At 34.9% G+C, this 72,089-nt stretch overlaps 6 protein-coding genes across 9 annotated transcripts in view; 2 read left to right on the forward strand and 4 right to left on the reverse strand.

Moving 5' to 3' along the window:
- Positions 1-442: 442 nt before the first annotated feature.
- On the reverse strand, positions 443-4,137 carry LOC128179342 (5-hydroxytryptamine receptor 4-like). Of its 2 annotated transcripts, none has more exons than XM_052846744.1 (2): positions 3,415-4,137; positions 443-3,230 (listed from the first exon to the last, which is right to left on the reverse strand). In XM_052846744.1, the coding sequence occupies exon 2, from the start codon at positions 3,114-3,116 to the stop codon at positions 2,004-2,006; it is 1,113 nt and encodes a 370-aa protein (XP_052702704.1). In that variant the 5' UTR covers positions 3,117-3,230; positions 3,415-4,137; the 3' UTR covers positions 443-2,003. The 2 variants fall into 2 exon arrangements, with proteins under 2 accessions (XP_052702704.1, XP_052702703.1); XM_052846743.1 differs by having other exon boundaries at positions 3,900-4,136.
- A 15,152-nt stretch (positions 4,138-19,289) lies between these two features.
- LOC128181661 (uncharacterized) lies at positions 19,290-19,891 on the forward strand. The gene is made up of 2 exons (XM_052850137.1): positions 19,290-19,446; positions 19,570-19,891. The coding sequence occupies exons 1-2, from the start codon at positions 19,412-19,414 to the stop codon at positions 19,889-19,891; spliced, it is 357 nt and encodes a 118-aa protein (XP_052706097.1). The 5' UTR covers positions 19,290-19,411.
- A 77-nt stretch (positions 19,892-19,968) lies between these two features.
- Positions 19,969-35,699, reverse strand: LOC128181662 (V-type proton ATPase subunit B). Its single transcript, XM_052850138.1, has 14 exons — positions 35,551-35,699; positions 29,458-29,513; positions 29,098-29,196; positions 26,514-26,607; positions 26,232-26,309; positions 25,128-25,267; positions 24,424-24,528; positions 24,116-24,213; positions 23,868-23,991; positions 23,432-23,582; positions 22,973-23,055; positions 22,164-22,268; positions 21,362-21,491; positions 19,969-21,052 (listed from the first exon to the last, which is right to left on the reverse strand). The coding sequence occupies exons 1-14, from the start codon at positions 35,684-35,686 to the stop codon at positions 20,865-20,867; spliced, it is 1,587 nt and encodes a 528-aa protein (XP_052706098.1). The 5' UTR covers positions 35,687-35,699; the 3' UTR covers positions 19,969-20,864.
- A 1,920-nt stretch (positions 35,700-37,619) lies between these two features.
- On the reverse strand, positions 37,620-40,115 carry LOC128181161 (uncharacterized). Of its 2 annotated transcripts, none has more exons than XM_052849456.1 (4): positions 39,956-40,115; positions 39,341-39,461; positions 38,802-38,947; positions 37,620-38,308 (listed from the first exon to the last, which is right to left on the reverse strand). In XM_052849456.1, the coding sequence occupies exons 1-4, from the start codon at positions 40,005-40,007 to the stop codon at positions 38,154-38,156; spliced, it is 474 nt and encodes a 157-aa protein (XP_052705416.1). In that variant the 5' UTR covers positions 40,008-40,115; the 3' UTR covers positions 37,620-38,153. The 2 variants fall into 2 exon arrangements, with proteins under 2 accessions (XP_052705416.1, XP_052705415.1); XM_052849455.1 differs by having other exon boundaries at positions 37,620-38,344; positions 39,956-40,114.
- A 2,263-nt stretch (positions 40,116-42,378) lies between these two features.
- Positions 42,379-55,863, reverse strand: LOC128180949 (rhotekin-like). Of its 2 annotated transcripts, XM_052849160.1 has the most exons (13): positions 55,632-55,863; positions 55,207-55,476; positions 47,345-47,538; positions 46,879-46,928; positions 46,388-46,441; positions 46,157-46,277; positions 45,685-45,844; positions 45,022-45,053; positions 44,700-44,904; positions 44,319-44,435; positions 43,979-44,147; positions 43,713-43,823; positions 42,379-43,586 (listed from the first exon to the last, which is right to left on the reverse strand). In XM_052849160.1, exons 1-13 carry the CDS (start codon positions 55,821-55,823, stop codon positions 43,450-43,452), a joined length of 1,812 nt encoding a protein of 603 aa, XP_052705120.1. In that variant the 5' UTR covers positions 55,824-55,863; the 3' UTR covers positions 42,379-43,449. The 2 variants fall into 2 exon arrangements, with proteins under 2 accessions (XP_052705120.1, XP_052705121.1); XM_052849161.1 differs by lacking the exons at positions 55,207-55,476; positions 55,632-55,863 and adding an exon at positions 49,143-50,424.
- A 2,170-nt stretch (positions 55,864-58,033) lies between these two features.
- LOC128180558 (uncharacterized) overlaps positions 58,034-72,089 on the forward strand; it is a 15,089-nt gene continuing 1,033 nt past the window's right edge. The window contains exons 1-19 of the mRNA XM_052848676.1: positions 58,034-58,383; positions 58,770-59,786; positions 60,102-60,243; positions 60,976-61,622; positions 62,041-62,224; positions 62,631-62,674; positions 62,776-63,595; positions 63,988-64,294; positions 64,381-64,464; positions 64,612-67,089; positions 68,605-68,798; positions 68,918-68,972; positions 69,081-69,141; positions 69,368-69,466; positions 69,991-70,140; positions 70,255-70,373; positions 70,925-71,083; positions 71,512-71,633; positions 71,915-72,089. The exon at positions 71,915-72,089 is cut by the window's right edge and continues 1,033 nt beyond it. Coding sequence (XP_052704636.1) covers positions 58,358-58,383; positions 58,770-59,786; positions 60,102-60,243; positions 60,976-61,622; positions 62,041-62,224; positions 62,631-62,674; positions 62,776-63,595; positions 63,988-64,294; positions 64,381-64,464; positions 64,612-67,089; positions 68,605-68,798; positions 68,918-68,972; positions 69,081-69,141; positions 69,368-69,466; positions 69,991-70,140; positions 70,255-70,373; positions 70,925-71,083; positions 71,512-71,633; positions 71,915-71,974 — 6,768 coding nt within the window. The 5' untranslated portion in view covers positions 58,034-58,357 and the 3' untranslated portion in view covers positions 71,975-72,089. The remainder of the gene's footprint in view (positions 58,384-58,769; positions 59,787-60,101; positions 60,244-60,975; positions 61,623-62,040; positions 62,225-62,630; positions 62,675-62,775; positions 63,596-63,987; positions 64,295-64,380; positions 64,465-64,611; positions 67,090-68,604; positions 68,799-68,917; positions 68,973-69,080; positions 69,142-69,367; positions 69,467-69,990; positions 70,141-70,254; positions 70,374-70,924; positions 71,084-71,511; positions 71,634-71,914) is intronic.

Below are 72,089 nucleotides of genomic sequence, written 5' to 3' on the forward strand. Positions count from 1 at the left end.
ATGTAGAGCTGCCATTAATTTAATGGCTTGTTTTATTAAATCCTTTCCTTGGATCTTTAATTTACATTCCTTGTCTGAGGGTAAACCGCAACAATTACTTTATTTTAGTTTCCCAGTGCTTTTCATTTAGCAGTATCCTACACATAGAATTCGTCTCGTCTCTTTTTGCTTCTTAAAATTCTTTACATGCCATTTCATTTTATATGTATGATTTAGATTTTACACTTTAAGCCGTTGAATTGTCCTAATTTTTAAGACTCCTTTCCCCTGGGGAAGAACATAATAAATTATATAGCAGTTGTGCAAAATATGTAAGATTTTTTTATGATCTGGAATAGTTTATATACCTTTTTATATTTTTATATTTTTTGGATTTATTTGTTATATGCTCATCCTTATCACTCAAAAAAAAAGATAGGTATTGTTTTTGAGTTAGCATTGGTCAATTTATTCTATTTCTTCAGTGATACAATTTTTTTTTATATCCATGTACATTTTCGCTATTTATAAACATAAAGCCTGATTTTTTAAAATCAACTTTTGCAAATTAAAAAATATCATACATTCTTTATTCCTATCTATATTGTTGTTGTCAATGTAATGAGGGATTTGCTCCGTCAAAATGATATTACATGTAATGTACACCAAACATAGATATTGTAATGCATTTTGTGATGAGTTTAAAGTGATGAACGATCTGATTTTCATCGAAATTTACAACATATAAATTAGAATATTTTATTGATTTAATGTGTTCTACAACCATAACGTAATGTATATTTTACTTCGATGATGGTTAATGGGGCAACCTTTAAAACAATATAAATAGGACTCCCGTGATTTGTCTCTCTAGTGAACTATTTCCTATAATTCTCAAAATTGCATGGCTTCGATGTATATGATCATACTCATTTGTTTGTGTTGTTCATACCCTCTTTTCCAGAGAGAAAAGGTTGAATAACCTTGGTCTGTTCACAGTTGGATGTTTTTTTTAATTATCACTTCTTAATTGCTTGCGTTCATTTAATACATTGGCTTATCACAATGGGATCAGTTTGGAGTCTTGACCTAGTATATGTTGTTTTTCCTATACACGGTCAAATATTATGAAGTTGTGGTGATAGAAAGGCTTTAGTTTTTTTTTTGTTTTTTTTTTTACATTCATGGATTTGAAGGATATCCAAACAATTTTTTATCAAACAAGTTCTTCTATACTCATGGAACGACGAAGTGAAAAATCGTTTTAAAAAAGCAACTTTTTTAATGTTTTGAAAGTTGTTTAAGTGACAATTGTAATTGTTTTGGTCGTTTCAGAAGAAACAATTTGACCAAAAGACTTCTGACCGAAATAACCCTAAACCCTAAACCCTATTTTTGGATAATATATCTAGAAAATATATAAATGATATATTACACGTGCTGGGCAATAACTACTTCTGTTTGTTTGTTTTGTTTTTGTTTTTTGCACGTACTTTAAATGTCTAATTTACAAGTGTGATAATTAATCTCATCTTCATACATATTTTCATTGTTGGCAATACCCCCAAGAAATTTCCTATTTAAAATTTCTATACATATATCTGCATTAAGTTTGTCTTGCAGTGAGAATAAAACACAAAACTGAATTCATTCATGAAATACCGGACATGCCTGCCGTATTATACAATGTAGTTCTGATCTGTAGGTACAGTAAATGGTGTGTCATGTTTGAATGCTGATGTTCATGCAAGTCAAATTCCATCACCAGCGTCAGTAAGCACTCACCACATCAACAAAACCTTGACAAAACATGCTCAAACTAAACGCTTACGTTTCAATACTCATCAGGAAACGAAGTGGGGTAAACAAATTTAGAATTCAACTAATTGAAAGTTTCTATAGTTTGAGCTCCAGACATCTCACCTAATTAAATGTAAACATGCACTTTTTTTTAATGATATGACAAAATTGAGACACTCACGCAGGGTTTTTTTTTTTCAATTTCCGTTTTAATCATAATAGAATCACAAACGAGTGTTTTGCACAGAATAACTTGACAAGGAATAAATCTTTCTTCGCGGCTGTATCATGTTTAATTGATGCATTGTATTTTTCAAGCACTTCAAAGTATCACTGTGTTTCCTCTCCTTAGTCTTTCGATTTAAGAAATAATACAAATACGGATTGACTGTCGAATTGATGTACCCTAACCACGTGATAACAAGCCATGTCCCTTCGTGTAAATAATAGCCAAAAAATGGCTCTATTATGTTCACAGTGAAAAACGGAAGCCAACACACCAGGAAGCATCCGAGAAGAATCGCAATTGTCCGAGCCACCCGAACTTCGTTCTGCATCTGTTGATCTCGCTGGGAAGTTTTGACATAGTTTGCGGTCAGTTCTGGAAGTTTTTTCCCTCTTTTTCTAATAAATCTAAATATTTTTATGTTGCAGACGATCATGAATATAGACGGTAAATAAAAAGAAGCGAATGACGCTATGATGGCACAGAGAGCGTTCACTCTAAAAATGTACGATACTTGACAGTTTTCCGACGGGGCACTGAATTGGTCGTATTTAATCAGCATAAGGCCCAAAGACATTAACACCGGAAGAAACCAGCAGAGGAATAGAAGTAGCGAGACCCGTCGGTTCTTCATTATTTGGTAATATCTGAATGATTGCGTCACCGCAACGTAACGGTCCACTGTCATACACGTCAAATGTAGAATTGACGTCGTCGTTAACATGACGTCCAGTCCCCAGTACATAAGATACGTCGTTTTGTGATGTAGCCACGCAAAGTCGCTACATTGGTGTAGAATAGAGAAACTCATCACAAACAGCGCTACTCCAAGGTCTGCAAAGGCCAGAGAGATGACAAAGAGATTGGTTCTTTGTTTGTATTGATGACGCTTGGTCACTGTTTTGATGACGAGAAGGTTTCCGAATATCGTCACCCCAACAACACACGATAGTATCACAACCACGGGTATCAGAAACGAGCTTCCAGATAACAGTCCATTGGGCCGGGTAAGGTTACATTGTGGGGTCGCCTCCAATGTGGTTGTAACATTGGGTTCAATATGCTGCAACATTACATTTAAATCGCCAGAAGAGAAGACAAATACTATCATTACTCCCTCAGTACAAAAACCTATTTGACAGCGATTTTCTCTTCCTTATCATCAGGTCTGCTCTGTGGCGTCAAAAATGTGTTGCTCGACAAATTTAATATCGTTAATTGCTGCCTGGAAAAAGCAAAAAAGTTTTATGTTAAATGGCGATTTAATCTTGAAGACTGGATTTTCTGATAAGTTATGAGATCCTAGAAGATGCCAAAACATGTAAAAACTCGCTAAGACAAAAATTCACTGTAATTCCGGCGGTGCAATATTAAACACTGATGTAGTTTTATTTCGAGAACTTCAGCACCTTCGACTCATTAATAGTGGTATCCGGAGGTGTTTCATGGCGGACAGGCTGCTGTTTTACCGTACATTTGACACCGTTCATCACACCAAATGTCGGTCGATGCCAATTTTTAAAAATTAATCATCTAATTCCTTGTTATATCATAAAAACCAAACACAGAATCCACGGCAAAGCCAGCGTCAATATATCTGTCTCAATAGTGAACCAAAATCCACAATTTTTGATGAATCGCTATATGAGTCTATTGTGAGTTCGTTTCGAGGTTATTTAATGTATAATGCAAATTATTCCGAGAAACCGATTTCTATCTGGCCCCTGGGACAGATCTAGTGATCTGATTTCAGAAATAAGACGCGATTCTAATACCAGGAATTCTTTAATGTTTTATGAAACAGTGTCAGAATTACTTTGCATTTATCCTCTACAATGAGTTCATCGATTTTGGTAATCATCGTAGTAGAATCCCTCTTTTTATAAACATGTACCTGTGTTGAACTGTACGTCATCCAATCAACGTGCTCTGTTCTCAATCCCAAGAGGTTCAAGCCACTTTCCACCGTGTGTTCCTCGGTTAATTATAAATAATTAAGACTTTTACTCCGTAAGTGATTGGTTAACGAACACGGACGTCCCGTAATAATGTCGGGGGTCCTTCTTTGAAGTATGTCTGTGTGTCTTGCGGGGGAACGCATCTGTCTCTTGCTCGTGTCTATCCAACTGCTAACTCTAATCAAATCAATTTTTAAAATTTGCGTGAGGGTATTTATAGTCACGTGAAATTATGCATCATTCATGAACCTGACTGACGCATTGTAAACAAAAAAATCAAAATGAAAACAATGGGATTCAATGTATAATATATATAGAGGAATTATAATGTAGATATAGATATTTTTTGAGGTCGCTAAGAATAATCTCTCCCTGTGATTAAAATGTTGGTAATTTTGGCAAAAGAAAAGTCGAAGTAACTAATTTAATAATAGGAAACAATTACATTTTTTTGTGACTTCTAACGAAAAGTATATTGCTTAATCAATTATCGTAAAAAAAAAATGTTTAGCCAAATTGTTCTGTAGACGAAATAAACATGAATATGTTTATCAAAATAACTCTTCCTGTGGTTTTTTTTAAAGAATTAGTGCGATTAAGTCTTTCATATTGTAAGTCTCATTGAATGATATTTAATCTAAAGTAAATTTTAGAAAGCATTATTCAAAATATTTTAATATCTCATGTATATCTTACTGGTTTCAAGTTTCAAACCCTAATTAAGTTGAATACAAAATTTACAACATGACAATTTCATATATTCTATTGTAAGTCACAAGTTTATTTGTAAACAATGAATCATTATAAGCAATTGAATCATAACAATACTTACACTATATTCATCTTGTGTTCTTGATATGAATAAACAATATTTTATTATTTACTAGTATCCTATTTTAAAACTGAACCGAGATATTTCCGTTTTGATATACTTGTAAAGAAATGAACATCAATTTTGACTTCTAACATACAAATTTATTATACATATATTCACTACTAGTATATCCATATGTATCCAATAAATGCAACTCAGAGTGTTCTATTGCTGTAAAAACCTAATTAATTAACACAACCTAATTAATTAACACTTGCACCAAAAAACCCTGAGAAGTGCACGCCTCTCATTGAAGAGAACCAAGGTGCATGCGACTTATTACATGGCTAGCTTGCTTTTTCTCTGTCAGGCAACTTGGTTTACTTTGGCAACTTCTGAAAGAGTAGACTGCTAATACGTCGGCGCTCCTCGTGCACGGGAGCAGAGATTACGCCGTGCATTTGGATACAGGTTCTCAGTGAGGATCAACTATATCAAAAGGATCGGTCCAAATGAATCATTCATAATATTAAATGCATGTCAGGTTATCTCGGGTTTATAAAGATTTTATGTGTTTTAGATGGATCTCGTCTCCAGAGTGTTTAAGGGGTTCAGATTAGGAATCGTGTAACCTTGTGGTAGATGACTGGGGGGGGGGGGGGGGGGGGGGGGTTGAAGACACCTATACCGATGTTTATTTTAGAGTCTATGGCAATGAAGACCTTTGAACTAAAGAGTAAATGCAATGCAAGGAAAAGACAAAATTAGAAGCATGATGATTACTTCTTGAATATTCTGTTGCAAAACTTGAAAGTGCACATTCCCAACATGATTATTTACATATGTAGATGAAAAGAACAGAATATACCTCATTGGATGAACTTGGAGCATGAAACGGTACAGTACATATCGATTCTAGAAAATATGAGTAACTTTTGTAAGGTAAATCATCGGCCGGATACTTTGGAGAAACTGCATTGCTTTCACAAGCGGTATCTTCCAGCCATTACAAAGCTCATATGTCGTTGGCAAGCTGTTGTGATACCGGTATCACAAGGAAAAACAACGATCGCTTTACATCGTGATTTAGAGGAATAAATCACAACGACAATGTCTCCTTCAAGTAGCTAATATCACGTGCCAAAATGACACACTTTTGCAAAGAAGCCTTATTTACTTGCACGGAATACACGTGTAAGTTATACGAGGGTTGATCCAAAAGTAATGTCACAGATGCAATAAAATCATGAAAAAACCGGCGTAAAGTGACAAAAATTCCTGCTTTAAGATATCTACCTAATTCAATTCAGACCTGAAAATTTTAATGCATTGTGATAATTATTTCCGAAGATAATATATTTTGTAGAGCATGAGGTAACGATAGTCGCCGCACACTAGCGACGTCATTCCTAGATCTTTGGCGTTCTGGTAGAATTTCGTAATTTAATACTCTTTATAAATTCACCACGATGCTCTATTTTACATTTTTTTTAATCAATTTTTTTCATAAAGTAACCAATTAATATTTTTGTATTCGATGAAGTAGTATACTGGATTATTTAATGTGCGATCAGTTTGTCGAGGTCTCTTCAAGAAGTCATTAACGTGACTTTATGGTATATAGCCATTGACGTAAGAACCGAGCTTTAATTTTCCTTCAGAGCGTATGTCTTCTATCTAATTTATTTATTAACATAACATATGCTTTTATAAGGTATTGGAACCATGTTAAAGGTACCCTGTACCCTCGCTCTCAATTTTAGGTTGAAATATCAATTCCAGTACATGTTCTAGTGAGATTCTATCCATCGAAGCAAAAAATGCATCGTATCAATATTCACATACCAAGCCTTTTTATCCCTTGATCTTGAGACAAAAGGCATTGTGTAGATATTCGAAATGGACAGTGAGGGTCCTTAATTTTTTCAAAACAGTCAGAAAAAGTTAATAATATATATGTTTTAAAATATTGTGTTGTTTGGGGCAGTTTCAAATTTTGAAGCATGTAATTTATTTATATATACAAACCTTAAAAAAGATGTAAGTTCATGACGCAGCGATATCACGTATACATCATGCTATAAAAATCAATAATTAGAATTTAATTTTTGATAAGGAAAATTTTGATGCATCATTTTATACAATAGCACGTCATTTAGAAGCGCGGTGCATAGTGTGACATTACTTTTGGATCAACCCTTTTATATATCATTATTATGGAAATAGAACATTAATATTAACTCTCTTATTGATGCTATTTTTTTTAAAAAGATATAATTGTAATTTTGTATGTTTTAAACAAACAGCTACATGTTTGTTTAACCTTATGACTCGTCTAGAGTATGCAGGTGAAACATACAGTTCAATCTAATTAATGTAGTATTTTTTTTTAATAAAAAATTAATCTTAGAGTATTATTAACAGACGCTTTAAGAATAGTTTTCTTGAATACTTTTTGAATTTTAGTTGTTCGTGTTATTCTTCCTCCATTATTTTAAAAAATCAATATTGCATGTATTATACATGGTTGCTTAAAAATCGAATAACAAAACATATTCATTTTGATTATCTGATACTTTTTTATTTTTCCCATGAATGTTTTATTACCGAGTTAATTTGACAGACAACTCCTAGAATAAAATTTCCAGCACGGATATGAGAAGAATAATACAGTAATCATGCTTAGCCATTTTTCTACGTCGTTGTAAGAATCATTTCACAGTTTGAACCATCTATAAAGTTATTTGTCACAAAATGTTTACGCGTTGCTTTAACTAAAATTAAAGAAGGCAATCAAACAACTGCCATGAAAGATAGATGATATTGAAACAAAGGTACGGTATTAGATAAAAGCTAGTGTCGAGATTATCATTTAACTACAAGCCACAGCCTATTTACTGATTACGAGGACGATAGCAAGTTTATTGTCCCCCAAGACAGCAACTATTTCCCCGGATGCTACTATTAAAGATAAAATAGCATGTTTATTAATTGCAAGTTTACGTGGAAAACATACACAAAGGTATGATAGCATCATCTTACTACTAGCCTCAATCTATTTCCTGCAATCACAAATAATCACCCGAAAGATCAGTGCAATCATGTTGCAAAGAGATTATTGTAAAGGTCGCAGATTGAGTCTTGTTAAAAATTACATGCTTTAGAGAAGTTTTTTTCTCAATTTAAGTTATTATATTTCTTTATTATCAATTCATTATTAATTCTTATCTTGTTTAAAACTATATGTACTGGATAAGGTTTTTTTTTCTTTCCTTTTTTTTTTTATCAAATTGTCATTATCAATTTATTACTATTATTCTATCAAGAAAAAAACCTGATCATTTGATATGGGAATGCCACATTATTCAAAGATTTTTAGAACAACTTCATATTATGTGTGTGTCAAAAGATATTGAATTACCTTTAAGTGATGCAACTTTTATTTTTGGACAAAGTAATATGAATTAATTCTCAGAACTATTTAAAATTATGCTAATAGTAATTAATTTATAAGGCTTGTTGTCAAAACACTTGTCAATTTATTAAAGTTTTTCTAGATATTTTCAGTTCTAACTTTAAAATCCTGAAATACAATCCTAATGACAGTACAAAATAAAATAGCTTTAATATTGTCAGGCAGAAATTGTTCCTTGTACTTTGATTTAATGACTTTTTTTTCATTACTTCCTTTTTACTATATACCCGGTACTTTTTTATTGTAGATATGTAATGTTAAAATCTACCCTCCCCATATTTTTTTCCTTTCCTTGTTCTTTTTTTCTCTCTAATATTACGGAGCAACAATGACTTTATTCTTAACAGAAGTTGTGCATAAAAGAAATTCTTAAGTTTTCTATATCTTAGCATCGTATGTGTATAACTGTGTGCATATATGCGTATTTCTCTGTTGATGTTTTCCCTAGATTGCTGATATTTTTCTCTTTCTTATTAAGTTGTAAGCAAAGTTTGTTCTTTTTTTAATTGCAGTCAAATTGTATGCCTTATTGCTTGCTACTTATGTACTTCCTTATTCAATAAAAAAAATGAAGATGAAAAATTTAAAATGAAAAAAAACATACTATTCTTCGTTATGAATATTTACGTACTGTCTGCAATAGCATTAATATTTGTTTTCATTTGGTTTTATTTTGTCCAGTGTAGAAAATAGTTAACAAGGGTCTCAACGAAGCGCAGTGATTTCCGATCGATCTTTGACAACACAATTTTTTTCTCTAAATCAAAGTTTTAATAATCTATTTTGCTCTTAAATTGAAGGGCATTGTAACAGTTAAGCAACGTATATCAACCACAAAATCATCGTCAAAGGTATTAACCGTAAATTGCTATGCAAAACTGAACCAAGAAAATTCCAAATAGAGATATAGTTACACCTGTACTTCTTAAACGTCTACGGGGATCTCTCTTCAAACGAGTTATAATATAAAGTTTTGATAATATATGTATCAAGATACATTGTATCTCAAATGGTCCTTAATTAATTAGTTCAGGAATTGAAACAAAAATATTTATAACCCATTTTACGTCTGAAACATCCACATATTTTTCCAATCGATGATTTGATTATTGGTTATAACGAAAAATAGTTATAAACTTTAAAAATATCCGGGATTTTTGTGTGTTCAATATGCAGTATTTGGTCATAAATGTAATTTGTTAACTGTGCTCTTTAAATGCGCCATTTGTTGTAAAATTAATGTTCATTCTTGGATTTGAAATGTGTAGGTAACCATTGAATCTTGCAGATTCCTTATTTGACGTGAGTACTTAATTCCGCGATTGAACCGTTTCGCCTCAAATCGCGAGAATATCAAAATCGCCAATGGAGAAATTTTATCATAGTTACATTTTGTTCACACACCTTATTGGGTTGTGAATTTCAACTCTTACCCTCCCAAACAGGCACTATTTATATAATATACCTTGCATTGTATATTACTGTATTAAGTTTAACACTCAAAGGACAAATCTTGCGTATGACCAAAACTTACCATGCAATGTACCGTGGGTCCTCAAAACGTTTAAGAAATTATAATGCATTTCATAAAAATATTGCTTTTCACTCCTATTCATGTTTCTTCTCCCTTCAATACATCACCATCCATTACCCCGATGAAAATGAACAATTAATTAATGAAATTAATATCGATCAAGTAATTGTTTCAGATGCCAGAGATGTAAAAGAGCAAAATGAACAATTACTGGAGAATGAAATTTCAAGTTTCAGCTTAGTTCTATTTGTTGATTATTTTCAAAACAAAACTTCTCATTTCTAAGATTTTCTTATAAATAACCTGTCGTGTTCTTCTTTTCCCAGAAAAGTATCGATTACATTTGCTTTTAATTTTGATAATAACAAATTCATTCCGAATCTCCTATTTTGAATCTCGAATCTCGAATGATCCTTCTGGGCTTTCTTAGCTTTGTAATTTCGTCGATAGAATAATCCCCAAGCATCATGCGTTTGACCTACAGGGACAAGCAAGACAATAGTGTAGCTGGTTTACATCCATACCAAACTCTGACAATTCCATTGAAGCACCGGACTCGTCTAGAGATCTATACAAAGGTAACCGTAGACAGAAGATCGGACCTTGGAGAGCTGTTAATATCATTCATAATAAATCGCTCGACCCTCTAATGATTCTGATAACTTGCACTTATATCTTATGAACCCACAGTGCTTTAAAGTTAATTTCTAACTTAATTCATTCAGGGGGCACGGGGCCATACGAAGTATTTATGAAGTCACATCGATCGGGATCGTCACTGACGCGAGCCAAGAGCTATTTTTAACAGTATTTTGTTCAAAACGAACGAGCTTCTTAGGTTTCTGCAAATTATAAATTTTTATTTTAATTCACTACATCGCACAAAAAAAAACCACAACGAATTCCACCATGTATGAAAGGTTAAAAATAAACACTTAATTCTAAATACAGAGTACATGTAATGCGTGTATATGAGAACAGTTTAAAAAATGGTTAGGGACTGCTTACTAGTGTATTCATACGAGGACAAATCACATATTGAGATAAACTGCGTATATGTCATTAAAATTTAGCTTTAAGAATGAACACAACTGGATTCCCCAGAAGTAAAGAAGAAAAAAAATAATACTTATATGATGTACATATTATTATATGAATAGAAAAAAACACAGTTTGGTTCTCAATTTTAAATGACCTGCCTGTCTATAAAATAGAATAAATTCTCTTTTAAAAATATACTTAATTTGCAAAGGTTTATGAACTGGGTTGGTATGCGATCGAATCTTAAAAGAAGTTAGCCTCGTGACCAAAGAAGATCATATGCCAATGAACTTTCCCCATATGTATTTGCAAAGTCGGAAGGGGGAGGTATATGGGATAAGGGTGAAACTTCAATTGATTGATGATGTCCCCATTAACGTAGTCACATTGATGACCGACAAGGATCAATAAGAAAAGATATAAAAATGTGTAGAGTTAAGTATTTTGAATAAGATACATTACTAAATAGACATTGGTACAGTGATAATTAAACGAAAATACACGTAAGTTATCGAATACAACCGTTTATTTAAAATTCGTCTTTCGATAGTCATTTAATCTATTTCATATCGTAATATATACTTGTGTAAAGATACAAATCATTACACATTATTTTAATTAATCAATCGATGCAATTACTCGAAATCGAGTAGGATACGTTTTATATCTTTACAGTTTTAGCATTGATCTCAAGACGCCATATTTTATTTTACTTGAGCGATCTGATATCTTTAATCTTAGAGAAATGAGGTACTCCAAATTAACCCTGGGTTTAAGGAAGCGGTTACGATGTTTCTGATATATAGCTATCTAATGCCTCATAAAATGCGTTTCCTTGATGAGATTTAACATTAGTTAATTCCTTGGAATTAATCACGATGAATACGCAAAGAAATATGTGAATCAAGGTTGCATAATTATTCTGGTTTGGTTGGCGTAAAATAGCACAAGGCCAGGGTCTCATTTACGGAAAGTACGGAGAGAGAGAGAGAGAGAGAGAGAGAGACTAATGTATAATATTATCTATCAACCTAACCGCTTATGTTAAGAATTATAAGATATAAGATATATTAGTTATAAGATATAAAAATATGCTAAGATTTAGAAGATCGATTTTCACACCTTGTACTTAAAATAAAATAAAATTCAAACGACCCATTGTTAACTTAAAAGATACAAAGTAAGAAATGTATGTCTCTTTGTGCAAGAAAATATCACCATTCAAATACCGGTAAATATAGGATACCGGTAAAAACAGGTGGCAAGAATTGTAAGTGGTCGGCGGGTATTGCAGCCATCAGGCAAAATAAAGGCGAAACATGCAGATATAGTTGGTACAGTAACAGAAGGGGGCCAAGAACTATGAAGCAGCCACAGAGAAAATTGGATGAAGAATAACAACACTGAGAAACATGGGGTTGTCCACGCAGAAATACGTCAAACGGAAGAACTAAGAAAGGCAAGAGCAACCGATATGGGAAGCCAATGTACATGGACAAAATAAAAAACCAACAGAGAGGAAGCTGAAATGGGAAGCTGAAAGATCTAGCAAATGACATATACATGTATACATGAAGTGTTCAAAGCGTCGATTATAGAGATTCTTCAAAGTTTTATGGAGGAGAGGAACCATCCCGGATGGTTGGAATATAACAGAGGGAGTTTGATTCAAGCCTGAAAAATCAAAGAAACATCAAACAATTGGATTGGAAAGTCACAGAGAGGATCGAGAGCATAGAAAATACCGAGTTGCTGGAATTTAGGGAGTAAATGTACTAACACGGCTTACTACCTCGACTTCTATGATAGTTTTACTATCTCTCTATGAGTTCTCCAAAACGGCAGTTAAGGCATTGGAAAAGACAGTAAACAAATTAAACTCCGAAGGTGGATATTGTGGTTTCATCAATATTCGTTGAAACTAATTTTCGTGGATTTCGTTGTTAAGTTTATCCATGAAATTTAATTGTTCATTGAAGTGCAATTTCTACTAATAATTTGAATTGTTAATGTCATTGGTCACGGATTAACGTATCCTTGAAACTGCGATTTTCACTTTATCCACGAAAACTGATACCCTTGAATATCAATGAAATCACAGTAGGTGTTTCAACAACATTTACAAGTTTGGGGTTGTACAGTGTCTAGTCCAAAGTCAAGTTGTTAATATCATCCTTAGTATAGGAATTCAAAGTTGCAAAACTAGGCTGGTTCTCTCGTTAAGAGACTAGAGAGACGAAAAGGTGTGGAAAGCACAAAACAAAAATAAAGACGGTCGGCTTTTTTAAGTCATCAGCCAAAAAGTAGACAGAACATGCAGATTTAGTTGGTACAGTAACAGAGGGGAACCAAGAACTAGGAAGCTGCCACATAGAAAGTTGGATGAAGAATAACAACACGGAGAAACTTGGGATAGTCCAGGCAGAAATACGCCAAATGAAAGAACTAAAAAAGGCAAGAGCAACCGATATGGGAAGCCAATGTACATGGACAAAATAAAAAACCAACAGAGAGGAAGCTGAAATGGGGAAAGATATCTTGCTGGTGGAAACACATGGTATTCAGTTCCTATTAAAACATGGGTATGAACTGATATCGTCACCACCTTTTACAAGTTTGGCCTTACAGAAGGTATGAGATTTAAGCTTTGTGGAACAAGAGGCACTCTAGAACATGTCTTATCATCTTGCAATGTCTCTTTAACACAGGGCATACACAGACGGAGGCATGAACAAGTATTTTGAGAGCTTGCAGATGTACCAAAGAAGGAACCAAAGAAGAAGAGACGCTGAAGAAAGATATGAAATTCATCAACTTTGTGAGAGAAGGCGGTCAGTCAAGGACATCAGTTAAGAAATACCTGGAAAAAGAAATCCATCCTAGATTCAGCAACTTTTTGGGAGATGCAGGCAGACTTTGGGTTACAACTACTGTTTTTCCAGACATCATCTCCGCGTCTGACATTACATTTTGGTCCCAATAATGCAAGATGGTCATCCTGGTAGGGCTTATTGTCTCATTGGAAGAGAGATGCGAGAAGGCCTACCAGAGAAAGAAAGCGAAGTACCAAATCTGGCAGACGAAGCAAATGATACAACGCATGAGTATTACCAGTGGAAATTGACTGTAAAGGATTCCCGGTCCAGTCTACTTTGAGAGCAATGCATGGCAGCACAGGGAATCAAAAGAAAGGATGAATGAGTAGGAATACAGGGACTGTAGACAACAGTTGAGAACTGATCATCATGCTGGTTGTGGCGGAGAAGAGCAGTGCAGAGCTGGAAGTCATTTACAAAAAGGAAATGATTAAGCTAAGTACCTTTGCTGACTGGGGACGTTCCAGGATAGGAGTCGAAACGACCGACCGACGACGAGTGAACCTGGCTGACGACGTCTGTGGATTTAGCAGTCCACTTTACTCTTTTGATTTTAATTTATGCTCACAGATTAATTACCTAAAGCTGTGTCACAATCAAACTTAACTCATGTCGTCAAAAATACCGATTGATTAAGCGTTGTGTAATAGAATGTTTAAAAAACCCACACGTACAATGTTTAAGTCATTAGGTCAGTGAAGAAAAAAAACGTATTATATCGTTCATCGTTCAGTTCAATTTACACGATCGTGATCTTAGAGACATGTGTGAATAATCTTGCAAGATCTGCACTTTACGTTTCGTACTTCTAGGTTTATTTATATTTCATCTGCACTGTGGCTTCAAAAGTTTTTAACACCGATGAAAGATAATGTATGTTTTTAAATTGTTCAACGATGTCGCAGATGTTGAGCACTCGTGGGTTCAATCTACGCCCTGGAGCCTTCAAACAGTCTGATCTCTCTGGTGAGATGCTCGCAAGTTAAGTTACCAAATAAAAATCAGGATTTCTCTATCGTTCATCTTCTTACTCTAAAAAATGCTTCTTTTGTAGTTCTCACAAATTCTAAAGAGTTATTGTTCTATCAAAAGGTGGGATTGGTAAGATAAATGTGGTCTAGCACTATTTCGTTCAAGTGTTTTGAAGAATGCACGCATGCAGCCATATTTCTGAACGTTCAGTTGCAGCAACTGCATTCCTGACACTGTTTTAATCTACTCGACGCGGTGGTTTTTTACGTCATAAACATACTGTGTTCATGATTTATTCGAGTATTGAACATTAAAAAAAATGAAGAAATTCTGATAAGATATTAATGAGGAATAATACAGTTTTTACATCATTATATGTAAAAACGTTGGCTGAATAAATATGTCATTTTTATGGCATTCGTCATTTTTACCTGTGATAAAGAATAATAAAACAGGTAAACTTGGTAATATCACGATTGTACCATATATTTTTTTGCAAACTTTAATGAGAATATATTCGTATCTACGGAATCATGTTTCGTGGAACTATTTGATACCGATATTAATTCGCACTAGAGCTTGGCCACTGTTTTTCACGAAAGATAAAACAACTACCGGTAGACCTTCTTAATTATGTAAATAATTTCTACAAGACTTATAAACGCAGGAGTTGGGTGGTGACCCGGGAAAGATGGGAGGGGTCCAAGTTCAAAACTAACTGATTTTTATAACATTTTGAAAAGTGCAAAATCTTAACCCTTGCAACAGTGCAAATTGTATGACACTGTACTCAAAGATACCCAAGGCGGGCACACATCTGATTACGGAAGATTTGTACACGTAGTCAAGAATTAGACAGGTACACCGTGACAGTACGACTTCAATCACAAAATCTTGTCTTTTAATTAAGACGAGAAGTGCGCGGTGTTTAGTGAGATTTAGAGACCGACGTGGAGGTTCATTGAAGAAGAATCATCCCACTTCGTTATGCACTCGCGGGAGATCTTGTAAGAGGCTTATAATGAATTCAAATTACGTCACAAAATATTTTTTTTTAAACAAACATCTTAATTATTCTTAATTATCTAGTATCTTGTTTACAATATGTCGGTGAGAGAAAAATGATGCTGGCTTAATTCGATTTCGATAAAAGTCAAATAAAAACAGCAGCTCGTGTGCGATTTGGGTGAGTCGCTTTCAGAATTGCAAGGTCATATCCGGTAACGAGCTAGGGGATTCCTAGGGCTTCAGTTTCCAAAGCATATAAGACAACCTTCCTCTCAGCGCCAGTCATAGATTATACAACAGTTATCACCCTCAGCATCTCATCACAACCTGTCCCTCTTATTCCTCACTGTCGGAACTTTGTAAAGGGGGTGAAAATCGTTTTCTATCATCAAAATGTAATCGCTGTAAAAATCGTAGGTTTTTGCAGCTATTTTGCAAAAACTCAAGGAGGCTGGATGATCAACAAATTACCCATCAGATTTAACTAATTTTTTTAAATGACTTGTTTAGCTGTATAATCTTATATTTAGAAATTAAAGATGGTTACAACTGTCCAGTACTCGTAACGAAATGAAGTAACTTCAAAATGATAAAATTTTCTTTACTTATTTCAAAATTATTTGCTTTGATTTCATGAATTGCTATAACTCTGTCCCGAGTTTTTGCTTCCATCACTTTTTGCTTGATATTTCGATAATCATAATTACCTTTGTGCTCAAACTACGTTCTTCCACTAATATGAAAAATGTCCAGATTATCTGTTTTGGAACGCCCCCTCTACCGGTTCAGGTTTCAATACACATCCAAAATTTAAATAGAAAGTCTACGAGGATTTTGCATTTCATCAGCCATTAAAAAGCCCGGATGATAACGTTGGAAAATTGCGCGAGGTATCCCGAATACTTCCAAATGGAGAAAAGGTGTAAATAATTCCCATTATAAATCTCCCTAAGAAATTTGTTTTCGTTCCTGTGAACTTTTAGGAGTGAAAAATGATCATTGTTCAATGAAGATATCTTGAATATATTCCCTTTTATCGATTTCAACTGTATTTTTCCCCAGGTATGTGTATTTTCATTAAAAGTCATCAAAAAGTGATGGAGGCAATAACTTGGGACAGACTATAATTCTCCGATTACCAAATGTGGAATAAGTTATTGCAATTTTATATTCGCTAGTTTCACTAAATATTTCATTGAATTGCTATCGATACATATTAAAGTATCCCACTCCTCAATCAAGAATTTCTTGAGAAGTATATCATTGAAATCCGTAGACAAAACATACAAAAATAACAAGAGGTCAGTGTTCATCCCTGAGAGTTATGGCCAATTTAATACGACCTTTTTGCACGTGTACCTAAATTGCAATTTATCCTGATTAGGATTTGTTGCCAGTATTTTTGATTAAGCAAACTTATTTCTTCAAATATTGTTTTTAATTATGCACAATAGTCACTCTAAATAGAGGAATTACAAAAAAAAATTGTACGAAGCCGCATATATTTTTATGTTACCTTTTTGCACTTAAAATAGACAATTTCCATAATAGTTACAATTTGATTTGAAATAAAAACTTTTTGAATATCAAGAATTTTATAAGATTAATCCACTTTGCCTAGATATATATTCAGTATCATTTTGACATATTAAAACATGATGGTCAGTGATGCAAATTTTAGATATATGGCTTCAAAGCCTAAGGTAGAATTCTTGCAAAATTTTGCTTTAAAAAAATTCCGACATTTCCTATATATTTGCATGATTTCATGATAAATGTCTATCACTCTATCAAGATTTTACTTTGTACATTTCACACAGAATCTATAGAATACATGTATGTTACAAACCTATCAAATGTTAAAAATGTCAATAATGAATAAAGTAAAATAAAAAGAAAAGTATATCGAAAATTCATAAAATTGCTTGTTTCTGTCATTTTCGTCTAAAAAACTTCCCTCAGAAAAAATAGTTCCCCCAAAAACTTGTTTGTTTCTTGAATTCAAATGGATTTTCTTTATGATTGTTCTGTAATTATGAAATAATAATCTTTCTGTGGTGATTAAATAAATAAAATTACATTCATTTAAAATATAGTGATCATTAAAGGCTCGAAACAAAAAGATTTTTTTTTAATTATAAAAGTACATGTATATAATTGAAACAAACAAAATAAATAAATAAATATATTTTGTCTGTGACCTATATTAAAAAACAAAGATTGCGTTGCGATAGATCATCGAAGCATCATGCACTTATAGAAGGGCCGCTTAAGTCTAAACTTTAATAATTTAGATGGTGATCCATTAGACTCAATATGTCATTACGAACAAACAAATTGCTAATTGTGCAACAACGTGCATTATTGCTCGTTAAAGAGCACATAATATGCTTAGCAATCGTTTGAGAATCAAAATTTCAAATAAATTCCATCTTACTAGGTTAAAGTGTTTTTGACCCTGCTCCATTTGACGCGCATACTGTCAAGTGTAACAGAAATTTGTACGACTAAAGTGTTAGTGAGCAAGCATTCTGTGTGAGCTCTAGATATACTCTTTTGATGGCATATTTCAGACCCGACATGAAAGGGACTTTTTCAACATGAAAAGTGGCAACGTCGATAAAACATAATCATGCTGAAGCGCAAGTTAAAGAAAAAAAACAAAATCCGACAAATGAACGAATTATTTTTTTTAAGAAAAATATTGTTGGGTAGAAAATGCCTCTAAACTTTGACATAGATAGTATTTTTGTATCAACCAAATAAAAGAACATGAGCGAATACGACGCGGGAAATGTCAATGAGGCTACGCTCGCAAAACAGAATTTCAATGACGTCATTGAAAAAAACTATTTCTTGGAGATTTTGATCTGTGTGATTTCTTGAAGGTTCTGACACGCATGCAATGGATTTATTTGAACATTTTCAAGCATAACTCGCCAATTATAATGATCCAAGACAAATCTATTTTTCTAAATATATTTCATCGAGATCAGAATTTAGAAATGCTACAAATAAGGGTTTTACACGCCTTGGTCACCAATGTATTTCATTGACACCGCTGAAAATTGCATGCCTAAAAACATTAACTATAGTCTGTCCCAAGATATTTTTGCCGCATATTTTCTTAAATTATTCAATATTTATAAATACCTCTTGGTTCAGACGATGTTCACTCAATAGTATGAAAAAATCCCAAGATTTCCCCTTTGAAACGCCCCCTCTAGCTTGTACACGGCTAAAAATAAAAAGCCTACGAGGTTTTTCCATTGCCAAAGAGATGAAGACGCCCGGCTGATAACGTTGAAAAATTGCGCGAGGGGTCCCGAGTATTTCCGAATGGAGAAAAGATGTCAACATTCCCCATTATAAATCTCCGTAGGAAATCTGTTTTTGTTCCTGTGAATTTTTACGAGGGAAAAATGATAATGTGTGAATGAAGTTATCTTGGGAATTTTCCCTTTCATCGATTTTAATTGCACTTCAGTCACAGGTATGTGTATTTTTATTAAAAATCGTTCAAATATGCAGCATAAATATCTTGGGACAGACTATACATAAAGTATCATATGTGAAATAGAATTCATACCATTATCACCTACCTCTTTTATCCACTGCGTCGTCTATCGAGATCGTTGTCGTTCAAAGCATTGTGACGTGACGTCATTAAATTACCTACGTCACAATCACCTAATTGTGACGTCAAAGATTTATACCCAATCTCGAAAATGAAGATTCTCCAAAATAAAGGGAAAACCCAAAGGTAAGAATACATATGTACAATCATATCAGAAAAAATGTTGCATTTATTTATAAAATGGTATATGAAATAATGAATCCTTCTCTCAAGACTTATGTTTTTAAAAAAATCTTCATTAACTTGCAGACCAAGTTCGGAAATTGGCGGTACATCAAAAGAGGTTCGAGATTTACGGAAAAGGCTCTCCAGACTTCCCTGCAGAAATCGTAATGTTTGCGTCGACTCCGACAATCCACATACTCTAGGCACAGAGCTCAAAATTCGACTTGCCATGCATTCTCCAGTCTTGCGTGAGATATCGAAAAACAGGAACGTTGTGCAAGTTCAGTCCACTCGGCCAAAATATCGTCATGTGCCCATCTACGATATTGACTCTGAGCAAGACCCCGAACTCCTGTGTGATATCAAAGTAAGGATGCTTTGCGCAAGATCCCGAACTCCTCTTTGATATATATTAAGTGAAATGTTTTAAAAAAGCAGGTGTCTAGCATATTATGTCATTGTTTAATTAAATAAAATAATGCATTTATTATGAGTATTACTTTTATTTTCATTGTTTTTTTTATTCACAAATCAAATATATATATTACCTATATAATTTTTTATATCACAAAATTTACAGAGACAAGACAATTAGCTGGTAATACTTATTTTTCCTCTGCATCAAAAGTGACAATCATTGCCTTTTAATATATCACTGTTGTCTACTTAGATATATTTACAATCCGACTATAAACAAGTTTTCTATCACAAAGCTACTCTGAGTACTTGCTGTCATGGGAATCCCCTGCTTTCTAAAGTGGGCGTGTCAAAGTGTCAATTAATATGTAACTGTATATATATAAGTGTTAAAGTCGTAACTAATGAAGCCAAGACAAATACTACAGCACTCCATTTTCACATTCATTTTTTTTTTTAAATCTGCATACAATAAATGCCTAATTTTGCCTTTTAAAAGGCATTGTAAATAGAAATGAAGTGTCACAAGAAATCAGCATTATACACTACAGGATATAGACAGAATAATACCGTGTGTCCAATATATCTATGCTCTACAGTGACACATATATCACGGCCTAAATACGACTAGATTTTGCAACCAATCATAAAAAACAACAAACCTGACAAGATATTCACTATTATCAGCACTTCATACCAAATTCACATTACCGGTATATACTAAAAAAAATTTTTGGGTCCTTTCAAAGGGGAAACTTATATAACATTTTTGTAAGATATCATAACATGAAGAAATACCCTGACACAAAGAATAAATAGGGGGAAACGAGCACTATGTATCCAGCTTACAGTTCTAAGTCTTTGCAATATTGCCACTTGATACAAGCATGATTTGATCAATGATGTAGAATTGGAATGCACAAAGTCACTGCTGGAGGGGGGTGGGGCGGGGATGAGGGGTCCTATAGCTGGGTACTGTGTTCTGCGCCTTTACTGGGTCCAGCCCTGGTGTTCATCTTGTGAGCATCACGAGGATAGTATTTCTCTAGTGTAGACTGGGGAATTCTCTTTAACATCTGCTTGGGGAAAATTCGGAGCAACTGCCAACCAATGTCTAGAGATTCAAAGATTGTTCTATTTTCGTAGTGACCTAAAAAATAAAATAAAGAATTAAATAAATGTAAACATATGATGAAAAAAAAAGGATGCTCTACTACATTTCATATCACGGGCTTCGATAAATGCATACCACGGTTATAGTTTCCTTAAAATCAAAACAAATAATACTTGTTCATTTCAATTAGAAAAGATAATGCATATCAACATTGAGTATCAGTATTATGAAGTAGACTAGCGAGTTACATTTACAAACACAGTTATATATGAAGTAGATGCAGAGTTTACAATTAAAATCTAAATCTTCAACTATTAAGATTCTGACAATTGAAGTGTTTTGTACCTTGGGAGATGAAATTCTTCTCAAACTTGGTCAAGAATTCTAGATACAAGAGGTCATCAGGGGTCAGGGCCTCTTCTCCTACCACAGCCTTCATGGCTTGTACATCTTTACCAATGGCGTAACAGGCATACTGAAGAAGACATGTAAATCTCCATTAACTGATAACACTCAAATACATATACAGTTGAACTTTGATTTCTCGAATACAATAGATATGTCAAAGGGATTTGTAAGTCCCAACAACTTATTTTTGTAGTATTTTACCCTTGATATCTCGAATACTCGAAAAAATTTTAAACAGTCCCATCTAGTTTGATATAATGACGTTTGACTGTAGTGAAACATGTATTTTGAACAACAAATCTCTGTATAAACTGCTTTGAATAATTTCTGTAGAAATCATTTGAAAATCCTTTTTACCGGTAAATGGAAATTTTCTATCGTACCTTTATTACCAACCAATACAAAATACAAGTAATTTTAAAGACAAGATATTTTAGTTTCTGTTTGATACATGCTGGTTTTTGGGATAAAAACTTCCCACTTGAACTACAAGTAGCTTTATTGTGCGAGCCGAAAAACTGCCTCATTTGCAAGACATAGTGCTTAGTTTTGAACAAACTGTCTAGTTTATTCTCATAAAAATTCTGGGTAACTGCATTATAAATCCCTATAATACATTTTCAAACATTGAAAAGTTCATCAAATCAGGTAAACAGAATGTTGCTAATTAAAATTTCTCTGTATGTTAACACAATAATGAGAAAATTTAAAGGGATCACTGTATTTTACTGTGACTCACCAGTTGGTTAGAGACATCGGAGTGGTCTTCTCTTGTCATGCCTTCCCCAATAGCAGACTTCATCAATCGAGACAGTGAGGGTAAGACGTTGATTGGTGGGTAGATCTAAGGTGGGAATAATTCATTTCATTGAATAATGTAGCAGAGGATTCCATATTAAAGCTAAAATCACCTCAAACTGGTCAACAATGTTGACTCAACATCCAGAGCAGATATCCAGGGTAAATATCATGGTTTGGATAGAACATACTCACTTTCTAACATATCAACAATATTGTTACAAATTCTAAAGATAAAATGATCAAATTTGGCCACACTCGATCATTCTAAAAGTGTGCTGTTAAGTCAAAACTTTGAAAATTAAAGATGTTACATAGCTTAAATAAATATTTGTGTTTTTCTTTAAGCTATATAATTTCTTTTTGACAAAACATACTGTCATGTACAATAAGAATAACTGTGTCATTTAATACCATATTCATGTATTGGTAGTTACAAAATACGGTTTAAAAACTTTCAAAATATGTATTCTGGAATATATTTGACTGTAACAAATAGCAAATAAAGCTTTAAACAGCAACCAAAATTAAGATAACCTTTAATAACACTATCTTGTCTTAGTTGTACGTAAATTATACTTAAATTTTTTGCTACATCATTATTTATAATAAATAATAAATAAAATCCTCAAACTGAATTTTTATTAATTTTTAGCAATGACTGCTAAACAATGCCAAATATGAAAGTCTACTGCAATAGAGAAAACAAGGAGAGTCACTGGAGAGACGCCTGTATCCACCTGTCCTTACCTGTCTGTTGTGAAGCTGTCTGTCCACATAGATCTGTCCCTCTGTGATGTAACCAGTTAAATCAGGGATAGGGTGGGTGATATCTACAACATACAGTACCTCTATCAGCTATAAGTACCTCAATCAGCTATAATTCACAAAAGACCACATTGTATGGGCCAGGAATAGTAAACCCTGTCATAAGATTTTTTGTTTCTACTTGTTTTATTATAATAATCAGTTCTTAAACCTCCAGGAAATTAAACTAATGACCCTCAAAACAAATTTCAATAACATTTCTAGAATATAACTTTGATTGGGTTGTCTACATTTCTAAATTTGAGAAGATAATGAAATCTAAAAAATTGTTAACAGTACAAATAGCTAATGGAAATCTTGGTATATATATAAATAATTACCATCATTAAGGTTACTTGGTATGTATGACAAATGGAGATTTAGCTGTATTCTAATACTTACCGTCGTTTGGCATAGTTAAGATGGGAATCTGGGTAATGGAGCCATTCCGGCCCTCTACACGACCAGCTCTCTCGTATATTGTGGCTAAATCTGTGTACATGTAACCAGGGAAACCACGACGACCGGGGACTTCCTCTCTGGCTGCTGATACCTACATATAAACAGAACAACTTAGCAACCAAGCTGGCCAATTTTATCTATAATCTGAGATACCGTACTGTAGATTCATTATTTTATACAATTACTTAATTTTGAGGTTCAATTAATTAGTATTAAATTTTAAGAACATAAAACCCAATCTTTTGTTTTGATTTCCTACATTTCACAACTGTTAGAAAAATAAAAGTGAGACTTGGAAATTCAAACAATTTTGCAACGAAAAAAAGAATGACATTTAATATTTTGATGTTAACCCTATTATGAAGCCCTTACTAACCTCTCTCAAGGCGTCGGCGTAGGAGCTCATGTCTGTGAGGATGACCAGCACGTGCTTCTCACACTGATAAGCCAAGAACTCGGCCGTGGTTAAAGCTATTCTAGGAGTGATGATGCGCTCAATTCTAAAACACAAAGTGATACAGTGAGTTCAGAACTCTTGAGAACTGTTGACATTGAGTGTCTGATTGCTGACATCCAGCAATGAGTTACATTCCAAAACAACCTTGCTTACTGCAGGGTACTTACGTTGGGTCGTTAGCCAAGTTCAAGAATAAACACACATTCTCCATAGAACCGTTCTCTTCAAAGTCTTGTTTGAAGAATCTAGCTGCCTCCATGTTCACCTGTAATATACAGAGTACAGTGTATACCGCTTGTAGCGATTATCTTTCCTGACTTCATACAACCATACTTGGATCTATCAAACTGGAGTAAAAGCTTAAGTCTCCTCTTTATTTTCAATTACCTACAGACCTTTATGCATATGAATTTGCAAAGCAGTTCATTTTCCTTACAAACATTTTTTTTCATAACTGGTGTTGCAAAAAACTTACACCCATGGCAGCAAACACAATGGCAAAGTTATCTTCATGGTCGTCCAGCACGCTCTTCCCTGGAAGTTTGACCAGACCTCCCTGTCTACAAATCTGGGCGGCAATCTGAGGGGAGAGATCACATAAATAGGTCAGTGCTATCAAAATTTAAGTATAAAGACAGAAAAATTGTAATAGATGTATTGTATACAGGAAAATATTAGCCCCCATTTTATTTTCGCCCCTTTCCTTCTCTTTATCAATGAGGGAATTTAAGACTGGGGAAATTTCAATGTCTCAAATTATCTCTCTTTTAACACAAGTTTGGGTGGACGATGGGGAAAACTGTTTACAAGTGATGAAAATAACACAGGGCGAAAATAAGCCTGTATACAGTACTTTGAAAAGTACAATGTAAAGTAACAAAAGGAATATTTATGCCATAGAAAATTAATCTTTATTTTCTCGCAGGCTAAAGATTCTAAGGTAAATATTGACAAGTATGGTAATTGATCTCAATTTGAATGCATGATCTGCAAAATGGGGAATAACTCAATTTTCATATTTTCACTAAAATTGAAAAGCTCTTCCACAAAGATTTTATAAATGCAGCAGCATTTGACCTGATGTGACGGTGCCTAAAAAACAAAACATTATTTTTTATGGCCTAAAATGACAGATTTTTCTTGGTAGACACAAGTTTTCCTTAATTACATATGTCATACTTCATTGTGAGGGAGACCAGCAGCAGAGAAGATGGGGATCTTCTGTCCTCTGGCGATACTGTTCATGGTGTCAATGGCGGAGATGCCAGTCTGGATCATTTCCTCAGGGTAGATCCTAGACCAGGGGTTAATGGGCTGACCTATAGCAGATAAAAAACACTTTCCATAGACCAAAGAAGTCATTTACATGATCTTACACAAACACACCTACCAGTTAATATTCAAACATTTATCTCTACATAAAAAATCCTTGTACATTGTACAACATTTTAGTTGCTGGTAGTTTAATTAATTTTCTTTTTTTTCCCTTTCATAATAATGTTCATTTATTAGTTATTGAGGTTTAATTGTATAAAACAAAATTTCTGATACAAGCAGGCCAATCTTAGGATATGTATGTATATGTCAAAAATCTGTTTCTAGGCAGTCCACAGCAATAAGAAGAAGTCCTCAACTCTCTCTCTTCATAGTAAATCGTAAACATATCCATGACATCTAGTTTCAACTCAACTTGCTTTGTAATCTAGGTAGTCATTAGGTACTGATAAAATGGATGTCTCAGTAATCTTAACATGGATGTCTATTTGTCCTTTACTTGGATATTTAAGTATTGTTTTCAACTTTATATATATATCTAGGTAATCATAAACTCACAATGGATATCTAGGTTGTCCCTCATTTATACATTTAAGTACAATAATCAACTTAATGGAGATGTCTAGGTAATTATAAACTCACATTGAATCTGTAAGATTCAGCCACTCCTCAATTTTTTTGGACATCTAGTCAAAACTACATGTAATTTCAAATTGACATTTAAGTACCTGGTCCTGTTTATTTCACCAAGGATGTCAGTGTTGTCCTCAATTAATCTTGAATATCCAGGCAGTCCTCAACTCACCTTGAACATCAAGGTAGTCCTCAACCCACCTTGAATATCAAGTAGTCCTCAACGTACCTTGAACATCAAGGTAGTCCTCAATTTACATTGAATATCCAGGTAGTCCTCAACTCATTTTGGATATCTAGGTAGTTTTCAACTTATCTTGGGCATTTATGTAGTCCTTAACTTTATTTAATATATATTTCTAATTGTAAACTTACCTTGGATATCTAGGTAATCCTCGGCCAGTACTGGGGGCCCCCTGTCAATGGGTTTCCCTGATCCATTGAACACTCGACCTGAAACATATTAAAAAGCTTAAGATTTTTCTTATCCACAAATATATCCAGTCATTGCATATAAACTGTTTTAACATAATATCTTTATAGCCATGAGGAAAACAGTCAATAACTTTTGCAACAAAATTCAAAATTGTATTTTGTAAAGACTTAAGTGTACATAATACATGGCATTTAATGTTTTTTGGTGATATGTCCACTTACCTAACATGTCTTCTGACACAGGCATTCTCAGAATGTCTCCTGTGAACTCGCATAGTGTGTGTTTGGCATCAATTCCTGATGTTCCCTCAAACACCTACAAAGCCAGTCAAAGTTATGTACATCATTTTGAGTATTGGTACATGTACTTTTGTGTAACTTTGAACCTTAATTGAGACATCTTATTAGCTTTCTTGAGTTATCTCTCCTTCACTGACGAAGCATATACACTGTTCCCAATCATCTTGCATTAATTCTCATGCATATAGATAAGTAGTTTATGACTACATGAACTTTATAACTATCTTTCTAATTTACCTAACCTATCATTACAAGTTACATACAATTATGAAAATTTTAAAAAATATAAATAACAATGAAAAAAAAATCCATTCCAGACATACATGTAGTTGAATCAAATCTTTTTACTATAACTTCTTTTTTTATTTGGTGGGGTGGGTGGGGGGGGGTCATCTTGGCAAAACATAATTTACAAAGTACTCCAAAGGGTTAATACTACTGTGTAATTTCTCTATAACATATAATGATCAAACCTATAGTGACAAAATAGTGCAAGTGTTAATAATTTCCTTTTTCTTCCATATAACTATCACATCATCATTCCTTGAAAGTGTCATTGTTTTCTCCATTTTATTTTAGCATGATTGTTTTTTTTTTTCATTAAGTCTAATTCTTAATTTCAACTGTCTCTCACCACTTAACACATAGTTTATCATTTCATGCAGTTTAGCTAACATTATAGCTACAGCAATGATAATAAAGTCAACAATTGCCCCAAAGCATACAACATTTGACATTCCGTCCCTGACCAAATTTTACCTGTACTCAATCAAGAGTCTCAAGAATTAGATAAACATGCAGAACTTCACCCCCCAAAATCCTGGGTTTCTATGTACATAACCCTACTCCCTAGTCAATATACAGTGAGCTATAGATAACTGATCCTAAATCCCAGAGTAGGTGAAAGTCACCCTGGCAAAAATCACTCCCAAAATGTCCAATATCACTGCATTACAAAGGCAATATTTATTTAACATACATCACCACTACTAGATACTGTCTGCTGCCTTTTATTATCCAAATATGTTTGAAGTAGTATAAAAAAAATTGATTCATTATTGTGCACTACTGTCTTTTATAGATATATACAATACAATATGATGCTTCCGTTTTCCCTTGCTTCATATACTGTGTAAATTAACATATACACAAACAGGTTCTGGATGGTCAATTCACACAGTTTATAAAGTATGTGCAATGGCACAGATAGACTAACTAGGTCAAGCTTTGGGTAATATAGTATCTAGATATCAATGACCCAAAGTTTAATAAAACATTATCATAGTGTATCAATGTACTGAAGTATCGTCTTATTTTAGCTGGTATTGTATACAATAACTCCCACAAATTGTGATGGGATGAATTTGAGAAGATCTCTAAAGATCTATCGAATGAGCTGGATGAGAAAAATAAATAAAATTTGTTCATGAGGATGTCCATAACATTTACTGTATGATACATCTACCCTTACATACGATGAATATCTTTTTAAAGTACTGCATGAGTGATACTTAGCAAATAAAAAGTACTGTTTGTGTTGAGATATAGATCAGTTACCAACTAGGTTAATTAAGAGACAGCGGAGCCATCTACTAAATCACTTAATGTACTGAATACAGTGATATAGCATTACATTGTAAGTAGCTGGCTTCATCATGACACTGTCATGGACAATAATTGATCATTACTGCTACTGTGCACTATCATATGATTGCTGATTGAAATTAGATGAAATTACTATAATTATCTGTACAACTTAGCAAGTAAGGAACTCACTAAACTACTATTCAACCAATGGATATGAGGGAAAAAAACAATTACATGACACACACTACGTACACATCTCAACAGTATTTCATTCTGAACTAGATAGTACTTGTCTAACCACAAAATATAACTGAGGATTAAGAAGTACTTGAGCTACATCACTTACTCTGTGCACTTATGAGTACATGTACTGTACATTGTATATATATTATTACAATATTGCGATGAAACTTGATTGTCAACATGCTTATTAGAGTTAACAGTCAACAGAGAAGACAAACTTGGATTGCTTCTTTCAGGCTTGTGACATATCACGGTCTGATTAAGAATTACATATAAGCTGTGTGCTTCAGAGGCAATGAACTTATATGATGAATGTTCAGGTACACAGGGAAAAATATTAATGTACATGCCACAGTAGACCAGGTGTGTTATAGTCACTGTCCTCACTATACCTAGTGTGTGTGTCTGTGTGTACATGTGACTTGACTAATGCATGGTATATACATGTACTGCTGCAAGTTTCCACAACCATTTAATTTGCTGTTTACATCATTTTTGTACATCGAATTCACTAGTGCTTATAAGAACCTCGGAGCAGCTAGAGATCTATCTGAACCGGTCATTGCCACTGTCCTAATGTACAATTAGCAACATGTGGCTTTCTATCAAGTTGCTGGCTTCCATTGTACACCTGAGAGGTTTACAGGTGTGATACCTATGAGTAAGATGGATATACCTGTACTACAGCTTTGGATCCACTGACTTCCAACACCTGCCCCATTCTTGAACTTCCATCAGCCAAGGTCAACTGGACAATCTCGGCAAATTTTGGAAACTGAAAAATAGCAACATACATCTACTTTTAGCAGCATAAATGATTTAAGACCTTTCATCAATATTTCATCAATACATGTATCAACTACATGCACCAAATAGAATATTTCATACATTTTTTTTTTCATCATTTTTAAAATATCAATTACTCATACACGTCATGTATATATAAATGTTTGGAAAATGCATGTATATCTTTGATAAAAATAGAACTGTAACATCTGTCATCTGTAACTTTTGAGACAGCACAAGTAAGCTTTACCTTCACATCGTCCAAAATGACAAGTGGACCGTTGACACCAGACACAGTCTTGTATGCTGGAAAAGACATGAAAGCTTACATATGTACATACACTATAGGATTAAAAAAATGTCCATGTATTAACTTAAAGAAATTATCCTTCTCAAGAACTTTCAAATGGTCAAGAGTGGTAATTATATAATTTATATTTTAATAATTGAAGTTGACCAGAGGATAAACATGTTATCTTTAACAATGTGAGCTTTTTACATTTTTTAAGGTTGTTCCGTGTAAAAATATAAATGTATTCAACAACAGTTACCAAAAACACATGCTCAATAAACTATAATCCTTACAAATTGCTGCAAGTATTGTAATTAATACACATTCATTTTATTATCGATAACATCATTTTAATCAAACCAATCCTATTTGAATCCCATCTGACTGCATGTACAATCTTACTACAGAGTATAAGGAAGCACAGACACAGAAATCAATGGGACTCTGAGAGTTAGAGCCGAGAGGGAGAATCCAGTGGAGTGAGAGAGAGAGAGAGAGAGAGAGCCATCGTGGCCCGCGAAAATCTATAAGGAGATCAATGGAACAGTTTGTAGGTAGACAATAAGAGACATTTCGCGTAAAGGGAAGGGATGGGATCAATACCAATAGCAATGCAGCCATCGGAAATCTCCGTAGCCGCTTGTGGGTGCAGGATAGTAATTTTTATTTATATCCTACACACTGAAGTCCATGGATGATTTAATACAACTTCATATTTATTTGCTTTATCTGTCATCAAAATTCAAAGTATTCTTTGGATCAAATCAAAGGCAGGTTTATATCCTGGAGATTGATGTTACTATTCACGACATTTCTAAATTCTTTTTTTTTTACATTTAAAACAGCTACTCAAATATTTATTTCTTAAAGGTACACAGGAAAAATTACCACTCTAGAGAAATGATCAGGATAATGGTCACCTAATCCAATCAAACAACTATGTATTAATATCATCATAGGCATATTCATGTACACTACACAGGGAATGGGATGATTACTTCAGCTTTGTTTTGTTTACAACATTAATTGTGTGACCAAAAGGCAATTCATATCAATTGTTTCTATGGAAGGTAATCGTGTTCAAAAATCCAGACATGTAAACTTGTAAATCCGAATATGCAATCGTGTTGATGTGTGATCCTGAGCATGAATATGTGTAATTCTGATCGTGTAACCTATAAAACTCGGGCATAAACACGTGTAAGATTTGACTCAGTTCCTTCACATGATGCACATTTTGCAACTTTATTGTTTACATTAGTTAATTAAACCTTCAACTTTGCACACTTTCAATCCGTAGTTTCTGCATTTGTAACTTCAGGCTCGGCAATAGCACATCTGACATGATACAAATTGACAAATGTAAAGTCTACAAGTTTGTCGAATTTTGACATGACCTTATATGGAAACAGTGACGTCACTGATAGAAAAAGGCTAGCTGCAGGTAAAGGCATGCCGTAATCGCCGGAATAGGGACGGAATAAATAAAATAAATATATTAGGTAAGCCTATAATCATATTATCTCTGGATAACAACATTTCATAGAGTATTATTTTTCGGAAAATTAAATTATGAGATTGGTGTACATTTAATCAAGAGAATGTATAAAAGATGCGAGTAAAGAATTCGATCGGCTTCAGATATCCTCTTAGAACTGAAAAAAATACATTTAATGACTTTGTTTGAATACACGTGTATAAAGATATATACGCATTTTTATTCATAGGCGTCTGAACCGGGAGGGGGGGGGGGCTAGGGGGGGGGGGGGACTTAGCCCCCCACCACCCCCACTTTTTTGCCAAGTTAGACCTAACCATTAGGAACATAGCAACAGGGAGGATTCAACCCCCCCCCCCCACCCTACTTTTTCCTCCCAACAAACAAAATTGTTCCTTAAAAGACCTTAAAGAGAATGAATTATTAATAGTTTATTTAAAATTAGAGTCATAGTAGGTATACTATATGTAGCCCCCCCCCCCCCACCACCACCACCACCACGGATTAGGAATTTCATGATTTGGGGGGGGGGGGGGGGGGAATTGGACAGGTAAGATTGGAGTTATTGGTATACCCTCCCCCACGGATTAGAATTTTCATGATTATGGGAATTCTTGTCAATATTTTTCATGATTAGTTTAGCCCCCCCCCCCCCCCCCCCCGTCGATTTGCTTCCGATGCCACTGTTATTAGAGTACATGCAACAAGGTGTTAAAGTATAGGCCTCGGCTGAATTAAGAAAATATCTCCAAATGCATCCTTATCGCTACCAAAAAGTTGTGACAAGACCCCCCCCCCTCCCCTCCACGCGAAAAATTACACGGGGTCTGTCAGCTGAGTTGCAAAGTTATCGTGAAATTAAAATGTGTATAAATTGTTTTAAGAATTGTTTCTTTGCATTGTCGGCAATATATAGGAAAAAAAGCCTATCATGAAGGTAAAAATTAACATTTTAAAAAAATTATTTAAAGCAATTATTACGGGATTGAGTATGACGTCCTGAATGTCGGTTCAATACAGACTCACTTTGTGAAGTTGGCTGATAAAAAATTTCTGAAGAGCTAGTATAATACAGCTCTACAGCCATTTGTGAACTAGCTGCAGGTCTGTAGCTCCCTGTTTAAAAATACAGATGGACGATCTTTGAGCTACAGTGCCTCCCATAGTAAAACTTCAATTTACGGCGCCCAAAAATTATGCGCTAGTTTTTTTATTATTATTATTGAAGATTGTGTTATTATTTATCTTTCACTTACACAACAACAAAAAGTATAAATACACGTAAAGTAACATAAATTTTTCCGCGAAAAGAAGATGGGTGAATAAGGCGTGTAAACTGCCCACATGCGGAGAGATAAGATACTATAAAATTAAAGTGTCAACAAATCTCATGATTTCTTTCTAAATTATTGAAAACAATGTATATTTACCATAACATCGATTAATAACCCTTCCATTTGTTAAATGTTTGGAATAATGTTGATTTAAAATGGCGTATGCGTGTCAAAACCTCCAAATAGTGGCATTTTTAGAACTTCAATGACTTTTGTTTTTTAGAGTGGGTCAGAGCTCCATATTTTTGTCATAATCTATATAAGGTTTAAAGAAAATCAAACCAATTTCAATCAACACAAACGTGGAGAGATGACCCACTATACTTAAAAAATGTCATTTTGTATCGCAGCATTTGAACGTTTTAGAAAAATAATACAAGTCCGTAAATTTGTGGATGAAGTCAGATATAGCATTTAACAATGAAGATTGTTGTGACTGAAATGGCTCAAATGTTAGAGCACCAGGTATTAGATAACATTACAGAGCTAGGGTTTTTAGGTTGAGGGTTCGATACAACCAACATTTTATAAAAAAAATTTTCTTATCGTTTATTAAAATTTTCAAAACTGAATATAGTTAGAAATTGTGCTTTTGTAAACTTGTATTATAATATTTTCAAGTATATTTAGTTGGAAAAATGTTTAAATTTTAAATTGTATTTTATGACTAAATCAAATGGGCATTTGCGCTATCTTGTTCCCCCATCTTCTTACCAAATCCTTGCAGGTCGTTTGTTCTAACTAATTCAGAAAAATAACAAGAGTAAAAATGGGGTACTCTATATGCAATGTTTTTGCCCAAAATAACTAAGTTCAACAGCTGATATTTTTATCGATTATCAGAAATCAAAATCCTAGCAATTTGCATACTTCTGATATATACGTATAAATGATCTGCAAAAGAACAACTTCCTATCTTAAAAACTGTTCGAGGAGTTACCAGTACAATAAGGGTACCTTTTTGACAGCCACTCGCCCGTCTGCAATTTTTACTATTTCAATAATCGGAAACCCGGTTAAAATTTCACTCTCGAAATTCTTAGAATTCAGAAGCAATGGAGTTACATGGGACCTCACGGCGGTCTTCGAACCCCATGCCGCTCAAAATATATTTACCCCCTTAGGAAATTTCTTGATCCGTCTCATTTCTAGAAAAGAGTACGCATTTACTTATATTCCAGTTTAAATTACATGTCAATTTTTTTTAGAGATATAAGATATTAGGCATTTCCTTTTATAATACCATAAGAATTATATTATGGAAATTAGCGCATTCGTTACATCGGCAACGATTTTTTTTTCTACATGAACATCTTCCTTTTTGGTCCAGTTTCAATCATTCCTCAATTTTTTTTCTAAAAGTAATACCGGTGTTTTCGATAGAAAAGATGTCGTTCATTAAAAGCTTATTGCAACAGTTTAGCTGAATATTATGTTTATTTTTCGTTCATTCCGGTCCGGCGGATACGGTATGCCTTTTCCCGCAGCAAGGCAGTTGCCATATAAGGTCATGTCAAAATTCGACAAACTTGTAGACTTTACATTTGTCAATTTGTATCATGTAAGATGTGCTATTGCCGAGCCTGAAGTTACAAACGCAGAAACTACGGATTGAAAGTGTGCAAAGTTGAAGGTTTAATTAACTAATGTAAACAATAAAGTTGCAAAATGTGCATCAAGCGAAGGAACTGAGTCAAATCTTACACGTGTTTATGCCCGAGTTTTATAGGTTACACGATCAGAATTACACATATTCATGCTCAGGCTCACACATCAACACGATTACATATTCGGATTAACAAGTTTACATGTCTGGATTTTTGAACACGATTACCCTCCATATGTTTCAGCATAAACAAAATTTTATAAAAAGTTCCTAGTTCCTGCAATGTATGGTTGTTTTATTTTCTTACCTGGGAATTTAAATTGCCTATATTTGTTACCACTAGCCACCTAATAAAGTGCCACATCCTGTTTAACTTTCAGCAATAATATAACTTTAGCCACCTTACAAAAAGAGTTTTAATTTCAATAACACTCTGTGACAGAAATACTGCCACCACCACTAGTTCGCCATTACAAAATGAATTCTCCTTAAAAATTGATATATAGATTTTCCTATTAACAAAAATGGTACAGAAGCTATAAAAAAACCTATTTCACAATATTTCATTTAATTAACATGTACCTCAATACTATTTAAATATAAATAAATTCAAATGCAATTGCTTATATGCATACTCTATCTTCTTGCTCTTATCTATGAACTTCTTAATAATTTTAATTTGTATATATGTACTCCTAACTGCATCCCGATCACTATCTAAACAAAAAATTTGGGGCTGACAGTGCAAGTGCACAAGTCAATAAATCAATAAATGTTTTGAAATGCTCTTAAGTGTGCATGCATTTACTTGCATTTCTTTTCTTCAGTGCAATTCAATCTGTTTTTGTCTTGCTATTAGAATATATGTCTATATTTTCATGTAAACCCTATACATTGAGATTCTCACAAGGAAAAAAAAATGAATTTCTCTTCAAATGAATTTCAAAGGCCTAAATTCATTAGAAAGGCCTTATCATTTCATGTACCATACATTACAGTATATACCTCCACAGGGCTCTTAATTTTTGTGTATAAACATGCAATACCAATCTTTCTCTGTGTAAATTTATAACGAAACATGCAATTCTTTTTCCGAAATTGCCATGATTTTTGCAGCAAAATTAACAGATTCTGAAGTTAGCCAAATTATACATGTCAGATGAAGATTTACTTCACGACATTTTACAGCTGTAACATATTTAATTATTATCGAAATTCTCCGCGACTTGACATCATTCAAATTAAAAACAGAATGCATTAATACTCAAAAGAGCACTGAGATGGGGTGGGATGGGGGTAGGGTATATATCAAGTCCTAGCCACCCACCAAGTAAATCCTTGTACAGAACAAAATGCATTATTATCATACATCATGTAATTCCATTTCAACAGAACAGTCAACGCTGCTCAAGTAGAATGGTTTATTTATTAATGGCGACATTTTCTTGAATTATCTATGGAGGACATATAGGTTATACAGTTATACCCTGGGCCACACAACCCAGGTATCTTACCCACGTATTACGCGTACCGGTGTTGTTCGGGACACCCTGTGGGCGAGAAAGGAGAATTGTGGGCAATATCCACCTCTACCAGCGAAAAATTTCACTTACTGATTCTTGGTTGTGAAATATAATCCCTCGTTATTGCCATTTTGTGCGTATTCATCGCCGCCAGATCGGCCAGCGGCCCGTTCAACGAATTCATATCCATTTTCCCTGTCTTCGCCATCTTTGAAGTAATGATCATGTGACATATGAAAAGTCACGCGAACTCTTGAAAGGGGAATAACTCTCATACACGGGAAGGGGGGTTGGGCTTATGAAAAATAACCTATTTTGCAATTTAAGAGGGCTCGATGGTCATGACCATTTTTAGACCGTATTTTTCTTCTTTCAAAAGAAGAGCTTTATATAAGAATATAGGAAAATGCCTACATAAACAGGTTAAAAGGTTATAATATATGAACTCAAAATCTCCTATCAAAGAATACATGTAGTTTTATAAATAGCTAAAGACGATATATCTTAAAAATTTAAAAGAAGATCTGACGGCTAATTTGTAATCTACCTAGTCTCCTTGACAAATAATTTCTTTAAGGTTACATGTATTTTGAGATTTATTTAACTTTCATATTGCCATTCCCTCCAATTTTTTTTTTATAGATAATAACAAGTTTGACAATTGATATTTCTGTGGAATATTTTAATGCAGTCAAAATGCATTGTCTGGTTATTCAGGATGGCCAGAATTTGAGAATCATACAAAAATTCTGAATATCAAAAGCATTGAAAATGAAAATGCTGGATCATTTTTTCCTACACGTTCATTATGTATAATTTCCGACCACTTTTTCTTCAAATTGAATTTTTTTAATGTAAAGAGTAGCCTTTGAGAGATATTCCTCCTATAAGGTTAAGTACTCGCCCGACCTTTTCCAGGTTTTTAGAATGTAATTAATGATACATTTTGATGCAGTAAAAACTGTTGTCAGTGGTTTTCCCCCATATTCTACCGCTAGGACTGTCCAGTTATCAGGTTATACGGCTGTATTATTTCCTTAGGGCGGCATGAATTTCTTGTGTGTCCATCTCCCTAGCGTTGACATTCCCCATATAGATCTGACAGTAAATTTAACAAAATCAGAATTCAAAACTTTGTTTAAGTTATGGAATACTATTTTATTTTTAGAGTGTGGCAACTTTTGCATTTATCTGTCTATCTTCGAGTTGCTGCTTAGACGAATTTTAAACTTTTGAACAACTGACATAAACTGAATTGTACTTGTTGATGAGTTTTATTGTTTTCCAATGAGTTGAACTGCCCCGAAACCTGTTATTGCAAAGGCATTTTATCTGATCTTGTAATGTATTTTTATACTAGTATATTACTTTCATAAGACAGTTTGATATCATTCATATTTCCTGGTGTTATATGTTGAAATGAAGTGCGACATAATAAGATAAATGAAATTTTATAAAGATTGTTGAAAAATCAAAGTGTCTCTTTTAGAATATACATATCATTTTATGATAATATCAGGCATATCAAAATTTAAGGGATTTTGGTCGTCCGTTTTCTCGAGTCGAAAAAAAAGTGATTTTGTCTTTAGAGGCCTTCTTTCAATTATATCCATGTACTAACTTCACCAACATTTTTATGAATTTCTGTTATTTACACGACCCTATTAGTTCATTAAATAATCATTATCATATTGTATTATCTTGAGTGATATGTCATTAACTTTTTAATTGAATATCTTCAACATAGGTACAATGTACATGTATTTCCACTCAGAATCATGTAGTGCAAAAATAGATACGTTTTTTTTTTGTATTGAACATTAATTGCATTTAGGCTCTATATTGTTAAAATTGAACATAACTGCTATGGTATCTTCATCTATGAAAAACCCCATATTTTAAAATCATCAATAATGAATTGTTTGTAACATCATATAAATGTTCATTACATGCATGCAGTAATTTACCTTATGTTCTGCTCTTATATTCGAATTATCTCTCTTCGTCTGAATGTGCTGAATATAAACTAGAACATAATCCTTTTAATACTTAGCGGTTTTATATCCATTTTTATTGTTATATATATAATTATCGCAAGAACTTGAAGATAAAAAATAGTAATAAAGCTCAAGGGAAAAAAAACAACAAATAAAATTAAACGCTGTAAAATTGCTTTATTATTTTTTTTTACATTACGCTATCCAATACACTTTAACACAAAGTAGAATGTGTAGAAACATTCCTTGCTTCCATCAAACTTTTGTGAGGATTTTGAGCAGCTAGTTAATGGTGACTGAATGAATAGCCTTGTTTTGTAACCTCACAATCCATTCAATAAAAACTATGAGGTCACAATTAAGATACATATATATCGCAATAAAAAAATAATAATAACAGAACAATATTTACAAAGAATATCTCAGTATTGTCATGTGTTTAGGTATCGTTAACTTTGACCAAGAGTTGAAGTTTTTTTTTAACATGTATACAATTGTGATTTACATTCAATTGATAAAATGAAAATTAATGTATAAAAAAACCATGCGCATGTCATAATACAATGCACATGTAATCTGTATTATAAAACCACACGGTATTCAATATCAAATGTAGTAAACATTCTTCAAAAACATTAATATTCAATTTAAACACAGAAAAGGGCTCATTGAATTCTTGAATCCTTCTCCATCTCTTCAGATGGGTTCTGTGGGGTGCGGCGACAGGTCGTCTGGCCCTCCTCTAGCCCCGACAGTGGCCATGGGAGCCGGGGGTGGGTGGTCGTACGCCGGCGGTGGTCCGAGTGGAGCCCCCGGGAAGCCTTGGTTCAGGTAGCCTGGCTCTGGTTCACCTGCAGGTGGTAATCCATATCCCATGTAAGGGTGATCTTAAAACAGAAAAGTCCCAAACACCTACAGTAACTTTGATCCGCTGGGGTGGGGTATTGGGGTGGGGGTCAAAGTATCATAATTTGAATTATTTTAATTTTTAAACGACGCGGATCAAAGTTCATCTATGTATAGTAGTAGTTCCACTTCTATGAAATATGGAATAGATATTGTGCATTGGTATATACATATGTAATTCTTTACATAATATCGAAACAGGTGTTTATATGGTAAGTGAAAATAAGAAATTCTCTCAAGTTTGAACTACTATGGTTATACATAAATGAGAGAGAGAGAGAGAGAGAGAGAGAGAGAGAGAGAGAGAGAGAGAGAGAGAGAGAGAGAGAGAGATAATGTTAAAAAGATAAAAGGTTTGTTATTTTTTTAAGGATTATAAACAGATGAATTGGTCTTGGGACCTTTTTTTTAACCACTACATGCAAAAACTATACTTACTGATGTTAAACTCAAACCCATCCTCAATCTCTTCTTCTTCCTTCTTTTTCTTCTTCTTCTTGGAGATGTAGCAGTACACGATGACGCCAGCGACGATGGCGATGGCCAATAGAGCCCCGATCACACCCCCAGCGATAGCCCCCGAGCTGAAACAGACAAACCAGACTTAGATAGCTTGACGGTCATGTCCATGGGGGCAAATTTTTTCCCTTCAGTTCTTACTTGACATAATATACTTTGGCTGTCAATACTTCTATGGACTTGATAAAATTTCAATTTTTTTTCCTTCAGTTTTTACTTGATATAATATACCTTGGTTGTCAATAATTCTGTGGACTTGATAAAATTTTGAATGACAAAAAAGAAAAGAAATGGAGAAAAACAGAACGAAAAATGCAATGATGATGAGAAAAATTGAAAGAAAAAAAAATGTTAAGAAATTGCAAGAATTCAAAACGTGTTCTTTCTGATTAAGATTTCAGAAACTCGGGAAAATCAATGGATCTCAAAAATAGTTTGATGTAGAAAAGTAGACGTACTTGATCTTGTTACAGCACTCTCTGTCGTGTGAGTATCCACAGCATCCGTCCGCACAGTACATATAGTAGGTGTTGATGTTGTTTGAGTAGTACGTCAGGCAATAGTCCGCATAGCTGTGCTCTACAAGACAGGGACTGAAAAATTTTATTCAAATTCCTTGGAATTGCAATGCATGTGGCGATCCAGAATTTGTTCCCAGGAGCCAGAGGGGGGTGTCGGAAGCAAATTGAAATGGGGGGGGGGGCTTGACTTCAAGCAAAACAGGGTGGGTGGGTGAGTGGTTGTTTGTTGGGGCTAAGCCCGCTCTAGCCCCCCCCCCCCCCCCCCCACCCCTTCCGACTCCCGACGCATTTGCCATTCCTAGATCTGCACTTACAATATTTTTTTTTTTAATTTATTCAGGTTGGCCCGTAACAGTATTAAAAAAAGTGGGGTATGCTAAAAAAAATGTTCTTTACCAGCTGGAAAGAGAAAGATAAACGATAGCAATTTACTTTTATGGTCATAAAGAATTTGTGGTATATAATTCACATTCGTGTCTTGATAGTACAATTGCACTGTTGAAAAATATGCTGCGACATTCTGACTCGTCTTCTATAGATCTATGCACGTACCTGTTAGAAGAATGACACAGAGCAGCAGAATGGAAATCAAAAATTTCTCCATTTTTGATTAATATGTCAAATTAATCGTCACGAATTAAATAATTTCTTTTCCATTTTTCAACACGTCCACTTCTGTGGGCCAAATACTAAGTAAATCCACTGTATCAAGTATGCAACAGTAATCGAAAACTTAAATAAAAAAATCGGTGTGTATTCAAAGTAACCTAGTAAAATCTGGTCGTGTAATCCCGTTAATCCGTTTCATGACCGGGTTCTTATGGATTTAAAACGAAACGACACACTTAGCATTGTTTTCATAACAAGTTAGCAAAAGGGCAGAAATTGTTCTGCAGGATTTACTAATTTTAAAATTATCTCTTTCTTTACGTTACTGTTACACCATGTTACACGGGATTTGACAAACACGCCCATCCAACATATTGATTTTTTTAATTTAGGGTCACAGTCTGTTAATTTATTTCGTAGGTACATGTATGGGCGACTAAACAGGTTTCAAAAATATATAAATCTTATAATATTATGCAGTTTTCTATGTTGGAACTGGCGTCGGGAGCATAAAGCTCATATGAGCTCACTTTTGCTCAAAAGATCCCAGTCTATATATAGAAAAACGGCTCGACTTATACATAGTAAACGTTCGACTTATATATTAAAAAATGACCTCGTCTTTATTTTATGGCTCCGGGGCACGATGCAACCCCCTAACAATTCACTACTTACATGCATGTATACATACGATATAAACATATAAGTAGTAATGATATATATATATAGACAATCACCTGACCATTTTAATAACATGCTCAGGGAACGTAACTTAACACAATGAAGTTCATCCACCTAGAGTTTAAATGCTCTAATTTACAAGTGAAAATTAAAAAAATGCCATTTAAAACTAATCCGTGTGTAAAAGATTTTAATCTAGAGATTACAACTATAATAGTGGCTTTATAGGGTCATATTTCAAATATATTCTCGGTTAAGAAATATTTTAAAATCATTTTGGCAAATTAAGTGACCCTTTGGTTGATACTAGTAAACTTAAAGTAAAGGTATAACATTCCCGACCATCTGAAGTTTCAGTGAAAGATTTATCCCAATGATATCTGAAAGGGTTGATTAAAAAAGTAACAGCATTACAACACAATAAGACATCGCGAAAAAAGAAAACAAAACAAAAGTATCTTATCCCTTAGTTTGATATTTCAGAGTCTAATGTTTGTATTTTAAGCCTAAACCCTAATCTGAGACTCCCCTGACTGTTACCCCAATTTTATTATTTGATGTTTGAATGAAAAACACCGCTTCATGAAAACGGGGGAGGGGGGTGTTACGGTTACAAGACCTGGCGGAATCTCGGATTATCTATTCCTTAGTTTCAGGGGCCAAAAAGTTGTAAACATTTGGTAATTAAAGACCTGCAGACTTTGTTCAACACATGGTTATATATGTCACCCTCAACCTGATAAAAAGCCTCAACTTGGCAGTGAATTTCACAAATTAACATCAAAAATATTAAATTAATACATTTTCACTCTATGTCTTGAACCCCTGGCCCATGATTTTCACAAATTAGGTGGAAGATTTCGTGGACATCAGAATCATGCATTTAGTTTTGTTGTGTTTTTAAACATGTATGGGAGTAGAGAGGAAGATTTAATAAGATTTAATACATTTATACTATATGGCCATATTGGCCCCGATTAGGGCTTGAACCCCTGACCCAGGGGCCGTAATTTCACAATTTAGGTAGAGGACCACATGGACATCATAACCATGCAATAAGTTTTTCACAAACATGTATTGCAGTAAAGAAGATTTTCTACAGTATAATGCATTTTCACTGTATGGCTATGTTTGGCTACGCCCTTGGGCCTGAAACCATGTCCCAGAATTCACAATTTAGGTAGAAGGGTTCATAGACATCATAACCATGCATTTAGTTTTCTCAAATATATATGGTAGTAGAGAAGAAGATTTAAAAGATTTAATACACTTCACTATATGGCCATATTCGCTCCACCCTAGGGCCTTAACGCCTGACCAAGGGACCAGGATTTTCACAGTTTTGGTAGAGGGCTTCATGGGCACAATAACTATGCATCTATTCAATTTCAAATACAAGCATAATAAATAAGCCTCGGACACACCTGGTAAACAAGATAAATTATCCCTTGGACCCTAACTACCTGGGAAATATTTTTAGATCTGTGCACATATTTTTATACAGTTATGTCATATATAGATGTAGTTCAAAACCATATAATATTTCTTTAACAGAATGACCAATGCATGCATTTTATCTAAATTGAGTTCGAATTTGGTTAAGAATTCTTTGAATTATGACCTTCCCTCGGTCAAACTGAAAAAGATGTGACAAGTCATACCAGTGATAAAAAAAACCCCATGTACTCTTTTCAATGCATTTATTCAGATTAGATGTTATTACCTCCAGTTTACATTGTATCATTAAATAAAAGTGGAGATTTGATTTTCAGCCAAGAGAAAATAAAGATAGAGGAAGAAAGAGGAAAAAAAATGGAAGATCAAATATCAGAACCTGGAAGGTAAGATTTCCACAGGTATTTCATAAGCAGTTTTACATTATACATATATGTACAGATGTTTACTGGCATACACAAACACACAAAAAAAACACAGAGAAAGGCAGACTTATAACACCTGAGGATGATAAAACACATGACATCACTCAATCACATGTATTAACCATAACAGACAATAACTAGCAAGGACATGATCCTCAGTGAATTGTCCAATAAAAGAGGTACTTCTTAATAAAAAAAATTCTAAAACAAATTCTAAAAGAAAACATTTCCTAGTTTAAGAAAACATTAAAAATCTATTTAAAATATGAGCAGTCAGCATAAAAAAAAATCATGTATAAATAATTAAAAAATTTCCTGTGTTCTACACTTGTATTCTAAATATAGCAATTTATATCAGGTTATTCCCCTCGAAATTTGAAACATTTTTCCTAGCTTCTAAAAATTACATAATAAGCTGCCTTGATATAACATTCTGACTAGTTTATTTATGTCTGTTTTTCCCTCAAGAGGGAAAAATAAAAAAGAAACCAAGTTCCAATACAAAAGAATGCCTTTCTAGGAAAGATAACTCTTTGGTCCTCAGCAGAATGAAAGCTGCTCTCAAAAAAAACAACCGCACAATGCTAAACTTCTTCCATTCACTCAAACACGATCTACAGATATACAGGTTTATATGTACATTAAATACCAAACTCATCAGTAGCACTAGAGTGTGCAGGTTTAGAGCGTCCGCTTTGTGGATTATCAGACAATGGATTGCACATTACACATGAGTATGGAGTATTATTCTGGTTTACATATGATCCTATACATAGCACTTCACTTGTTCCTGGTGAACACAACACGGTGTACTGTAAGGAATGGGTTTTGTATTTTTTTTTTGTCAGTTCGAAAAAGGGAAACAACTCCTATTGGTTACACTGTTGTTGTGTATGAGTTTTCTCCCCTGATTTGCTTGGCCTCTCCCATCAGAGTATTCAACATCTCGCTGAGCTGATCTTCTTCTTTCTTTAATTCCCCTACAACACTGCTTGGGCGTTGGGTGGCTTTGTCTACATTTAAAAAAATATAACTATTATTTTAAGTCCTTCTAAACATTTGAAGTATACATATAATCATTGTCATATTTCACCTTTTTCTTTTAAATTTCTAAGAACATAAATCATATCTCTGCCCACCTGATAGAGGTGTGTCATCGTAGATGGAGGATTTCCGTAAGAAGGCGGGCTTCTTGCGAGGTGACGGAGATCTGATCTCCATGAGGTAATCACAGGCATGCTTCCACAATGCTATAGAAAAAAAACAACCAGTTTTCATTAATCAAATGAAAAGTTGGATAAACATTAAAGAATTAAAGCTGTTAATTATACCAATATTTGATCTCCTCTATAGAAAAATATTCAATATCTCAAGTGACAAACGAAAACAAGAGTTTGGTACAGACCTTGGTCAAGTAGATGCTGCTGTAGGCCATCCCACCACTTATTGAGCTCGTCTTTAGACTGGGCTGCCAGTGTGTACTCCAGGGACCTGGGGTGCTGTTTGGTCATGATGTGAATTGTATGATCCGTTCCCATACTTCTGCTTGGATCTGTATCACTAATTTGAGTATTCTGAAATCAAAATAACAACTGGTTTGAAGTTTGATGTTAAAAGTAGTTTCAAGTTTTCTCATAACCAATGCCTTCACTTTTTCAATCCATTTAACAATTGAGAATAAAACCAATTGGTTGATTGCTGTTTACAACTAGAATAGAAATGACAGTTAGTTTTATGTGAACTACCTTGGTAACAGGAATTTGCAGCAGTGGTTCTGTGACCTCCATATCTTCCTTTGAGGACCAGCAGGCCAGGGAGAGGTTCTTTAACACACACCAGTAAGGCTTGACTTTCTCCTCATCCTGAAACCCAAAGAGGACAAGTATGAGTTATCCTTCTTAACTTTCTTAATGTACGATGGCACATATTTAATCTCTGACAAGGTTAAAAAAATCAATACATATTACTGCAAGTCTGCTCATATTCATAGGCAAGATAATTCAATAAAAAGGATTGGAAGGGGAAAAAATAAATCAGGTCAAGCAGCATACCAAGAGATTGAGGTATTGGAATTGAAGGGAAGGGGGAGTGAGGAAAAAAAATACATGTATTTGCAAGCTGCATACCAGAAGATTGAGGTAGCCAGTGGCAACAGGCTCCACGAGACACTCTGGCTGACAGGCTAGTCTTAGACAGAAAACGCCGAACAGAGGGAGCTCACAGGTTGTGACATCTGCACCAGAGGTCAACTGGAGGTCATAGTTTCCGATGGAATCACCGATATCCTTCAGCTCTAGGGTACCACTGGCCATCAGCTCAAATCTAGGGCCCCTGAAAGAGAGATGGGAAGATTGAAGTCTAATACAGCTGAAGTGTCATCATTTACCTTCCAATTTGGAAAGTTTCTAAAATAATGATGAAAATTATGTTAATAATAGGCATACTTACAGCACCATGTTGCCAATGATGTCTGTGTCATTCTAAATACAGGAACAAAGAAAATAAAAAAAAAAATTATGAATATACAGAAACATTACACAATAACTGTTATAAAAACATAAATAACTGCAGGAATTGCAAGACATTTACTGATGTCTATCTAAATACATTTAGATAAATCATACTTTATAAATAAATTCACCCCCAGCTTAAAATAATGGAGAGGTCAATGCCCTGCTGAGACCTGCTCCCTTATCACAAATCATATCATGATTACATAATGTTATCTCTCAAACCCTTTCAATTTGTTTTCCTTCAATCTGACAAATTCTATCAAAGCCCTATTAAAATGCTTCAACAGCTTAAGGGGGCTAGGGGGTGGCTGCCATTTTAGACAATATTGATCTCCTTTAAAAGAAGAGCTCCATATAAAAATAATAGAAAATGATAAAATTTTATATTAAAATATATGAAATTTTTCTTTATCAAATAGTAGTTGATAGCTTCAGAAATCGCATGTAAAATTTTCAAATAAATCTGATGGTTTCATATTATATTTTTACCCCCCAGCCTCCTTAATGTGAAAGAGTTCAAAAACTACTGTAACTGGCCCCTCAGGCAAGAAAAAAAATAGAAGATTTCCTAGCATGAGTAGAGTATCTGATATCTCACCAGTCCAGAGAGGCGTTTTCCGACACTGCGTCCGACAGAGCCTGACAAATCGTTGATCTTCTTGCGGAGCTTCTTGGGTGTGCTGGCTATTGTAAGATCCTCGTGAAGCTTGTGACAATACACCTCGAATTTAGCGGTGAAGTCGTGGGGAACGTTATTACTGAAAAGAAAAAATCCCTGACAATGAACTACTGTTGCATGATCCATAAATCTGATATTGTTAGCCGTGATTTCCTTTCAAGTATTATCTTTATGCTGTTTCGCTTTTTTTTAACATTTTTTGAACTGTTAAAAGCATGCATGTATCTTTCATTTTAAAGGTACAGACCTTCATTTTTGCAACTGATTCAAAGCTTCATCTTAAGATACGCTCTAAATTTATTTCAAAATTGGGTTTCATTAATGAATCTAATGGACATGTGTAAGTGAAATTAAGTCTTTGATTGATATTATGCAAGATAGTAAAGCTTACAAAACCATGATGTCATCAAAGGTCAGATCTGTCATGCTGCGATCCACATTGCTCAGCATGGAAGTCTCGTATATATCTGTTCCGATTCTCAGCAAGCAGAAAACAGCATATCGACGGTAATCTACGAGAGATAAAAGGATAAGGTTACGATTTTCAAAATAACTTTCAGGAATTCTGAGGAAACTGTATTACTATAATCAATGAAAATTGGTTGAATCTTATTTTTCTTACCTCCTTTGTTCTTGAAGTGATCTGTGTCTTTCCACATAAGTGGAATTCTGATATCTGTGAAACACAAGAAATTGATATTATTATCTATATACTTAATGATAAATGTACAAGTATGCATTTTTTTTCAATCTAGAATTTTTTTTCTGTCTGTTCATACACTAGATCTCCCGCCTCTTTTTATGGGATATTTTTGATGCAGATATCAATTTTCATTGATGGGGTCTAAAGTAAATCTGCTTGCCATAACCAAACAAATTATCAATATCTTTATCACAAAGAACAAACTCAGGCCCATTTTTTTATCGGTCAAGTTAATTGATGAACTGAGATTAAGCCAACACAAGCAAATCTAATTTCCTAGAGGATCCAGACTTTATAATATGCTGATGGAAAATGACACTTTTGATAAGTTAAGTCTTGGCTCTAAATTGATCTTAAGCTCAAATTTGAAGGGTCACTGGGTTACCATGGCAACTAATCATATCACTCACCAGAAACACTGACTTTGGCTTTACATGGTAACTGGTTTCCAACAGTCGATCTAAAATTAGAAAAACAAATTGAATTCACTGATGGGGATAAACAAATGTTTATTAGCTTAGTCTTAGAGAGACATGCAGACTTGTAGAAGATGCTACACAAAGAAATCTTAGACTTTGTGTCTGACATGGGAAAATGTGACCACTTCATCTCATGTCAAAGTCTCTCTAGCACTCGGGGAAGCCTAGAGACTGGTGCTTTCTTTTTTTTAATGACCTACGAGGAAGTACTACAAGCTCTAGAGTATCTGGGGGGGAATTTTTCCTTTGTTATTGTTCGTCCGTAATTAGATGTACTTCAAGTCTGAAATTGGGACAATGTTTCCTAATGTGCATCATTATGTTTCCTGGAATGCCATCGATGAATTCTATAACCCTAAAAATTTTCTCCACTGATGAAAACCAACTGGATACTTACACATTTTTGCCGAGGACTTCTGCCGTCTTGCGGCGCTGAAGTTCCGTCATGTATGTCATTATCCTCGTGTTGGACGTCAGCAGATTCTTCGCCGCCTCCAACATCTGGGCTGGGTGTTTGGATGCCGCCAACAATTTGGCGGTCCCCTCCCGCATTTTGATTTCATGGTCGATCTTCTGCTGAAGATCATGGTCCTAGAAAATACAAAACAAATTGGTCTATAAAGTTGCCAATCTTATAGTTATGATAGTTATAGATGCCAATGTGTGCTACAGATGTAGGTATGTTGACTTGTTACAGTTTTTTGTGTTCAGTATGCAAGGCATCCTCTGTCCCATGTCATATCTGATCATTTATCTGACAATTCTCTTTGCAACAGTAGGAGCATGTGTTTACATACATGAGCCAAACAATAAATGGCAGTGATTACATATAGATGCAAGATTCATTGTATATTTTTCCAAGATAAGCTAGAAAAAGTAACACAGATGTATAAGATGTATTGTAAAGGTATCATCATACTACAAAACTGAATTACAAACATTATTTCTTCATAAAATGTGCTGAGCAAGCAACTTTTGAGAACTTTCTCTATGAAGTGTAATTGAGGTTGGATTGTATATCGGAGTCGGACTCCTCGTGTGTACATATCAGCTGATACCAATCCTGAGCCTTTCCTTGTGTCAACAGATTATTTACATGTATAGATCAATAAAGGGAAAATTACCGCTCCAATTATACTAGCACACAAATAGGGGAATTTCTGCACAAACATAAATACTGAGTCACTACTATTAGTACATTACTAAACAGTGATTTTGGATTCGACAAATGACATTTTTCTAGCGAAGCCTTGCTTAATAGTGGTCTCCTAGCTCATGAGTTTGTTGACTTGTCTAATTCTCTGTCAATTATTCATGACTTCAGGCAAATATCAAGACAGGCCATTAATATACACGAAAATATTAGCAGTAGAAGCCAAGGAGGAGCACACGGCAATGCACAATCATAACCGTACTTATCTATCCAATAAAACAGAATTGTCAGTGGGGTAATTAATAGGTATACAGTCTGATCACGGAAACACCTGAGTTGTTAAATTGTGATAAGTCGACTGTCCATTGTAAAAAAGGGATTTTAACTGAGGTCAGATAGGAGAGACTTTGTGAATGGCCTTTATTTACCTACTGACTCATGTCAGGATGTACACAACTTCAATCTGTAAATCAGACATCCCAGTCAGTGAGGGGCTTGCTGACTCATAATGAAAACACACTGAGGAAATTATAAAACAATGGCACATCCGCAATGGCAGGTAGATATTCTGATGTGACATGCTTGTAATCGATGATTTTGCAGGCGCCCCATGAAGATCTAATCAATAACTCGGGTGCACTACCCTTGTACCCACTGCTCTCATAGTCTTGTGTACGAGGAATACCAGGCCCACAATTATATTGAATTTAGGGATTGGAACATGGAGCACTTAAAAATGACAACACAAACATGTCTTTGTGGTCGAAATTAAAAAAAACATTGCTCAAGGAGAAGCACTAGATCAAATACTTGAGAAAATGCCCCCCACCACCATCTGCCTACCTCTGTTGATACCATAGAGGGAAGGTGTATTCATAAAATAACATGGTCTGTATATCAAATCATGAACATAAATGAATACAATTACAGTGATTATTATTGTGAAGACAATACATTTGAAGACAGGGGTCTATCATTGGGAGTAGTAGCTGCATTAGGGGTAGCCAGGTATCTTGGGTACCTTCATCACACCTGCTCTCACCTGTAAGCTAGACGCCAGCTGTCGGAGGTAGAACACACTCATGTCCTCCCAGATAATGGGGGAGGAAACATCCTCCGAGACCGAGCCACTGTCCCTTTGTCCATTGCTGAACAGGTCTATCACCGGGAGACATTTATCCATCGTTAAAATCTCCGATAAAGCCTTGTTACCACATCAGGGCGATTTGCCATCAATCGGGCCGTTAGAGTAAGTAATAAATTCACTGATTAACTAGTGTCGGACACTCATGACTTTCACTGATAATGACGACACTGATCGGCGTCAGAGAGACACCTATCCGTTTTGTACTGAGAAAACACGGTCAGTATAATATATATATATAAATACTGGCAAGAATCGGGCCCCAAATAACACTGTGATATCCCAGTGAACCTGTCTGTGTGTTTGCTGAGTAAGATAGCTAGGGACTTACACTCCATGCGATAAACAACCTGTCACTAGTTACCCACTGCACCGAGTGCAATTACTCCCCTGAATTTCTCTCACATCTCCTCCACGTACGCACTAAAAAAACTCCATCCTGACTGGAGAAGGTTCCAAGAGCAGTTCATATGCACCGTATAAAAACCCCAGTACCTGTTGAATCACTCCAGGCGGTCGGTCTTTTGTGTGACTGAAAGGTTCCTTATCATATATAACCACAATTACAAGGAAAAAATAGACTGGTTCACCGTTTGTATACTGAAGTTAAGGAAAAAAATAAAGAAGTTTCACACATCTGTTAATAGTTCACGGGACGACAAGCGCACACATGAATGAATTTACATACTCGTTCATTCATTCAATGCTAGTCACCACAAGACCCGTACATCAAAACAGCTGAGCATTAACCAAAAAAAAAAAGAAGAGAGATCAGAGAGAAAAAAACAGAGTTCATTAAAAATCACAGCTGATTTGCATCACATTAAATTGAAGGTGAGAAGACGAGAAAAACTTCTGTGCTGCGAGGATATGGATAAAGTTAAAAAAACAGTAATGAACTGAAACATTAAGATATATCCCTTACAGTCAATACTTCACAACACGGTCTGGATCACAGTCCGAGACACGCACACACACACACAGTCTGAGTACCCCCAAAACTAATAACAAAACACTGGGTTACACCATCCTAGATAAGACAGTCAAACATATCCCCACCGTTCACTTTCAATCCACGTCTCACACTCCAACAGGTGATATTTAAACTGCCAGGCAGGGTACAAACAGGCCCCTTTGTGGAGAAACGGTCTTTTTTTTTGTTTGATCACACCCCCTGCCCTGTCCCACGTACAAAACAGCTTTATCTCCTCAGGTGCTTGGTCACACAGCAGGGTGAGCCCTGACAGACTTTTAATTCATTGATTTCCCTATCCGGCTGACCTCCAACTATCAGCTGTTTAATCAGCTAGGCCATTATTATGATTGCTGGCTACTTGCAATGTAATTACTGTAATATTAAAGGAAGAGAAAAATTTGACATTTAATTATTGAAAATTGATTTGAATCAAACTTCAAGCAGAAAGTGCTTGCACAGTTTTAATTCATTTACCATTTAAACAAAAAATTTATATATACAGATCTGATTTGGATGGGAAGGGTCTTTTTTAAATACCGAAATTAACTTTCTTTGAAAAATCTTCTTTTTTTTTAATTCTATCCTGCCAATTATCTGTTTATTTTGAATAAACAACCCATACTTAACATTTATTTCCAGCATTTCCTTAATCAAAATATTATCAATCTAAACTTCTCATTATTAAATAGGTTACCGGTATATTAGTTTCCTTTGATATTCTATATTTTACCCTTGACCGTTATTTTAATGAAACAATCATATGGACCATATAACAATAGAACATTGTTTTGGGTTTGTTTGAAAGGTGTTTTTATCAGTAATATAGATATAACACCAGACTACAATATAAGTACAAAGCTCCCTAATCTGACCCGTAAATAAGCCCTTCTAATCCTCAGATTAACTCTCTTAGAGTGAGTGATAATCCTCAGTTATCACGAAACACAATGAATTATGAAAAAATACTGACTAAATATGTGTTCTATAGGAAGTCAATCCTTTACAGTCTATTGATTCACAGGAATCTGAAATAACAGTACTGACTAGAAATGAGATTGTCTTGGACCATGAAAGTTTCGTAAAATAAAAAGACATCCCAACCCGTACCCCTGCCCTGCTGCTTAGCAAAAATCGCATTTTCAAGAGAGACAACAACGAGTCTGACCTTTTGTTTCTCCGGTCTGGCCGGCATTGCTTCATCAACCTCCATAGCTTGTCATTATATGTGAGCTACTTAATAAAACTGTTCTCCAATTTCATGACCGATTCATTCCTGGTTAAACGTTTTTACAGCGCACAAAGAATTACCAGAGACCATCGTCGTCGGGTTACATAAGTGCTCCTGTGCCAGTTGTTCAATGTTTTTACTTTTAGACTCAGAATCCCAAGGATTGTCAAGAAATCAATACCCTACATAGATGCAAGTCTGGTCTCTCCTTCACCAAACATCATAACAAAAGAACATTTTTCCAATAAAGCATCAAGATCACAAGCTCCTGCAGAGTTGTTTCCCTTTGATTGATACAGACTCCTCAATTTTACCCAAACAATGACAAATAAATTATAGAGAATTACATCAACATGTAATTTGTTTGGGAGAAGTCTGCATTAATTGTCTAACCACAAAGGTACATGGGCAATAAAAAAAAGGTTTACCATTGTAATCTTTCTTTTAGGTGGTGTGCTACGAATCTTGATGTACATGAATTTGCTTTTCATTGTGTGGGCTAAGGAGGGCATGATGAAGGAGGACAAATGGCTTTCTTGGGCTCCTGTCACTGATGTAGATAAGAGAGAAGTGTGGCCCTTGATACTGATCTCAAAGCTTTTATACCCCACCTTTATCTCTGCCCAGTGTCCTGAGTGTGAATGACCAAAGTGTTAATTTTACAATTAATCATCCTCAACTTGTGAAATTTCTACCATTTACGGTATATCATGGCCCAGGGTCATGGAGAGTTAATTAAAGCATGTTGTTGTTTTGACCTGAGGATGAGGAAAATGATCACAAGAAGCCCCTTATCTTGACTAATGATAGGTAAATTTTACATAATAACAGTAATTAAAAACATTTAATTTTCACTAATAAACTGCTATATATTTAAATGTTAATAAATAATCACAGTGATTAAAACAATTATACAAATTTAAATACATTTTTAAATCATTTTGTAACTCTTCTTAATACTGACAGTGTTGGATAATATTGTTTAAAAAGATAAAATAAGTAAACATTAATCAAACTCATATTTTTACTTACATTTATAAATATTGGCAAATCCTTTGACATCCTTATTTACTCAGACAACATCATATAAATAAAAATTAAGATTTCCTTATCACACGGAAAAAGACAATGTCCCAAGGACACTAAAATACGCCTCTCTATGCACTTGATTCATTTGATACGTAATAACATTTCCCAATATCAGAACGGCGAACTAAAACTATGTCAATTGTCACTGGAATATCTGAAGCAAATGATGCTAGCTAGCATTCATCCAACTTGAAAGAGGGACGATGTCAGAAGTGTATATATTTTTATTTTCTTTGCTTAATTGTAAGACGAATGTCTAGGGACAGGAAATCTGGACATAAAACCTGTAGCCCTGTGTCACTTCACAGTGTTCCCTGACAAGTTTATAATCATTACATATGTTTAATCACACTAATGAAGTAGAGTCACAAATGGTGCAGGCAGAAGTCATCAGGCTGATAATAGGGGAAAAAACATTAAAACCGGGGATTAATGAAAAGGAAGCACAGTAATATGGATGGAAGGGATTATTTTAATTATGATAATTAATTCATATAATTTTTTCTTGATCTGAAAAAAAAAACCCAAAACCTTATACTAATGTTCTCACAATATCATTACATGTATTTTTTTCGTAGTGATATATTTGATGGCTAAAGATAGCTATTACATATTTTAAATATTATGCACTGTATCCAAACCACATCTTGAACTAACCCCTTGCTCCCCTAGCCCAGCCATATGGATTCTGTTTGGATGGTTTTCATTAAAAACTTCACTGCACAGTGGGATCAATTTCAATTCCCTAAACCTGCAAGATTTTGTTCTTATCTCTGACTCAAATCTCTGCTGATTTATAACTTGGACACTAATTAGAAATGAATAATTTTTAAACATCAGAAATTTATGAAATTTAATATTTTGTTGACAGGGAAATATTTTAACATGACAACGTTAGAGGATGTACTTATAGTACCAGAGACTGGACAAGAAGGTTAAGTACAACATTCTGTTCCTTGTACATGCATGTACTTAACTGGGACAGGTCCCTCTACCAATTTCAATGTTTGTACCAGGCTACTTCTATATGATGTGATGGGCTCATAAACTAACTGCTGTGACAGAGTAACTAACTCGAGACTGAGAACTAATGGACCTGCAGTTCAGGCCAATGTTTAGCGGTGGTGATTTTTCTGTGGCCTTTGAATTGGGGAAAAAGTATTAACAATTTTTTATTTGATAGATTTGAAAGATAAAAACATTATTGTGAATATTTATAAGCTATTAGTAAATATGATTTGTTCCAAGCCTCTGCTGTTATGTTGTTTAATGCATTTCTCTCTAAACTCTTTAAAATCATGAAGATTTATGCGTGAAAAGTACAATTTCAATTGGGGAAAAATCAGCAATATTTGCAAGGGGAAAGGGACGTAGCTAAATGGACTGTAGAAATTAGAGAAATCATTGGCCTAAAAGCACTAGAAATAAATGTCTGGATTTTTGCTGTTTTAGGAGAAAACAGAAACTATTATGATTGTAGCCATGCAAGTGAAGAAAACAGGAGTTATGCCCCTTTTCACATTTTTTCTTCTCGGCAGTATAAGTGCCAGATAATAAAGAATTAATCATAGCAAAGTAACAACTAGAAATATGAGGAACCAAACATCAATAGATCACTGACTGGGGCTGTTAATTAACTCAGCTGGGGGTCTTTGTCAGGTTTGTAGCAGTCCAGGTAGATCACTTCAGACCACCTGGGGGACATGTTATACACAACACTGTCAAAAACATGTATCTCCACTCCTTACAACAATCAATAAACAAATGATTATCTGGAAACAATTCATTTCAATTCCTGAATGGATATATTTCAAATCATTTGTTTTTCTATTAAGTTTTGAAATTTAATCTCAGGCGGGAATAAAATCTTAATATATGTTATATTTTTTGTTTGATTCAATAATTATTTTTACTACCAAACACACATACACATGTACTGGTATTAATGCAAATATATATCCATATTAACATGCAAGAAATGTCAAACAAAAATAATTAAACTAAAACACAATACATATATATGAACCACAGTTGAATCAGATTCAATAGATCACAAAACCCTTGTGGTATATGTGTGTAAGCATGTACTTTACATTGTACAAGTGTGACTGTGTGTAAGTCACTGGTTAGCTGGACATCCTGCTGATGCAATCATTGAGAACTGATAATACCCCCTGGGGTTTGCCAGGGTATGAAGTGACAAGCCATTATCAGATGAAGGGAAGCATTACTTCCCCTAATGAATTCCTGTGTGTTTGTTGATTGTAGTAGCCTTTGTCTAAAGGTGTTTGCCAAAGAGATTGTTTAGTCTGGTAGGTGACGATGAAGGGTTTGTGATCGCTAAGTAACTTAAATGACAAGATATTGTCAAGTTCCCACACTCATAATAACCCATAATAGCACAGCTGCCTCCTTCAAGAATGGGCCATGAAATAGCAGCAATAAGTGACAAGTTTTTCTGGTTAAGCATATAAATTATTATGATGTGCACTGTGCAGAGCTTTAAATATAGGGGGAGAATGTTATTGTATATCTGTATGCAAAGTTTTCTGATATTAAAGAAAATAAATTTGATCCTAATGAACAAGATTTCTATTACTCTTACAGTCTTAACGATGTTGATCGATCAATATTTTTCCAGTAATGATGAAATAGATACTGAATCCTACCTTACTGCCTTTACATGCTCTGCAGAACTGACTTTTGTAGGCCAATGTTAGGTGGTTGAGGTACTTGAAGTTAGCATCATAGGGCAGGGAATAATCTTGGAACTTTTTCATTTTCTTCCGCAACACTTTCATTGATACCCTTCTCTGTAAACTGCGTCGCAATGTGTCATTTCTCCGAAGAGGTTCAGGAGTAAACACTGCCTTATCCACAACTTTTGGTGGCTTCCATGAAATATTTGAAGGTGAAACGTTTTCGCCATTCTCTTCATTCTGTCGATAAACAATGATAAACAGTAAGAAAAGGGGGATTACTAAAAAGTTGCGTTTAATTTCACACAGTTAAAGACATGAATGACTTTCTGTAAAGTAAATAAACGGCGTGACATAAGTTTGACATAAAGTAAACATATCAAACCGAAACATACCTGAGCATCGGGATGATCGAAGCGAGCAGGAAGTTGTGGGAGTTGTTTACCATTTTTCGGAAACGGTAACGCCGATTTCGACGTTTTCTTTCTCCTCTTCAGATGAAGACCACATGTTCCAAACACAAAGCTAAATTCATCATTTTCCTCCTCTTGAATTTCCCGCTTACGTTTTCGTGTCGGTGTGTCCATTTTTCTCGTTGGTGAATCCGGCGTTCTAAAATTGAAAATAAACAAGTAGCGCCATCTATCAAGGTGCGTGTCAAATATCAAGGAACGTAACTCCAACTCGATATCAAACGATCGTTATAGGCCAGAATAAATATGGTTAAGCACACTAATCCTCAATATTTTATATTTCGCACACAATTAAATTTTAGCTTTATTTCATATTTAGATACTCATTACAAAATATTCCTGTGAAACAAAAACATTTTTAAAGTTCGGGAAAAAAATCATAAAAAGGCATAAAAATTGGATAAATGCAGCAATGATTTAAACGATGTGAAGTCAAACCTCTGAATGTAATTAAATTTAATAAATTTTAGATTTCTAACGCTTATATATCAATTGGTTTTAAAATGATTAATGTATTTTCTGATACCTTGTAATGTTTCTGCTTGAGGCAAAAATTAATGTACAAAATTGCTAAAGACCAAAAGAAATTCATTTTTGATCCCTACTGAAAATGTTCTTTGAGATCAAATATTTCTGGATCAATTTTTAAAGATACATGTTTTGATTATTTTAATGTTTTAAAGGTGTAAAATAGATTTAACAAACTTGTTATTGAATTCATTTTCACAGTAACCCCATCAAAGGTCGTGATTACACGTGTTCAGACCAATTCCTTCAGCAATAAATCAGCGAAGTGTAATTAATGCATATATAATTATTTACACTCTGTATTCATTACTTGTTTCTATGAATGTACCGTATATGCACATATCTAAAATTATTGAGAAATATTTTATCAAAATCCTTTTTTTCACTAGTCTTTGAAGAATATTATTACGTAAAACAGCCAGATAAATTTGTTCCAATAATAAATTTTTTTTTTTTTTTTTGTTAAGGTTCTGACAGTTATTGCAGGTATTTTTCCAAAGTTATGATCAAATTATCACATGTAATAATATGCTTTAAAAACTATGACCATGTATATAACATATTAGTTCATTAAGCACGGATCAAGACACCCCCCCCCCTCCCCAGACCGGGGGTCCTTTGGAAAATTAGATAATTTTGTTTTCTGGGGGTGGGGCTTAGGTCTATTTTTTGGTAATTTTACTGTATGAATTAAATAAGTTTATATTTTGCGGGGGAAGGGGCTACGCTCCCCCTCCTGCCACTTCTACATGTACTTATAAATCCAGGTATAGAGTTAGTGTATGAATATGTCAGCATAAGATTATTTAAGCATACTTTAATAATTTTATTGTTATAAATTATAACATGAGATTGGAACTCAGTTAATCCCTCTTTCCATACATATTTCAATGAAGACAAATAGAATTGCACATTACATGGATGTATAATAACAATAATGGAAAATAATCAAAGACAAACTGTTAAATTCCGAAAGAGATTTTATTTTATATGACAAATTATTATTTGTACAAATCTAAGTAATCAGTTCAAGCATTTTATCTAGTGTAACTATATACACATGCATTTAAGGTATCCTAAAGTGACATGCTATTTCACATACCATTTACAAGAATAATTCAAATCTTGAATATCTGAGAATTTAACCCATTATAATTGTCTATGTTCCCTCTGATTCCAGATAATGCCAAGATAAGGTTGTCCAAAGTTAATTCTATGTTTCATTTTACCTTCAAAAACAGAATCTACAAAAAAAGGACCATAAAATTTGAACTATATGACAACATTATCAAACAAAGAGTTTTATTCATTTTTATTGATAAAAAAATAGTTAGAATATTCAAGTTATATATGTACATGATAGCTGTTTATTGATTTGTCCTGTCAATTAAAAAGCCCAGGGAGTATCTGACAATTATAATCCATAATTTTCTCTAGGGTGTGTATTTTTTAGCTCTACTGATTTTAATTTTTTAGTTAAAAAAAATAAAACCAGACTGGAAAGGATATAATTATATATTAAAAATAGGACTTTGTTCTTTCAAAATGACAAAGTTTGTTATCCTTGTATGCATAAGAGTGGCAGTAAACAAAAATTACTTTGAACAGCCTTAGAAAATTTCCAGGTCAGTGATTCTTTGGAAGCTACCTATAACTTTTCATGGTTTACCTTAATTGTCTAGGGAATGGCAATAACTTTGATTGAATCCAAGAACTGCAGTAATTATTGACCATGTGTAAATCAATTATTTATATCAAGTTCTCTCTTTCTCTCTCCCTCTATTTCAGTATAAACGGAATGAAGAAGATCCCATATTCATCTTTCCTGTCACATTTCAGATGTGAAATGAAGAGACATTTTTTGAGAAACAATGGAGTGGGATAAGCTGTCAAGGCTTTTTAGATTGTTTCGATCATTGATCGGCTGAGGAGGATATAAGACACCGGAGTCACCCCCCAGGTAACAGATGGTCCAGGTGATTTTGTATTCACACCTGTTACAGGGGTATTGATGCCTCATCCCACAGACACTTATCATAAGTTACCTCTTGATTCAATTTACTGCTGTTTGTTCTCGTTTGGATTTCAAAATAAAAACATGAATTCTCGATAAAATAGCAATGGAGAAATCTTCAAAAAAGTTAAAGTAAGTATATGTTTATTTACAATTCTATCCATCACTTCATATGGCAGTTTAGATGAAAAGTCTTAAATCCTCCATCTCATTCAGTCATATTTGCATAAACCTATAATGTAATCTGTCAATAACCCTGTGTTGTATGCTGGGCTTAATTTCAAGCTTTATTACAAAGATTGTGTGATATGAATCTGGAAAATATGACACCAGAGGAAACCATAATTGGGGTGATATTGTGTCAGAAAAGTATTGACAAAGTCATTATGTTGTTGACTCTTTCAGTCCCTTATCAAATGCTACGTTTGAAAAATTTTCCAGCCATTGACCCAATATCCTGCCAACGTGAGAAATGTTTCACTTTTGTCTGTTCAATAGATGTTCATTTACTTTTAAAGGCTAGACTCGGAGGCCATTCACTCCAATATGAAGTCCGGTGACCCTTTGGATGTCGGTGATTTGGACTACCTGAATGACATTATTCCATACAGATGTCCGAAATGTAGAGATGAGAGAAAGTTCTCTTCTCTCTCCGATTTACGCCTACACCTTGATAAAAACCATTCCTACCAGGTTGGGTACGTGAGACCTCGAGCAAGGATGCAAGTCTTTGACGCAAAGTCTGAAAAAACAAAGGAAAATAACTCAATCGATGAAGGAAAAAGGAAAACAAGTTCACCTCGGTTGGAAATCAGGTCATCAGATGGAAGATCTTCACCGCTTCTCCTGAGCTTTAAGGAAGATGCCAGGATTCTCGAGAGTCAACTGAGGGCTGCCAAAGAAGCTGAAATGAGAAACAAAGAAAGATCTTACCACAGAAAGACAGGACATGTGAATGAATCAGGCACAATTGACAGTCTACATCAAAAACTGATGTCTTCCAGGAATCAGCAATGGAAGGCTGAGGAGGCTCTGTACAGTATAGACAGTGTTCTGGACAATTTGGAAAAGTCTGTAGAAATGAGATTCCGAGATCAAAGGGGTGTTATCAGTGACTTGGCCTCGAGTCTAGACAACAGAGAGGAGCAGTTAAGTCAAGCTAACCTCACCCTAAAAAGTCTGCAAAAAGAGCGGCAAAAATTGATGAGAGAGACGCAAGAAGTGTTAAAGCAGAGCGAAATCAAGAACGAGAGACTGAAGTTTGAGCTAGAGAGAAGAGACGACGTTCTCCACTCTGTCAAGTCCCAGCTCCATGATCTGAGAGTTAAAACCGAGGAGAGTATTAGACTCAGGGACAATGAGTTGATGCTGACCAAGGACAGAGTTCATCATTTGGAGTTGGAGAAGGAGACCTTGTTGAGAGATGTTGAGGAGCTGATGAGGGCCTCTGATCAGGACAGTGTTCATCTGAAACAAGCTCTGGGAGCAAAGGAGAGGCAGCTTAAATTAGTCAATAATGAACTACTTAAAATCAGGTAGTATTTTAACACTTAATTCATAATGTGGGTGTTGTGTTAAGTACATGTATTAGAACATAAGGCTAGACCTGGTACATTTGTTTCATTTATTATGGTACTGTAAACATACCATATTTTTCATTAGGGTATTTATATTTTGGTACCATTCGTGCTGCTTAAAATCTTGTCTGCTAATTCATTATTACAGCATGCAGCCTTAAATCAGTTGAAGGGGAAGATTGTGCTAAAATTTGAGTGAGCTAATCTTTGTACTGTTTAATGTTGATCCTAATACATTAAATGAATCTTTAATATAGCATTTTTTCCCACCAGAAATGAGCAGTCTGACCTAATGAATGAAAGTGTGAAATTGTATGAAGCAGCAGAAATGGGCAATGAGAAGCTGAAGAAAGTTATTCAGACCAAGGACAGCAAACTTCAACAGGCAGAGATGGAGCTTTTAAAGTTAAGGAAGGTCAGTTGTGTCCAATCAATCACAAACTCAACTGCATATGCTAATAATTTATATTTTGTTTACAATATGGATATACAGCAAATAAAAAAAAATAAATACATTAACATCAATTTAACTCTAGGTTTCCTAATAATATTTGCATAAGAGAGGGCTAACATATGAGTGCTGTTGCACAATCCCTTTGTGAATAATATGAGCTGTATTTTTTAGAATTTTATTTTGCTGCAAAAACCTGCTAGTACGATAAGTCTGCATGTAACTCAAACTTTTATGATAAAAAGGATTTGAAAACATCATTAAGTTTTGTCAAAAGAAAGATTTCTTTTCTAAGGAATATATAGCAAATCAATTTTTGTACAGGACGACAATAATTCAATTTTGCTCCAATTAAGGCTTCTTGACAGTCTTTTCCACAAAAACATGGCTTACAGATATTAAAAAAAACCCCTGATATTTTTGTCATTTTTGAAGAAATCAAATTGCTTTAAATAACAGTAAATGTATTACCGGTATTTTTGCTTGTGTACTGTATTTGGGAATAATTAGATTTTCAAAAAATTAGTGCAGATTTAATTTGCACATTTCTGAATCAACCGGGTGTCCATTTGCATTGATCTACATATATGATTAAGCGATAGACTTTATTTTCCTAAAGTTGCAATATTTTCACCAAAAAAGTCATATATAAAGTACATGTGCAAAAACAATATACTACTGCACTTTGTCTTTTAGATGCAGGATGATTTAGTGTGTGAGTCCCAGCTGTTGACAGAGCAGGCCGACAGTCACAGTCAGGCCATGAGGGGGGTTCTGATAGAGAAGGAGGCCGCACTCTCCACACTGAGGCAGGAACTGGACAGAGTGGTTCACGAAAGAGACAAGCTGCTTACGGCTGGGGAGACTAGGGCAACAGGAATAAATTCAGAAGCCATTAAGAGAGATAAACCAGTGAACAGCTCCCTCGAACAAGAGAAAATTAGGCAAGAATTGGACAGAGTGGTGAAGGAGAGGGACAGACTTCTTATGGCGTTAGAGACTAGGGCACCAGTGAACTTCGAAGCCCATCAGAGACATGTAGCAGTAAACAGCTCCACCCAGGAACAAGAAGAAATGAGGCAGGAACTGGAGAGGGTGATGAAGGAGAGGGACAGACTGATGGAGGTCATGGAAAGGTCACCTGTAAGGGGTCATGTGATGGAAGGAACTAGTGAGACAGATGGAGACAGTGCCCTTATGAAGGAGGAAAAATTAGTTCAAAGGCAGAATGCATCACAGAATCAAAGGGTGGTAACTCCTGTACTATCTGTAAATGATGCTGACATTAGTAAACTTCAGTCTGAACTAGAAGAAAAACAAGCTCATTTGGAAAAGAAAGAAAGGCAAGTTATTGTCAATTTGAAAATAAATACCGTACTAATAATATTACGTTTACAATTACATTACATTTACCCGTAATTGTGAATATCATTAAAATATTTTTGTTCATTTAGAAAATTTATGAAACTGCATGTTCTGTTATCAGAAAATCTAAATATCTTAAATTTTGGTTATTATTGCAATCCCAGCAAAGAGATATTTATTGTCGCAGACCAGTGGTAAATTACCGGTACATTAATTGATAGCTAGTATAAAATGAATACTATTGACTACCTGCTTGCTAATGCTCAAATTTCATAGATTAATTTCAACCTACCATTTGTGATTAAGGAATAGTGCATATAATGCTTGGTTAATACTTAATAGTATTTGGTCTCTAAGAAACCAATTTTTTTACCTATCTTTATTTTTGTAACTCAGGGAACTTGAATCCTTAAAGAAGTTTATCAACACTACAGCAGAGAAGGAGATGGTGGGAAGGCAGAAACTGGAGGAGTTCATCAGCGAGCTGATTGATCGAGCGGACCAAGCTGAGAGGGAGCTCGAGCTGATGAGGAGGAAATCAAGGACCGCTCATCCCACAAAGGATCCAATGGAGGATAGAGTAAATTCAGAACACATCCCAAACTTATTCTACACAGTGACTTATCTAAGCCTTTTTTAAAAGCTTAATGAAAAATATACACTTTGACTACCAAAAATCTAGAACACATTCAAAGGGTATTCTATACAATGACTTACCTAAAGCCTTTCTCAAAAGCTTGATAAGAAATAAAGTCAAACCTTGTTATCTTCAACTAGATGGGACTTATTATAAACTTTTAGATATCCGAGTATTCGAAATATCAAGGGTAAATTACTTAAAGTATACGGTAAGTGGTTGGGACTTAGTAATCACTTTGACATCCAATGTATTTGAGATAACAGTGTTTGAGATATCAAGTTCAACTGTATATAATTTGAGTACCAATAATATACAGATAGTAATTAGCATATACTTATTTTTCCAGGATTTTCAAAAATTGCACAGAAGTCCAAAGCAAAATACATTGACGTAAGTGTATCAGGAATATTTAACCAACTCATACCAAATGTTTATTAAAAAAAGTAAAATGAACAAATAAAGCATTACTTATTTCCTATGATCATTTTCAGTACTTCACCTGCTAACCAGATGCAATCGCACAATACATCAGGGACATCAGGTCTGTATAATTCGGTTGCCAGACATCTTGTGGAGGCTACAGTTGAACCATGGCCGAACTCCATAGCACCTTCGACATTGAACCCAACAAAGAAATCTGCATCTTCATCAGAGAGTGAAAATACTCAAAATGGTATAAAATCCAATGTACAAGGAAAGAAAGTTCCTCCTCCAATTAGAGGCAGGACATATCACCCAAAGGAGACACCTCCTGTCAGATCATTATCACATCAGTCCTCCCATGATTCAGAAGTTGAGTCCCCTGAAAGCAAGACAAAAAACCAGCCAAGAAAATCAGAAACTAGCAGACCACTAGCTTATCAGTCCTCCAATGATACAGAAGTTATGCCCCTTGAAAGCAGGAAAAAACACCAGCCAAGAAAATTAGGATCCGACAGAGCGTTACCTCAACAATCGTCAAATGATTCAGAAATCATGTCGGATGAAGATTCAACAGAGTACTCCCCCTTGCCAACTAATAAAAGATATTCAGATAATAAGGAGCAGTTTCAAAGAACCAGTTCCAACCAATCATACATCTCACAAAGACATGGGTGGATGGACCCAGACTCGGTACTGTACAGCGAGACAATGGACGATCCAGACCTGGAGAGAATCAGTGTGGACTCATTCAATGGACTGCCACTAGAACTCCATCAAATCAGTGGAGGTAACCCTAATGTGGTGTATGTGCCATTCAACAGGAGGACGGGACAGCCAATCAGACCCCACCTTGACCCAACCAGACATCTGGACCCAAACAGTGACCCAGTGGGTACCTGATGCTGCATGAGATCTCTTATTTACAATATCTCACAAGACTCACTGCAGTAGATGGCTTGGGTTTTTTTCACAATATTCATGCTGCTTGGTTGTACATGTAGTTAAAATTAGAAGATTTTTTTTATTTATTTTTCTTCATAACTTATCTCTCACAAAAAGGTTTATGATTATGCTTGAGATGGGAATGGAGAAGGATCATTTTAAGTTTGTGTTCTGGTGAGTGCTGCATGATCATTAGCTGCATGATTTAAGGCTTGAGATTTCACTGCTACCATTTTCAAAATTGTTGCAATTTTTTGATGCTGTAGCACTTAAAATTTTAAAATCACCATCAGTGCAACATTAATTTAACCTACATGTACTCTCTTGATAATATCTAGAATCAGCAACAAAATCATGACATTGATTCAACCCCAATTCAAGTAGAGGCCTCAGACAAAATGGAATCTAACAAGACAGACCTCTCAGAAAGCAGTACTTACAGTCATTCAGAGTTCAAAGAAATAAAACCAAGAGACTCCCCAGATAAGGGTAGTCATAGAGAAACAAGTCGCTTTAAGAGTGAGTCTCCCTCTGAAAAATTGTCAAAGCCTCCAAAAAGATGTGAGCAAAAACCAGAAAAAGACAGAGAGGAGAACATTGTTATGAAGAGTATTGGAGTAATGGCCAATATCCCCTCATTTCAAGGTATATCATAAGCAGCCAGGAAAATTGTTTGAAGAAATAAAGGGAGATAATTTGGTATATGAACAAACTTTTCTTTTGTATTTTAGGAACAACCACAGAGTCAGAATCTTGTGAAGAAATGGAAATGGCTGAAAATTCTCTCTCGGATGTCAAATCATTTTCAGAGGACTGTGAGTCATTTATATATATATATATATGAATAATAGATTTTCAATACATTTTATTTTCCTTTCTGTGTTTGATCAGGTTTTTTTTATAACATATTTTAATGAAAAATTTGTGTTTTTTTTTTTCTTTTATTTTTTTTAAATTCCTAGATCCATTGGAAAAACAGGATTCATTTGAAAAAGAGTTAGATGATAACGGCATCATTTGGGATTTGGAGGACCACTCCCATCATTCTTTGATGGAGTCCAGGAGGTTTAGTCCATATGGAAGTGAAATGAAAAGTCCTTCCAATCAAGGCGTAGATTTTGATGAGTCCGATTCCTTAGACAGCGTTCCAGTAAAGGACCAAAGTGGGGAAAGCAGTGAGTACCACTCAGCAGGGCTGGGAGAGGCTAAATTAAACAGTCTCTCATTTAACACGTACCCTCCTCGCAAAAAGCAAGTCAATTTCCAGACTCTTTCAGAACACAGCGATCCTGTGAACTATAACAAGAGGCCAAACAAATGTAGGGGTTATCCCAGGAATGAGGACTACAGGCTTCTGGATAATGAAACAGATGAAGATGAATATGAGGAGGATATTCAGAGATGGAGAAACTTCACTGCAGATATAAACACAGATCTAGAAAGAAAAACAAAGACTGGTGACCATCAACCCAGGCATTACTCTTCGACAGGAAGGTATAAAAGTCCTACATCATCTACTAAGAGTTCATATGAAAAATCACAATTGTTTAACAGACCAGAGCCACGTGCTGGTGGACAGGGTTTTGCATGGCAAAGGGAGGCTTATCCAATGCATTTACAACCTTCAATGCTCCCTTTTGGGGAGCCATTGCAAAGAACAATGTCTTCTCCAGGACTTTACAAGAGATTTATGATGAATGAAGATGTTCCCTATTTTTACCAAAATCTCCATTCATCATGGAGACCATCTATTCAGAGAGGAAGATTCACACAAGATGTAGGAAAAAGACTCAGCTCTAGTTTGTCAAACCTTAACACACGAGCAGGCCAAGAGCTTACTCCTAGGACCTCTGTCTGTAAGGATTCATCTACACAAACATGGCTGCTGGATCGACAGCTTACAGAAAAAGATCTCCATTACATGGAGGAAATATCAAGTTCTGTCTCATCCCCTGAAAAAAATTCAGGCAGAATGTCTCAAATTCGGTGCAAAGCAGATGAAGTAATGCAGAAATCAGAGTCAAAGTTAGCTGATGTCAAGCCCAGTAGCAACAGTCCATGTCTTTCTAGCAGACACCCCTCTTCCTCAGTCTGTCTGGGAAGTAATGAGAATACAGATAAAAATATGTCTGGAAGTATGAAAGACTTCAAAAGTAACAAATTTGAAAAGTCACAGAACATATCTTCCTCAACTGATATCTCAGACAACAAAATTTTCCAAGAGTCTAATTGCAGCAAACCTCAATCTGGCTCCTCTTGCCTCCAAAATGATGACAGTAGAAAACATCACTCAGATAAGAATAATGGAAGCCATGAAAAAGGCACTGATAACACTGATGGTGATAGCCAAAGAAGTGCAAATTCTAGCTTGGGAGAAGAACTGAGCTTTCCACAATCAACTGAAAACTCCACAAGTTCAGCCAAAAATCTTTCTCAGAGAACCTCAGATGGACTTGGTATTGTTGGAAACAAATGTACTGTATCAGCTCATAACCCAGCAAATGATGAAAGTAAACACAGTTCAAACAGTATCAGCTCAGTCTCTGTGGATTCTGAAAATTGTGATAAGTCCAAAAACAGTGCTTCCTTAAACATTGAAGAAAATTTGAAACAACTCTCAAAACAATCAAGTGATGTTAAAGGACTGGATGTATCGACCCCAAATGATGAATATGTCAAAGAAGATGCTAAGCAGGATTTTACTAGGAGTGATTCAAAGTCAGGAGACAGCCATCCTGAAAGTCTGAATAAAACAGATCTGTGCAGTAATGTTCAGGACAATACAAAGTGTAAAGATGTTGAATATTCATCAAAAGGTTCCTCTGCAAAATCAACATTGAGCAAATCTAATGAAAATAAATCCATGGAATTAAATGGTAGTGGGTCACAAGCTGACAGTAAAACTATGAGTGATTCCAAACAATCAGCTGACAGTCAAACTATGAGTGATTCAAAACCACTAAGTGTTTCACAGAGGAGCAGGCCTTTAACCCATCCACACCATGATGAAGATGATGACACTTCCATTATGACTGATCTCAGTCTTGGTTCCAGTGTGGCTGACATCAGCAACCAGAGCTCCAACTTCAGTAACTTCTTTAACCAAAGGAAGACAGGAGGAGACAGGGTGGAAGACCCTGATAAAGACAGGGACTGCCATGATGAGCAGACAATGGAGGATGAAGTTCCCTCTGAGGCTTCAAGAGAGCAGTCACATTCACTGAGTGAATCAGAGACAAGTGAAGGGATGCAGGGTAGGAGAAATTCAGTGAAACTCCAGAAACAGAAGACAATGCCTGTAGTAGCAGAGTTTGAACCCTTTACCATGGCTTTTGAGGGTGATACAAAACCTCCAGTGTTCTCTGAGGTGCAGGAGACGGAAGATGAGGATGACCTGTCCACACTGGACAGCTGTAGTGTGACTCTCAACAGTGCAGATGGTAAGACTAGAATAAAAAGCCACGTTAGTTCAATTCTTAAAAATGGAAATACGTACGTCTGTTTAATCATTAGAATTTGTGGGGGTTCAAATTATGTGGATTTCATTGGTACCCCTCACGCTTCGCGTCGGTTGACAGTGGTTTTCTGGGGGTGTCAATTTCAATGGTTACCCTCCCAAACAGGCACTACTGTGGTTTCATTAATATTCAAGGGCATCAATTTTCGTGGATAAAGTGAAAATCACAGTTTCAAGGATATGTAAATTTGTGGCCAATGATCCTATCAGTACAAAATGTTAATAGAAATTGCACTTCAATGAACATTTTATTTCGTGTATCAACTTATCAACGAAATCCACGAAAATTGGTATTCAACGAATATCGATGAAACCACAGTATTTATTTTATTATACTGAATGTCTTAATTTCAGAGAGAATTTTACTGCCTTTATATAGAAATGACGTGAATTCAATGGCAAACTGTACACATATTAACGCACATGTAACAATTCATTGTGTTACCCGTTGCCAAGTGTGTTGCTAATGCTGAGGGTAATAGAACGGATTATCAACTGCATCTAAACCAATCAGATTTCAGTATTCAACATGAAAGTATAATAATGAATTAATATCCCAAATAAATCATAAAACAGTCTTAATTCATTATTATGCACTACAAGTGAATTCACAGAGTTTTATCTGAACAAACTTTTCAAATATTGACAATTAATCCACAAATATAAGGCCCCATGCTTTGAAATGATTATCCAGTACAAGATTAAAAAACCATTAATCTATTCTTTTATGTGATTTATGTCAACCGATGACTATGCTGTGACCTTGATAAGAACTATTAATATGAACACATAACCAATTATGTATAAACTGCACGTCTATTATGAATATTGACCTATTAATCACTCTGTTGGAAAGTCCTTCGGAAAGTAAAGTTTGAATTTAATTGTGCAGTAGTATATGATCTCATACATCCAGGTATGGGAGAGACTCTCGTCACGAGAGTACTATATTTGTCATAATTACAACCTCTATAGAGTTTTGTTATGGTATGCTTGTCACAAATTACATGTTTTCTGTCACCTCTGACCTATGCTCGTGTTCATACTCATGTTTGTTCTGATGCGGGAGACTGTAGGCCCGCATCCCTCTATGCTGTGATGGAGTCAGTTTGACAGTTTTAATACTGTATTTTGGAATTGAAATATTGCTTTTAAAATTTGTCACTGAATTTACTCTCATGATCAGCACAGGTGGTCATGACTAACCGAAACTGTCCGTCATTGTCGAGAGGGTATATATACTCATGTCAATTTGTTCGAAATCAGATTGCATTGAGAACCGATTTAGATCAGATTGGAATTGTCATTGAATACCACTATATGACACGACAATAGAATTGTGAAAACAGTTACTTGGACTTTCCTTGAGTTATATAATAAGCAACAGACGGGGAGACTTTGCGTGGTCTTACTAATTTTTACCTGGTAATTTGTTTAGAAATGAGGGCACCAACAATGAGCAGGCGAGAGGAAACAAGGAAGCGAAGACAGGCGCTACAAAAGATATTCCGTTTTCTGGACGTCGACTCACTTCTTGTTGTGGCCCAGGTCTGTAGAGAGTGGAAAAAGGTCAGCCGCAACAGGTCGCTGTGGAAACGTGTGGTACTGGAAAATAAAAAGTGTTCATCAAAGGTAACAAAATTCAAAAGGTCCATGGTGGAGGAAAATTTAATACATCTCATTTTATTAGAAAGGACACTGATTGAAATGATTAAGATAAAGTTTTGAAGAAATATTTTGCTGACTTTCAGTTCTTGATCAGTTTGTCCAATTGGTGCACCAGTGTAAAACATTTGACCTTGAAAAGTAAGTTTTTAAAATAATGATAAATGAGTATGAAAATCAAATTGTTGAAACATATACTAAGAAACTATGGCTCTTAGTCATCACCATATATCTACTCCCTCATGATAGATCTTTCACCACGAGACCAAAGGCAAACAGAAGCAGATGATGTCTACCAGAGTTCCATCAGGTATCTAGAAATGTTATTCATAGATATCTCTTACAGAGACCAGAGGCGTGTTCAGCAGAGCGAGTGCTCGCAAGTGCTCAACAGAATTTGTGTTGCGGGTAAAGGGAATGTTGGCGAGCGCCCAATAGCACCCACTCTGTTGAACATACCTCAAGATCCTCAAATTTTGTGAAAGATATGTAGATTTTAACAGCCTGAAGTAACTGCTCCTTTTTTTTGTAATCAGAGGGAGCCTTGAGATGGGGCTGGAGAGACTTCTACAGGTGTGCGAATCCACCCTACAGTCCCTCTCCATTGTTAACTGCGGTACTCTGCTAACTGACAAGTAAGATATTCTTCTCCATATGTTCTCCATCAGCAACATCATCAGCCATTAAATCAGCATCAAATTAATTAAGTGTAGATAGATAAGTAAAATTTACATCACAAAATGTACAGTAGCACCTGATTAAAGTAAGGAGCTATAGGGACAAGCAAATATGATTACTGTGGAATTATTTAAATCGTGGGGGGCAATTTTCATGGATCGTGACTTTTTTGTTCATTCGCAGGGATGTAATTTCGTGGATGCGTCGGTTACTGTTTCAGTAACAAAAGATAACTCTTTCTAAAATTGTTTTCGTTGAGGATTTAAATTCGTGGGGGAGGGCTACCCACGAATACCACGAAAATTGAGCTACCATGAATTCTAATGATTCCACAGTATAAGCATAATATTATTTTTTAAAACTGATGAGGTTAAGATTAATTTTCAAGAATGAAACAGACTTAACTGTAAGCATGAATTTATTACTGTAATTGCATTTTACTGTAAAGTTTCAATGGACAGTTATTTATTTCTTCTGACAGGAGTATCTGGCTGGCTAGCTGTTACAGTCGCATGCTGCGGAGCGTGGAGTATCTCTCCTCCTCTTTCCCTCTGGGTCCTGATGTTATGTACGCTTTGGGAGCTGGATGTCGGGACATAACAACTCTAAAGATCCACCCTATCTATCCTTGGTAGATGAATTTTTTTTTAGCTTTATTATCAAATAAATGTATGAGCTCTCTAATGATATGAGCAACTGTGAATATTTGAAGAATTTAATGCATGAATTTCAAAAATCTTTTCAGTGAAAACGAGGAGAAGTTTTCCAACAAATGCCTCCAGATTGTGTCCCAGTTTTGTTCAGACCTTGAAGTTTTGAGTATTGGCGGTTCTAAAGTAGATATAAATGGCTTAGTTCTCATAGGTAAGCTAAAATGACATACAATAATCAAACATTCACAGAAACATCTAGAATAAGTGTTTAAAGATGATATTTAACTCAAGTTATATCAGTCCATTATACTTCCACCTAAATTTTTTGAAATGGACATGGTTGTTGTTGACTTCCTTGTTTTTATACACATTTTCAATTAACAGCTAATCTACTAGACACTATCTGTCTACACAGCCTGACCTAGACTTATGTAGACACATTTTCTGTCTACAGCTAAGACATGTCCCAAATCTGATTAGACAGGACATAACAAGACACAAGATTTTAGTATACAATCTCTCAAGGCTTGTTCTTGACTTCACTTGACATATACTTTCTGTCTAATAGCTAAAACATATTCCTATACTTTAGTGCAACAATACACGCTTTTTATCTACAGATCAGGCACATCCGGGCTAAATAGACATATGTTGTCTGTCTACTGATATAAAATATTTTGCTAGACTTTACTAGACATGTTTTCTGTCTACATATAGATATTATCCTAGCTATACTTTACTAGACATGTTTTCTGTCTACAGCCAAGGCCTGTCCTAGACTCCAGCACTTGGAGCTCCATCACAGTCAGGAGATGACCTCAGATGTTGCTGTGGCTGTCTGTCGACTCGGGCTGAAACAGCTTCTCACCCTGGCATTTATACACACGCCTGTCACATCAGATGCATTGAAACACTTCTACAGTATGTAAAAGGCAGAAGTTTAGTGTTCAAACTACATATGGCAACTAATGAAAAATCTTTCCTAAAAAAAAATGCTTAATAAAAAGAATGAAGAATGTAAAATTCTTTTATTAAATATGATTACTTCTTAAGCAGAAAAAAAATTCCCGTTTTGTTTTTGCCCCTAGCTATCACCTTTGTTGTCAGTGAGCATATTCTTTAATTAAATATGATTACTCCCTAAGCAGAAAAAAAATTGCCGTTTTATTTTTTGCCCCTTTCGCCCTTGTTGTAAGTGGGCGTAGTTAGGACTGGGCGATTTTGATGTCTCAAATTATCTCTCTTTTAAAATGACGCGAAACCGTTAGCAAATGTTCAAGGGCGAAAAATGCACAGGCTTGAAAATTACCCTGTATACAGTATTTATGAAAGTTTATTTTTTCCCTCAGAATCCTGCAAGCACCTTAAAGACGTCCAAGTTTCCTTGTTCATATCAGACTTCTATCAGGGTAAAGCGGAAAAAGAGGACACTAAACTCAAGAAGTGGCAGAAATTTGTAAAGGATATCAAGGTAAACCAGTCTCAAAAGCTTCAATGGTATTTTAGAGATAAAAATGACTTCATGTAAGCACACTAAAAAAGCAACATTCGCCAGCAACCCAGGTGTGGGATAGGGCTAAATACCCAAGGAAACTGCAATTTATGCCATAAAATTTACACTTAACATGTCAAAATTTTTTAGCATCGTTAATACAGGGAAATTCGGTATCATCATATCTAGATATTTGATCTCTGTTTTCAAATAATCCACAATGAAAACTAATTGACATGCATTTGTATTTTTCTTTTCAGAGCCTAGAGCGAATTCCTGGTCTCGGGAATATTCTGAAGCTGAGCCTACAAAACACCTAAATATGTTCCATATTTCTCCAACAATATACATTATATTTATGTTTTAAATTAATTTATTCATCATTTCTTGCCACAGGACATATACCGGTAATATGGCATTTTATACAGTCAGTAA

Source organism: Crassostrea angulata, chromosome 4 (assembly GCF_025612915.1).
Source record: "Crassostrea angulata isolate pt1a10 chromosome 4, ASM2561291v2, whole genome shotgun sequence".
NCBI classification, from domain to species: Eukaryota; Metazoa; Mollusca; class Bivalvia; order Ostreida; family Ostreidae; genus Magallana; species Magallana angulata.

Bases quoted from the DNA above. Each gene is read 5' to 3' on its own strand.
- LOC128181661 (XM_052850137.1), top strand. From the start codon at position 19,412: ATGAAGATTCTCCAAAATAAAGGGAAAACCCAAAG. The intron at 19,447-19,569 runs GTAAGAATACAT...ATTAACTTGCAG, and splicing joins AATAAAGGGAAAACCCAAAG to ACCAAGTTCGGAAATTGGCG.
- LOC128181161 (XM_052849455.1), bottom strand. From the start codon at position 40,007: ATGGAGAAATTTTTGATTTCCATTCTGCTGCTCTGTGTCATTCTTCTA. The intron at 39,462-39,955 runs GTACGTGCATAG...CCTGTCTTGTAG, and splicing joins CTGTGTCATTCTTCTAACAG to AGCACAGCTATGCGGACTAT. The intron at 38,345-38,801 runs GTAAGTATAGTT...TTCTGTTTTAAG, and splicing joins TGGGTTTGAGTTTAACATCA to ATCACCCTTACATGGGATAT.
- LOC128181662 (XM_052850138.1), bottom strand. From the start codon at position 35,686: ATGATCATTACTTCAAAGATGGCGAAGACAGGGAAAATGGATATGAAT. The intron at 25,268-26,231 runs GTAAGTTTACAA...TATCTGCTATAG, and splicing joins GGATTACCTAGATATCCAAG to GTCAGCCCATTAACCCCTGG. The intron at 21,492-22,163 runs GTGAGTCACAGT...TGTCTTCTTCAG, and splicing joins CCGATGTCTCTAACCAACTG to TATGCCTGTTACGCCATTGG.
- LOC128179342 (XM_052846744.1), bottom strand. From the start codon at position 3,116: ATGATAGTATTTGTCTTCTCTTCTGGCGATTTAAATGTAATGTTGCAG.
- LOC128180949 (XM_052849160.1), bottom strand. From the start codon at position 55,823: ATGGACACACCGACACGAAAACGTAAGCGGGAAATTCAAGAGGAGGAA. The intron at 44,436-44,699 runs GTATGCAGCTTG...TTTGGGTTTCAG, and splicing joins CTGGCTACCTCAATCTTCTG to GATGAGGAGAAAGTCAAGCC. The intron at 44,148-44,318 runs GTAGTTCACATA...TTTTGATTTCAG, and splicing joins TGCAAATTCCTGTTACCAAG to AATACTCAAATTAGTGATAC.